Source organism: Panthera onca, chromosome B4 (assembly GCF_046562875.1).
Source record: "Panthera onca isolate mPanOnc1 chromosome B4, mPanOnc1 haplotype 2, whole genome shotgun sequence".
NCBI lineage: Eukaryota > Metazoa > Chordata > Mammalia > Carnivora > Felidae > Panthera > Panthera onca.
In genome coordinates this window covers 129,202,601-129,272,193 of record NC_138345.1, presented here as the reverse complement: position 1 = coordinate 129,272,193, position 69,593 = coordinate 129,202,601, and the positions used below count along the sequence as shown (strand labels likewise).

Sequence of the window (69,593 nt, the reverse complement as noted above, 5' to 3'; positions counted from 1 at the left end):
GCTGACCTGAAAACAGGGAGATTATCCTGGATTATCTGGGTGGGAAGGAGGCAGAGAAGGCCGTGACTGCACTGTTGGCTCTGCAGATGGGAAGGGCCAGGAGTCAAGGGATGCAAGGCAGCTGCGAAGGGCAGGGAAACACTCTCCCTAAAGCCCTCGGAGGAAGGGAGGCAACACAGCCCTGCCCAACGACCTCCATCGGCAGGAGACTTCTGATCCACAGAATCTACGTTAACAAACGCGTATTGTTTAATTCACCAAGTGAGTGGTAATCTGTTACTGCAGCCGTAGGAAATTAACACACCCGGACAGAGGAAAACACACCGGACACCGAAATAACCTGGTTCCGGGGACCTCCTTGAGCTGCCTAATCCTCCTCCTTGATTTCCTCACCCAGGAAAGTAGTAGAAGCCGGAGCTGGCCATGGGGGTGGAGGAACGTCGGGCACAGCGTGAGTCCGTGGCTCCTCCCACCCGGGAGGCTGCGTGATCATTTGTTTGAAGACAGATATTAGTTCCTTTCCCACGTTTCATCTTCTCCAGATTGAACATTCCAGCTGCCACCTACATTCCACGTGTTCCTAACCATTTTGCAAGCAGGGTCTAGCATCCCAGGGATGGGACTGTGCTCATCACGGCCCTTTTTAAAAACTCATTCTTGGGGCGCCTGGGTGGTTCAGTCGGCTAAGCGTCTGACTTCAGCTCAGGTCATGGTCTCAGGGTTGGTGGGTTCCAGCCCTGCATTGGGCTCTGTGCTGACAGCTCAGAGCCTGCTTCGGATTCTGTGTCTCCCTCTCTCTCTCTCTCTCTCTCGGCCACTCCCCCACTCACAATCTGTCTCTCTCTCAAAAAAAAATAAATAAATAAACATTAAAAAATTGTTTTAATTAAAAAAACTTTTAAAATAATAATAAATTAAAAATTAAAAAACCATTCTTATTTTTTATAACAATAGCTACAATTATTCCAAGAGCTCCCCTCTCCTTGCTGGATGGGAGGCCGCCTGATTCATGAATCGTTTAATAAAGCCAATTAGAGCTTCAAATTAAGGGAAAAAATAGCTTTGATTGTTCCAGTGGCTCTCGAACAGGGTTGATTTTGTCCCCGAGGGGCATCTGTCAAGGTCTGGAGACATTTTTGGTGGTCATACTGGAAGGTGGTCCTGGCACCTAGGGAGTAGAGGCCAGGGATGTTGCCGAATACCCCACAGTGCACAGGACGGCCCCACAAAAATCAGAATTATCCAGCCTCAAATATCAGTAGTGCTGAGCCTGAGAAAGCCTGGCTTACTCAGATGCCCACCACCTCCACGTCCTCATCCTCGGCCAGTTTTAGACATTTTGTATCAGGAGCCCTAACCTTGCAATGACTTTGCAAGGTAGCACGAACATCCAGAAGACAAAATGCAGGCTCAGAAAGGTTAAGGAACTTGTCCCAAGTCACACAGCTTGAAAGAGGCCTTGTCGGGACTCCTCACAGGACTCCCTCTTGTGGTCTCAGAGCCCGGGGGGGCCCTTCTGACGTGTCTGCCTTCTGCAGATAATGGGCAGAGGCACCCCTGGGGGTGCGCAGCCGGGCTCAGCACCTGCGGGAACTCCGTGCAGATGAAGACGTTGGCACCCAGGCCTTCCCCATCAGATCGGAGCCCACGGCTTACCTATGGGTCCCTCCACTTGAAGGTCAAAAACATTGCATAGAAAAGTTTGGCTTTTCAAAGATGTCACCCAAAAAAGCACGCCATGTTTTATAAAGTACCTCCCTCGGTTGGCTGGTTAGTCAGTCAGTGAGTCAAGTTTCATTGAGCTCCGTGTGCCCAGTGCTGTCCAAGCCTCCGAACACGCTTTCGTGGGCCCTTCGTGGGACTCAGTGGTCCACACCCTTGAGAAGGCAGCTACCAGCCCGGCAGGATGCTTACCAGTATGGGCTCTGCAGTCCAATGGCCTGACCTTGAAACTTGGCCCTTCTAACCTACAGTTGTGAGGTCTTGGACAAGGTGACCTCCCAGGGTCTCGGACTCCTCAGTTGTGCCCCAGGGGCCTTCACAGTCCACCCCACCCCCCCAGGGCCGTTGTGAGTTCGATTTGCACGGTGCCTGGTGCCCACACCATAAATATCAGCTCTAGCGCCGTGGCCTGTGACAAGGAGCAGGGACAAGTCAGCATGAATGTGGGGCCCTCCTTGTCTTCCCCCAGGTCCCTGGGATTCTCTGAGGGTCCAGTCAGCTTCCCGCCCTCCCCGGTGTGAGAAGAAGCCTAAGGGAGAAACTTGTTGGATCAACATGTTAGAATCCAGGTGGAGAAATGCTGATAGGCGGCTTGGGCTCTGTGTCTGGGGGAGTCTGGAAGGGAATCGTGGGGGAAGAAGAAACCACTGCTGTGTGTGTGGAGAATACTGAGACACCGTGGGGGTGGGGGTCTTCTCAGTATCGCTATGAATTGGGAATAAACTTCTCTCCGGCCCCAGTCCCGCTGCCCACTTTGGGATCTCCTAGAAAGGCCAAAGCAAAGATTTAAAGTTCTTTGTATTACGCCCTGGTTGCGAGTCTGTGATTCTTTCCACGTGTCGCCAAGCCAAGACTGGACCACGTGGAACACAGTTACCCACGGGTTACGTTACTTTCTCCCCCACTGTACAGACCGGGAAACGGAGGTTTAGAGACAGGGGGCTCGCTGCCCCCAAGTCACAGAACAAGACAAGGGCACAGTGCTCCCATTTTGGCTTCCTGACTCCAATTTTCCACGCTCCAAATGAGTACCTGAACCCCCCTCTTGTATACGTATTGCTCAAAGGAGTCTGTTTCTCCATTGCGTCTACAATCAGATTACGGGGCCACAAGGAAACAGCAGGGTTGACATACTTTGCTTAGAGTGAGAATTACTGGGCCTTCCTTGGCCTCGCTCTCCTCCCCGGGCCATGGTTTCTGTCAGCAGAGGGCTTGTGACGGCCGCTGGGTAAACGCTCCTATGAGACCAGATTCCTGGGGAGCCCCAGTTCCCCAGATCCGCTGGCACGGCCTTGGCCTCGTCCCCTCCCTACCACATCCGAAGCCCCAGAATGAGGCGCCGTCCGGAGAAGAGTGGCTAGTGCTCCCCTCCGGAATATGAGAGGGGTGGGCAGACTGCCCACACTGATAGAAGAACCCAGAGCCTCTGACGGGTGTCTCCTTATCCACCCAATACCCGCTCATGAATTGTGCACGCTTCCTCAGTCTCACTGTCCTGCGGGCAGCCGCGGTCTGTCCGGCCTCTCTCTGAAGCGGGCCCCCACCTGGTTTCCAAAGAAAGAACATCCATTCAAGTGCCACCGGCAGACCTGAGTTCAAGTTACGTCTCTGTCATGACTAGCTGTGCTGCTTTGGCCAAGTTGTCCAGCTTCTCTGAGCTCAGAAGGAGTCGTAGCACCAATGCCTTAAGGTCCTTATGAGGACTGCGTGGACGGGAACGGGACCTTGTAGGCCCCACAGCCTTGCACGGGCAGCTAATGAGATCCCTCGGCTCCTGCTGGCCGGCTCCCTGTTCTAGGCCAAGGCGGTAGAGAGGAGGGGGAGGAAGGGAAAGGTTCAGGGAACCCTTTTGCCTTCGGTGAAAGCTGCTCGCTTAAAGGAGGGTAACAGCATTCCCCAGGACACCCTCAAGGTGTAAATATTTACCCATCGAGAGCTTCAGGAAGGCCTGTCCTGCAGGGAGGTGAGGTCCTGAAGAATGTCCCCGGCCCACGCGGTGGAGCAGAGGGAGGCAGGAGAGGCCACAAAGGAAGGCCAAAAGGAGAGGGGAAATCACACATAAATATTTGCCAAGCGAGAACGAACTCCACAAGTGGCAGAACTATTTAGAAACATTCTATTTGCACAAGAGCTGGCCAGGCGGGCACCACGGCCCCAGAGGGTGGGTGAAATTTACTCTTTAACACACACACACACACACACACACACACACGACTAAGCACGAACTGAAACGTTGAGGAAGAGCCAGGCTTCTATTCCCAGGCGCTTTCTTCTCACTGTATTACACGCAACTCGGAAAGGGAGAAGGGCAGCGGGGTCCAGGCCAGCGTGGGCAGGGCTGAGGGCTCTGTAGGCGCAAATGTGCAGAGGACTGAGCTGAGTGCATCGGGGGACCAGGGAGAAGAGTGGAATCTCTAGGACATCTGTGGCCAAGGGGACTGTGGCGGGGCAGGGGCAGCGGGAGATGTGCATCCCAATGGCCCCCGCGAGCAAGGCGGGTGCCCGGCTCAACCTGATGTGAGTCCCAGCAGGTTTGGGCAAGGGTCGAAGCCAGGATTGGGGCAGGAGAGAGGGGCAGAGGGCAGACCCCTCTCCAGCCAGCCCCACCCAACTGCCCTGCAGGACCAAGTCTTTGAAAAAGGGATCCCCAAGGGGGCTCAGACAGTCCCCAAAGAAGCCAACGGTCCCTATTCCCTTTACGCGGCCTTGCCTCTTCTCCCTAGAGAGGGGCTCATTCTTTGCTGCTGACAAAGCCAGGTCTCAGGAGCCCCTTTCTCCAGTGCCGAGAGCCCTCCCGGCTTCTGTAGGGGGATGAAGGACAGACTAGTTACCCAAAGGTTGGGGGTGGGGGGAAGAGGTGCAAAGTGAGGCTGTGACAAAAAGCACAGCCCAACACGGAGATGAACGAACACACAAAAGCTGTCCCCGCAGAGACTGCCCTGCGTGGCGTCGCGCGTCAGCGAAGACTGCAGACGGTAGATCAATCTGGAACGGGCCCTGCGGTCAGGCCGCGGCTGCCCCCCTCTCCGCGAGCGCACGGCTCCGCTTGGCGTTGGCAGAACTGGCCGGCGAGGGGGCCGAGTCTGACTTGCTAAGAGTCACCGCCCCCCCCACGCCCGAGACCCACCAAGAAGTTTGACTGACATATGCGGTTGCCGTGGCAACGTCCTCCGGAGGGTCCTCCCCATGTCATTCTCCATCGCAGCAAACCGTGGTAGGAACTTTTCGCTTCAACTGGCAACTTACGGTTGCCAAGGCAACCTCCTTAAAGCACCCCAAGGCTGCAGGTGGGCGCAAGGTGGGGGCGGGGATCAGTCGACGGTGGGCGCAAGGTGGCGACGGCACGGTGGGCAGAGGCGGGGTCCAGGGCGATGGGGGACAGGGTGGGGGGTGGGGTGAATAAGTTTGGGGTAGAACATGGCGGGGAAGGGGGTTCCAGAAAGAGGACAAGGGGCCTCCACGAATGCACTCGTTCATTCCCTCCTTCACTAGCTTGGAAGTCATTCATTCATTCCCTCACCTCCACACCCTACCACTTGAGCATCCGTTCTGTTTTCTGGCTCTTTTGTTTCCTGTGGGCTGGGTGGATGAAAGGACCCTCCGCGCACACGCACACACACGCACGCACACGCACACATACACTTGGCCCACATGGAAAAGCGGGAACAGAAAGAGCATCCGCTTTGGAGTTTGGAGACAGACATGGGTTTTCATTTACATCCCTGACTCTCCTCGTTTCCCCGTTTGAACCTGCTTCTGAAGATACTGGGGGCAGCAAACAACCCGCGACCCCATAACAACACGCCGAGTGGGGCTTCCTGCACCTGAGGAGCGTGCGGGCAATGACCCTGGCTCCCGCTTGGTTCTCCGGAGGGGGCCGGGCAGCTCCCGAGGGGAGGTGGGGGCGCACTGCGGACACTGGGGCTGTGCCAGGAGGGGAAGGTCCTCACCCACCCCCCACCCGAGCGCAGGAAGGGGGAGTCCAGGAGGCCCTGCCCGCCAGGGGTTTTAAGCTCCGTCTCGCTGGATCCCGGCAACGCCATGACGCCGTTTTCTCTCCCTCTGTTTGGCAGGTGAGGAAACTGAGGCCCAGAGAGGTGGAACGAGGTCACCCAGAGAGCAGGCACGTTGAGGCAGAATTCACCCGTGGGCCGCGTTCCTTCCAAAACCCCTCAGAAAACCCTCACACTCTATTAGGAGGCGGATTCCATTATCCCGTTCGCTGATGCAGAACACATGCCAAGCGAGGCTAGGCCGCTCCCCTGAGGTCACACAGCTCCTCCGTGCTCCTCCCCAACCCCCTCAGCCGAAACACCCAGACCTGGAGCCAGGATCCCACCCCCACCCTCACCCCTGCAGTCCACTGGGAAGTCACCCCTGCGAAGGGAGACGGGAGGGGAATTTAACAGAAGTCCATCATTTCGGTTCCACCGTCACCCTCCAACACCCGGCTTCTCCAGGACCTGGGCTTGGCCACAGAATAGGAGAGAGAGGCTTGGCGGGGGGCCACCGAGGCCCTGTGGCCACGTGGAGGGCAGACGACAGGCTGGGAGACCAGGCAGGCCGCTGGGACAGGACAGCTCCGTTTTCCTGCTCCTTCACTAGAACTGGCAAGACCAGACGCCCCTTCAGGGTGTGAGGACCGCAGATGGGGGAAGAGGGGAAGGAGGAGGTGACCCTGGGGGACGGGGTGCTGTGTCTGCAGCTGGGAGGAAACCAAGGTGCAGAAACATTAAGGGAGGCTCACAGGGACCGAGGGACATGCAGACCTGAGACCCGGGCTCGATCTGTGCACCTGCATCCGGGGGTCTGCCTCCCTAGGAACTGGGTCCCCGCTCTCCCTCTCATCCAGAATGTTCTTCCCCCAGATGGCTGCTCACACTCTACCCAGAACTTTGCTTTAATGTCCCCTCCATGGAGAGGCTTCCTCTGACCATCTTATGTGAAACAGGCACCCCGTTTGATTAAAACGCTTAGCTCTGGAGGCAGGCGGTGCTGGACAAATGAGATGAGCCAGCCACGCTGGGGGATGCGAACCTCGGGCTTCATTGCTCGGTTATCTCTATCTTTTTCTATGTTTGAGATTGTCCACAATGAGGGGCACCTGGGTGGCTCAGTCAGTTAGGTGTCCGACTTCGGCTCAGGTCATGATCTCACGATCCGTGGGTTCGAGCCCTGCATGGGGCTCTGTGTTGAACGCTTGCTCGGAGCCTGGAGCCAGCTTCGGATTCTGTGTCTCCTTCTCTCTCTGCCCCTCCTCTGTTCACGCTCTGTCTTACTCTGTCTCTCAAAAATAAATAAATGTAAAAAAAAAAAATTCAATCATGAAATTTTCCATAGTGAAGCTTTTTATTTTTATTTTTTTAATTTTTTACATTTATTTATTTTTGAGAGACAGAGAGAGACAGAGCACAAGCAGGGGAGGGGCAGAGAGAGAAGGAGACACAGAATCAGAATCAGGTTCCAGGCTCTGAGCTGTCAGCACAGAGCCCGACGTGGGGCTCAAACCCACAAGCCGTGATATCGTGACCTGAGCTGAAGTCAGACGCTCAACTGACTGAGCCACCCAGGCGCCCCCATAATGAAGCTTTTTAAACAGTGGATTACAGAAACCAACATGCCCTGCACCTGTCTGTATCCCGCCACCCTGGTTTATCTTCCTTCAAAGTAGTTAAGTCCACCCGGCATCACCTGATGCACCTACTTGGCCATCGTAGGCCCAGATGCAGGGGGGAGCACGGGCACAGGGGACTGCTGTATTTCAGCGTGGCTCGGGCAGAGAGCCTGAAGGGGGTGCTCAGCACAGACCGGAGTGTGGGGGCCTTGGTGGGCAAGCAGAGGAGCCCGGCCTTGTGCCGAGACGATGGAGAAGACACACTCCACCTGCCCCACCCGCCTCCGGCCAGTTCCAACGCCACGGCGATTCATTCCTGTTCTGAGTTTTCACACTTGCTGTTCCCTCTGCCTGGAAAGCTTTTCCCTTGGCTCTCCTCCTTCAGGTGGAAGCGTGAGTGTGGGCTGGGCAGAGCGGCTGACCCCGGGCAGCCATCAGGAGCGACACTCGGGGATTATCTGCGTCAGCACCCCCTGATTCCCGCACATCGTGTGGCGGGTGGCTCCGCTGCCCCCAGCTGTCCACCCAGCCCTGCACGCACACCTTTCGCCCCATGGCTTTGCCGGACCTCCCTCTAGAGGAAGGGCGTATTTTGCCAACACCCTGATGGCAGACTTGACCACAACGCGAGCTTCGGCCAGTGGAACGTGGGCACAAGTGAGAGCGTCCCCGGGTTCCGCTGCTTTCTCTTTGCACCCTGGCCCTTCGGCCATCCCCATGGGACAGACACGTCCCAGGTAGTCCCAAGAGGAGAGGCCCGTTGAACAGTCCTGGAGCCAAGCCCTGCAAAGCCCAGCCGGATCCACAGATCCCCAGCCCGTCTGCAGCCTCGGGAGTGAGAATGAATGTTGTTTAAGCCGCTGAGTTTGGGGTTGTTGGGTGGCATAATTGTGACCACCGATGACTGGCTTGCAGAACGTAACACGCTCTCACTTATCCCCCCACTCAGCCACCATTGTGTTGGCCCACACTAGACCACAGGCCCCGCGAGGCAAGGACCCACACCTGTCTCACTCACTGCAGTATGGTCAGCGCCCGGTATGGGGTTTGACGTACGAGAGACCGTCAAACACATGCGAAGCCAGCGAATGAATGAATGCAATGTCTTCAAGGGTCGTGAGCAGAGGAGAGGCAGGAGCAGACACATGGGTGAGGACGACAGCTGGTTGCCATAGGAGGAAACAGACGTGGGGAGGCATTTGCAGAAGACCCAGGGAAGAAGCTCTCGCCGTGGTCCAGAAGGAGACAAAGGTGGCCAGGACTCCGGAATGAACCGAGAGGCCGACAGACTTGAGATGATTAACCACAAAGCTGAGGCTGGTTCAGCCCGTCCTGTAGGCCAGGCTCTGCCCACATCCCACTTCATTCAATCCTCAGGCCACCATACGAGGTGGGTCCTGCGATCACCCCCATTTTCAAGAAGAGGAAACCGAGGCGCAGAGAGGGTCATCGCCTTCCCAGGTCATGCAGTGAGTGAGTGGTGGCTGCCCAACGAGGCAGGAGTCCAGCCCCGGGGTCCTCACGCTGACCCCCTGGACCACGCTCTTGTGTTCCGGTGTCACATTTCAGAGCAACCTCAGGGGGCCCGGAGACACCAATGGCATTGGGGGAGGGGGCAGAGAAATGCACCCCCAGCGCGTTTGGGATGGCTCACCACCAGGGGTGGGGGGGACCAGAAAAAGGGTGTGGCTGCTCTTTGCCATTTAGTTCAACCCGCTGGGTCATGCCCTGGAGTGGGTCTTGGGCACATAAGCCAGCCCCCACCCCTCCTGAAGGCCCCCTCTGCCCCGGGGATCCTGGGGGGAGGCAGGATCTGTGAACACTTGAACTCCGGCCGCGAGGGGGGTTTCAGCAGCCCCCCACAGCTGTCCTTTCTCCCCATTTCCTCTCCCTTGCTCGCCCTACCCTGGAAGACGTTGTGGATGGTTCGTCCCAGCATTGAGGACCCACGTGGAGACCACCCACACGCCCCTGCCAGGGTTAGAGACAAAGCAGAGAGAGAACTCCTTAGTGACAGAACCTGGGCGTCTGCCAGAGGCCAGCTGAGCAAACCCAGAAGGGAGTCTCTGTGCAGGCCCCCAAAACTCCTCCGGGCTGGGAACCCCCAAGTGGGTGGGAGGAGGCGTGGATGGGAGCCCTCCCATCTGCCTGCTCTTGGCAGTTTTACAGACCGCTTTCCCACAAGGTGGCCTTGCAGGACGGAGGCTTCCTGACTTCCCCGCACCCACACCTAGAAGGACCAGAGCTGAACGGGGCCCTGGTCTGACGGCCACCTCTGCTTGCTCTGTCCCCACAGTGATGCAGAGGGGTTGGAGGCCTGGGCCAGGCTGACGTCTTGAGGGTGAGGGATCGGCGGCCCACACAGGGGCCTGGGGACCCACTGGGTAGCAGGTCGGCCCCCGACAGATTTGTCTCCATGGAGGGAGCCAGACTCCTTGGAAGGAACTTCATGTTCAAAAAGACTCTCAGAGGGGTGCCTAGGTGGCTCAGTCGGTTAAGTGTCCGACTTCAGCTCAGGTCATGATCTCACAGTCCGTGAGTTCGAGCCCCGTGTCGGGCTCTGTGCTGACCGCTCAGAGCCTGGAGCCTGTTTCAGATTCTGTGTCTCCCTCTCTCTCTGATCCTCCCCCGTTCATGCTCTGTCTCTCTCTGTCTCAAAAATAAACAAACGTTAAAAAAATTAAAAAAACAAAACAAAAAGACTCTCAGAAAGAATGTGGCCCTGATGGAGATGCTCGGAGAAGTGAGGGGAGGAAACAGTGAGAAAGGTGAGGGCTGAGGTCAGGCTGAGTCACAGAGCTGCTCAGGCTGCGACCAGAGGAGAAGCCCGTCTGGAAAATTCTGTAGGCAGAGCCCCAGGGAAGCTTCCAGCTCCTGCCTTCGTCCTCCTCCCTCAGACTGGCAGCCATTCCCTCCTCGGACAGTTCCTCTGCACACTTCATAGTGCTCTTTGGTGCTATGTGCCTGGTGGGTTTCCATGCTGGCCTTGCCTACTAGACTTTGAGCCTCTGATGGGCTCGTTCACTCGTGCGTTCACTTACAGGGCGCCTGGCTGCTCTCGGTGCTGGGGCTACAGTGACGGGTATGATGGACCAGGTCTCATGTATCGCTGGTGTGAGAGGAAGAACGAGGAGAGGGGGCTTTCCTTTGGCTCCACAGGCGGCAGCTGGCTTCCTCGGTGGGGAAACCAGGGGCTAGAATGTTCCAGCCAAGAACTCGTTTCTGCGGCCCACCTCCTCTCCCGCAACAGCCTGGCTTTCCCCAAAGAGGGCTTTCTTCCTTTCGCTTCGGATATTGTTCTGTGTTAAATCCCAATCCGCTCACCAAAGGCGAACACACTGGCCTTGCCCATCAGTGACTCCTCGTTTGTTCTTGGTTTTATTTGTTTCAATGCCTAGTACAGAGCCTGGCACCAAAATAGAACAAAAGAATAGAATAGAATAGAATAGAGCAGACACCCCCTCACTGGCCTCGGCGGGCACAGGTCAAATAGTTGCAAAACAAGGTGATGGAAAACCACCGTCTGTGTGGCCATCCCAATTTAAAAAAAAAAAAAATTTAATGTTTATTTATTTTTGAGAGAGAGAGAGAGTCAGAGCGCAAGCAAGGGAGGGGCAGAGAGGGAGACAGAATCCGAAGCAGGCTCCAGGCTCTGAGCTGTCAGCACAGAGCCTAACGTGGGCTTGAACTCACGGAGATCATGACCTGAGCTGAAGTCGGACGCTTAACCCACTGAGCCACCTGGGCGCCCCCACGGCCACCCCAATATTCCACATATCAGGGATTATTAAAAGCATCTGCCAAACTGGATTAAACCGAATGCCAAAAACACTTCCAAAACAATGCGTCCACCGTGGTGTTACATTTTCCTTCAGCAGCCCAGCGGCGCAACACGCCTGTGAGACAGAGCAGGGTCGCAGCCCTGGTCACTCACGCTTCTTCCCATTTCACAGATGAGACCGCTGAGGCCAAGGAAGGTCGCGCAGCTGGGAAAAGGCACAGCTGGGAAGCAAAGTCAGTCCCGTGTGAGGCGAGTGGCCTTCACGTACGTGACGCGTTCCTTCCGCGACAGCTCAGTTCCTTCTCTTGTCCCAGCCGCCTGGGCTCTCTCCTGCCTTGTCCTCTCGGCCTCTTGGAAAAAAACTGTCTGTGGCAGGAGGGAAGGAGGCCAGCGCAGAGGCGCGCCATGAGGTGGGGACGAAACAGGAAAGCACGGCTTTCTCGAGGCCCTGGCTGCCGACTTTCACTTATGTGTCCGTGGCCAGACGTGGGTCCCATGGCCGATCTAGCTGCAAGGGAGTCTGAGAGGTGCGTGTGTCCTCTGGACCACCCCAGACAGACTCGGATTCTTGCAAAAGGAAGAAGAGGGAGGGACAAGGGTGGGCGACTTTGCTGTGTCTGCCTCATTTTTTATGATGTTGACGGTGATCACTATACAATGATTATCGTTATCACTATGGCCGTTCCCTGCCTGTCGCCAGCACGTCACCAGCCCCAGGCCAGGAAGGCACTTTCCCCGACCCCAGTCCGCCACACACACACACACACACACACGCACGCACGCACACACACACACGCACGCACTCACGCACACAGACCCCCAGGACGGCCTCCTGAGCCCCCACTGCAGCTACTCAAGGCACAGGTCACAGAGGCTTCTTGCCATGCTCGAGACACAAGAGCCAAGGGCCCCGGGATGTGTCCAGACAGGGTTCCCAGCCCTGCCCCTCCCCCAGCCGCAGCCCCAGCAGGGACAGCTATTTTGAGAGCCGCTGGCTGGCAGGTGGCACCTCGTGATGGAGCAGTTCTCACTTGAGCCAGACAGACCCTGGCTGCCGCCCTCTGCTCGCTCGCTCTCTCTGCCTCCCCCCTGCACCTGGCAGCCTTCACTCCCAGCCTCATGACCCCCTTCCCCTCTCCCACCCATGATCCCCTCCCCAACCTTCTCTCCCCATCTCTCGTTCCCTTCCCCTCTGCCTCTCACTCCCGTCTCCCCTCTCCTTCTCTCTCCTTCTCTCTGACTCTGTCTCTCCCTCTAACTCCCCTTCTCTCCCTCTCCTTCTCTCGCCCTCTCTTCCTCTCTCTGTCCCTTTCTCTCTCCCTTTCTCTCTTTCCCTCCCTCTCTCCTTCTTTTTCTGCCTCCCTCTCTTCCCCTTTCTCCCTCCCCTTCTCTCTCTCCCTCTCCTTCTCTCTCTCCTCTCCTTCTCTCTCCCTACTTCTCCCCCTCTGTCTCCTTCTCTCTCTCCCCCCTCTCCCTCTGTTTCTCCCTCTCTCCTCACCCTCTGTCCCTCCCTCTCACCCTTCATCTCTCCCTCTCCTTCTCTCTCCCCCCCCCACTCTTTCCCTCTCCCTCTCTCCCTCCTTCCCGTCTCCCCCTCCCACTCTCTCCCTCTCTCCCCCTTCCTCTCTTCCCCTCCCTCCGTCCTGTCTTCTGGTTCTATTACATGCAGCCAACATTCCCTGAGTCCCCAGCGATGAGCTCAGCACTGATACTAACTCAGATTGATCTGTCACCACTGGCCTAGTACCAACAGAGCAGGGATTCAAGCCCAGGTGTTCCGGCTCCTTCCTCTGTGTCTGTGGCCTGGCGCTCTCCCAGAGGGCCTGCACCGGCCTCGAGGGACCTGGGCCCGAAGAAGGAGCAGGGGCTGCTCTCGAGCTCACTGTCCAATGGGGCAGCAGCTTGGCCACCTGGACGGACATGGGCACCCCCTGGCCGTCACTGAAAGAGCCACGAACCGGGCAGGAAGGGCGGCCAGGGCATGTGGGGTGGGCGAGGCGCTGGTTCGGCCCTTAGTGCGAGCGCTTCCTTAGATCTGCACCCCAGGAGCCTCACATGCTGCACCCTCCCTCCCTCCAGCCCCGCCTGGACTTCAACGAGGTGGCTTGAGAAGTGTGGGGGTGAGACCCAGGAGGGCAGGAGAGCCAAGGCCATTCCACGGCTGCCAGAAGAGGGTGCCGCGCCCAGGGGCCAGGGGAGGGAGACAAGAACAAGCACCCCCCCACCCCCTACCCCCGCCGTCTCTCTCCCCTCCCACCATCCATCTCCACTGAGCTCCAGCACCTGTGAGTCAAACCCAGCAGGAAAACAGGGGACGAGGACGGGGAGCCCCGCTGATGCCGCCCCGGGCAGGCCGGGTGGTGCTCCCCAAACGTGTCCCTGTCTGGGTCCCTGGAACCTTATATGGCATAAGCGGCTTTGCAGGTGTGATTAAAGACCTTGAGATGGGGACATCATCCTGATAATCCGGGTGAGCTGGTGCAATCACAGTGCTCTTTAAGGAGGGAGGCAGGGGGTCAGGGACAGAGGAGGAGGCCGGAGTCCAGAAGCAGAGGGCCAGAGACTGGAAGGTGCTCCCCGACCAGCTCTGAGATGGAGAAAGTGACCACGAGCCAAGGAAGGCAGGCGCCCACAGGAGCCGGAAAAGGCTGGGAGACCGATTCTCCCCTCAGACCTTCCCGAAGGACCCAGCTCCGCTGACAACTGGACTTTAGCCCAGTGAGGCTGATTTTGGACTTCCGATCGCCAGAGCCGTTAGAGGGTAAATTTATGTCATTTTATGCCACTGAGTTTGCGGTCATCTCAGCAGCCACAGGAGACCCGCACACCATCTCCCGGGACAAGGAGCAGGGAGAGAAGGGTGAGGGATGTTCAGGAGGGTGGACGGGGGTGGTCAGCACAGGGGCAAAGACGCGGCGGGCATCCAAAGCACGAGATGCGTTAGGGGCAGCGGGCCGTCCACCGGGCCCTGGGCCGTGTGTGGTGGCAGGTGGGGCTGGAGAGTGCGGCACAGGAAGGGCCTCGAAACATCACCAAGCTGGTGGAGCTTGGGCTTTGTGCTCAGGCGGTGGGGAGCCACGGGGGGTCCTGTGCAGGGAGCAGCTTGATCAGCTTTGGATCGAATCAGATTGCTGAGGGACCGGGCAGGAGTGGGGAGGCCGGAAGGACAGAGGGGGGACGCTAGTCAGGATGCTGTTGTGATACGCTGGCTGGGCAGCCGAAGGGCCCTCCGGACACAGGCAAGGGGCCCGGCCCGTGGCTTTGGGACTGCGTTAGACAGTCCTGGCCATGCCCATTGGTCTCCCCCCACCCGCCGCCTTCACACCCACGCCGCATTCCCACCTCCAGGCCTTTGCACCTACATCTTTCCTGCCTGAACACCCCTGCGGCTCCTCTCCATTGATCATTCCCAGACTTCACTTTCGGTTCAAGGGCACCTCTTCCTGAGAGCCCTCCCTGATGAGCCTCTAAAGCCATCTCGCCCAGCCCCTGCCCCTGCTCTCTTCCATCCCTCTTCACCTCTGCTCACATGGCCCCGCAGCCAGGATGCCCCTACCACCTGGGTTCAAATCCCATCCCCTCCACCTCTGGACACGTGACTTACCTTCTCTGTGCCTCGATGCCCTGGTCTGTAAGAGGAGGACTATGGGAGCACCGACAGGGCAGGGTCAATATCCTCACACGGAGCTCACAGGGCAGAGGGCCTGTGGGTCCCTGCTAAGCAGCCAGCAGTTGTGAACCTGTGCTGTCGTATCGGCCAAACTGAGGGCTCAGGGGGTCTTGGGATGTCCTCCCTCCTCCCACTGGCCCCAGCTCTGCCCCCCTGGCCACCAGCACACACCCAACCCATCTTCCACCTGCACCTGTGAACATCTGAAGGCAGAGATCAGCACCCCGGGCCTTCCTGCCTCCTGGCAAAACGGCCCAGTCCCCCCTAGCCTTCCCCTCCCGCCGTGAGGTTTCCAGGCCCTTCTGCACATTCCTGGGCAGGGCTGCCTCAGACACAAAGCCCCCTCATTAGTGCTCAGTGGACCCCTGCTTTGTGCTGGGCCCTGGGGACACTGAGGCAAAGACAGCGTTATCCCTGTTTCCAGAGCAGCTCTTGGCCTCCTCGGGGCCTCTGGAAGGACTCATGAGTCCCCATGCCGCCCGGGACAAGAGCACATTCAAGTGCAGTTGTTTGCATTGCTGTGATTGGAATCCCAAACTTTTCTTTCTTAGAATTCTTGAATAAGAGTTCTTGAATTGGGCTTTGTGGCCTGGCCTTGTGCCTCCAACAGGACCGTCAGGTCGCCAAGGGCAGGGTCCAGGCTTCCCTTGTAGCACCTGGTGTGCCAGGTTTGTGGGTTGCAGGCCGCCAGAAACCCAGAGCTTCAAGGGGCCTCAGGGATCAGCCAGTTCAATGCTCCCATTTCACAGACGCAGGAGCTGAGGTCCAGAGAGGTCACGTGGCTGGTTCACAGCCGTTTCCAGCGTGACTCCCCAAGGGGCCCTCTGCATGCTTCTCAAGGCCCCAGAAAGTCCTGTTTATCTCACTCAGGCTTCTGTCTCCGAGCCAAATCCCCCTTTCTCACGACTTTCTTCACTAACATCCTTCATCGCGGGGCCCCGTCAAAGATTCTGAGCATCTCAGCATCTCAGCACTGCGACCTGGTGTTAGGGGACGGGCCAGGGGCCCCGGGGGAATGATGTCTGTGTGCAGTTAGGCCTGCAGGGAAATGGGGAAAACTGACAGCGAGCAACCTGTGAAGACGGGTGGGATTCGAGGAGGCCCCGTTCTCCTCCCTTTCTTTTCATTTTAACACTTCCACGTGGCTCTGAAATCCACACAGAAGGAAGGGCGTGGCCACCCGCGTCCCCACACACCCACTCACGTGGTTCGGCTGTATCGCTGCCACGGTCCTGTAAGGCTCTGTCACCCCCGCTTCCCGAAACAAGGAAAATGGGGGGCAGAGAGGCTTAGAAAAAGCATGTGCCCAGTTCACGTAGCTACTAAGTGGTAGAGGCGGAAGGTGAACATGAGACTTCCGATACCCGGTCTAGGGAGAGGGAGGGGGTGGAGAGTCAGGGAAGGTGGCAAAGAGGAGGGAGGGAGAGGCAAGGGAGGAAAGACAAAACTAACCTACACAGGCCTCTTAACAGGTTTATCCAGGTAGACACAGTGCTTAGTACTTGATGAATGGATAGATGGATGGATGGATGGACAGATGGAAGGACGGATGGACAGAGGGACAGAGGGATGGATGGACGGACGGACGGACGGATGGATGGATGCATGGACAGAGGGATGGATGGATGGACAGACGGATGCACAGAGGGATGGATGGATGGATGGATGGATGGACGGATGGACGGACAGACGGATGGATGGATGGATGGACGGATGGATGGAAGGATGGATGGACGGAGGGACGGACAGAGGGACGGACGGATGGACGGACGGAAGGACGGACGGATGGACGGACGGATGGACGGATGGACGGATGGATGGATGGATGGACGGACGGATGGACAGAGGGATGGATGGATGGATGGATGGATGGATGGATGGACAGATGGAAGGACGGATGAACAGAAGGACGGAGAGATGGATGGACGGACAGACGGATGGACAGAGGGATGGATGGATGGACAGATGGATGGACAGAGGGATGGATGGATGGATAGATGGAAGGATGGACGGATGGACAGACGGATGGACGGATGGACAGAGGGATGGATGGATGGATAGATGGAAGGATGGACGGATGGACAGACGGATGGACGGACGGACAGATGGATGGATGGACGGACGGATGGACGGATGGACGGAAGGATGGACAGAGGGATGGATGGATGGATGGACGGATGGATGGACGGAGGGACGGACAGAGGGATGGACGGACGGACGGACGGACGGACGGATGGACGGACGGACGGATGGATGGATGGATGGATGGAAGGATGGATGGATGGAGGGATGGATGGATGGAGGGATGGAGGGATGGACGGATGGACGGATGGAAGGACGGATGGGCGGACGGACGGATGGATGGATGGAAGGATGGATGGATGGATGGACGTACATCAGGCAAGCAGCAGCTCCAGAGCTAACAGTTCAGTAGTTTCTGTACACCCTCTCAGCTTCTGTCTGACTGGCGGTGGTGGCATTGCCTACAGGACAATGGTCTGTGCTGGGGCCCCTCTGCCTGGAGAATCTTAAACCTTCCCCATCTTTGCCCTTGATCTGGGGAAGGGTGGAGAGAAAGGAAGGCAAGAAAGTGCGAAAAGAATGGATGGGGAATTGCCACTAATTTGCTGTGTGTCCTCCCCCTCTGGGCCTTAGTTTCCCTAATTAGAAAGTGAGGGAACAGGCCTAGGTCAGCAGTTTCCCACCTGGCTGATACCAGAATTCCCTGGGAAGCTTGTGAAAATGCAGGTTTCCAGGTCCCCAGCATGTATTTTTAACAAACTGCCCAGCTGATTTCACAATAGGCCAGAGTCAGGGATGAGGGACTAAAAAAAGTCTCCGTGGCCCCAGTTGGGACACCCTCTGACCCACGGCCTTTCCTGGAAGCTCCCATCCTCTCTTTCTGATAGGCTTGTTTCCACCACAATGTCAAAGAGCAACCCACCCCAGCTGAAGGGAATTTATTTGCTGACATACTGAAAATTCAGAAGTGGGACTGCCTTCAGGCCCAGCTGGATCCAGGAACTCAAACATTCTCAAGGCTTGTCACTTCATCTTTCAGAAGTTCTTACTTCATCAGTGTGCTGGTTTCATTTTCTGGTGGGTTCTGTCTCTACATGGCATGGCAACGGCTGCTGGATAGTCCAACCCGCTTCAAGCCAATGGACAGCAAGAGACCCTCCGTTTTTGGTGTCCATGTACCAATCTCAGGGAAGACTCTGATTGGCTCTGCCTGAGTCATGTGCCCACCATGACCCAATTGCTCTATCAGGGGATGAGGTATTCTGATTGGCCGGTCCAGGTCACGTGACCCAGGGAAGGCCATCTGGGCAGACACACAGCAGTGTGTCTGCTCTGCTCCCCATTTGCTTGTCGAAGGCCAGCCACAGAGCCTTTGTAGGAGGGGGCAGGATGGACAATCCAGTCTTCTGGGGGCTGACCTTCATAAACAGGGGTCAGGTGACAAAATCACTCCAAACTATTGTCCCTCAGCAATCACCTGTCTGGGAGTCAGGAAGCTGTGGCAGTGTTCAGGAAATTTCTGGTGGATCCAAGCTGACCAACCACCTTTATACATCTGAAAAGGAGGCGGTCCTAGTGATGTGTGGCTCGGTGCCAAGTCTTGGGGCACCCCCCGCCCCCGTCTGGCTGTGGAACTTGCCCTCGGCACTTGCAAAAGGACCCTCTCCCTCTCCAGCTGGACAGGGCTTGGTCCCAGAGATGAGAGTCTTCCCTGCACCCCACAATCCACAGGGCGGATCCCCAGATCTCTTTTGTTTGTGAAGATTGCAGGGAGGGGAGGGACAGTGATGGGACCCAGAAGGGCCTGTGCTCCTGCCCTGCTGGACTGGGGAGGGGGGACGTGGGAGGGGGTGGGGACAATAGTCAGTCAAGGCTAGGAGAGCCCACAAGGGAGTGAAGGGGTCCGGCGGGCTTGAGGGAAGGAGCACACCATGCCTGGGACAGGGCGAAAGGCCAGAACCTTCTATAGAGAATGTGAAGCTGTGGGTTTGGGGGTCAGTGTAAACCCTCCCCCACCACCGCCTTCCCCTCACGGTTCAATAAAGTCCACTGCCCCACGCAGGAGAGGCATTTTGTGGAAACCAAGGCAGGGGCTGAATTCCACACCCGAGCTGGTGTCACACGTGGCAGAGGAGCCACGAGATGGAGGGACACCAGGAAACTGTTGAGTCAGCATGTGCAGGAGCCCGAGGCTTTAGGACCACGGGGCCCCTTGGGTGCGGAGGCTGGCGGAGCTGGTATGACAATTCCCAAGGGCAGGGGGCCCACTCGACCTCCGGCCCATGCAGGCGCTAGATATTTTCCATCGGTTTCGGGAAGCCGAGCAAAAACACAAGCCCTTTCCACTCTCCAGGAGATAGTGGAGGCAGGACTGGAACCCAGACCTCAGCCTTCAGGCCAGGCCGGAGAGGTGGCGTCAGGGGAGGCTGGCGGCCGGTGGAGGGAGTCCACTGGGCCCCCCCTCTTTCTCTGCCTGCCCCTCCCAGCCCCTGTGTCAGGGGACAAGCCCGCAGGACAGGAGGGCCTGGGGATAAAGCTGCTGCTGGGTAGACCAAGTGCTTAAACGAGCCAAACTCGCCAGGAGTCTGGTCCCCATGGCAACAGGAAAGTGGCTCAGCAGAGGCAGAATCAGGCACTCCCCGTCACCAGGAGGAGCCTGCTGTAGCCAGGCCCTGGGGTAGGCACTTCCACAACCCGCTGTGCCCCAGAGTCCCGCCGCTGCCGTGGTCCCTCTGCAGACGAGAGCCCTGGGGCCGAGACGGAGCCCCCCTGCCCAGAGTCACAGCCCCGAGCTGCTGGCTCCAGATCCTGCGGTGGATAGGAACTGGGAAGCCTGGATCCGAACCCCCACCTCCCTCCCCGTCTCCCAGCCTCCCAGCCATCTCAGCCCTTCTGAGCCTCAGTTTCCCCCTCCGCACCCAAAGCGTTGTCAGGGGTAGATACGGGGTAGTCCTGCCTCCTCCATGGTGGTAAAGTTGGAGCACAGGCACGATCGCCCCTGAGCAGGGACTCTGGGATTCCTGCAATCATCTCCTGCCCCCCTGGGCTTAATTACAACTCTGTCTCTCGTGGGATTCGTTAATCGAGCTTCCCTGTGGCGGGCGGCGTCAGACGGACGTGGTAGCTAATGCTGTCTGTGTGCGCCAAACTTTCCCAGCCGCTCTTCCAGAGACGGGCCCTGTCCCCTGGCCGCAGCGGTAGGACACAACCCAGTCATTCACTCCCCATCCCTCTGGCAACTGTGAGCAGGTCAGCACAAGGACTGACCCAGCAGAGCCCATCGGAACGCTCCCCGGGGACTGACGTCTGGACCTCTCCGTAGGGGCGGGGTGTGGGGTGGAGACCTCCTGTGACTTTGTCCCGCATATTCTGGGGAAGGTGTGAGCATCAGTCAGGCTTCAGTGACAGACAACAGAATCTATCCCCAATCTGAAAAAAAAAAATTTTTTTTTTGTTTTTGTTTTTTTTTAATCATATTACGCAGCTGAGTGTCCGAGAACGACTGCCGAACTGGGCCGCCGAGGGGGCTGCGGCTCCTGCCTCCCTCGGGAAGCTGGGGCATCAGGTCACCTCTCAGCTGCCGGCCCCAGAACCACCCCTGCTCTGCTACGATCCACACAGCAGAATGCGTGCTCTGTGCCCAGCCTCTCTGCCCACGGAATCCGGTTCCAAATTCTCACCATCGGGAGCACTCTCTGCGGGAGGATTTATGTTGCCACCGATCCATGACCAGCGGCAGGTGACTCTGGGAAACAGAGCTGTTGGGCTCTCCACCTTCTGCAGCCCAGCAGACACATGCCACAGGCAGCCTGACCCTAGCTGTCACCACTGTCGTCCCAGACGATGCTGTCACAATGTCCCACGCCGCCCTGAGTCTGTTCTGCTGTCATTCAGGGATGTGGAGACCTGTCCCAAATACATCTCCAAGCAGTTATGAGGGTCAAGGTGAGAGAAGAGTGAGAAAAACCTGTACATGGGCCTGTGCACCTGGGAGAGCGGCTTTAACCAAGAGGAAAATGAGCCCAGAGAGGGTGAAATGCCTTCCCCAAGGTCAGGCGTTCAGGCGATACGGTGTGGAAGACTAGGACTTGGGACTAGGAATTCCTCCTTAGGGCTGAGGGGAGTGGGGGGAGGGAAGGGGGACAGAGGAGCCAGGGGGTCGGGGGATGGCTCCAGGAGGAGGTGGTGGTGGGTTGTATTAAGTCATCCATGGCTGTAGAGCAAATGTCCCCAAAACTTAGTGGTTTAAAACAACAAACATTCGTTATCTCCGTTTCTATGCATTCTCCGGCTCAGCTCTCTCATGAGCTTGCCAGCAGGCAGGCGGCCAGGGCTGTGGTCTAATCTGGAGCCTCATCTGGGGCCGGGGGTTCCCTCCCAAGCTCACGCTCATGGTTGTTGGCCGGCTGCAGGTCCTGGCTGGCTCTCGGCCAGAGGCCAGCAGCTCACAACACTGGTTTTCAAGGAAGCGAAAGGGCGGGCGCACCCAGAACACAAGCCACCAAATCTCACAAGGGACATCCCATCACTCCTGCTGTATTCTACTTCCTAGATTCGAGTCACTACATCAGCCCGCACTCAGGGGGAGAGGATGACACAAGAGAGCCTCTCCCAGGAGGTGGGGTCTGAGACTCACTCTGCCTCTGAGAAGAAGGGTGGGCTGGGCCAGCAGGGGTGGCTGTCCCCCTGCTCCTTTGCACCCGATGTGCCCAGCCCCGGGTCTTGCAGATGGAGAGGCTGAAATGAAGCCTCCTTTGGCCACCACCCCTTTCCCTGCAGGGCCAGCCCCCTGGAAGAGGGGGAGGACGGAGGAGTAAGGATTCCACACATCACCAATGGCAGCAACATGGCCACCCCTTAGGTCAGACATTCCCAGTAAAACAGGAGGTCCCAAGGCCCCGAAAGCCAGCATAATGTCATGCAGGAGCCCTGAGCTAAGAGCAGAGAGGACTGGGTTCTGGCCCTGGGCAAGCTCCTAACTAGCTGTGTATCTGTGAGCAAGTCGCATGCCCTCTCTGAGCCTCAGTCTCTCCAGCTATAATGCAGAATGGTGGTCTGATATCCCCAAGGTCCTCTTGGACTCCAAGGGTCAACGTTCTCGGTTGGATGGAGGCAACCTAGGGGCTTGGCCCGGGCCTCCACCACCTGCCCGAGGCACCTGCCCCCAGCAGCCCCTCTCCCTCCCTGCCCCCCACCTCTCTGCCAAGCACCTGATTCCCTGATTTCCCTCCTGACCTGCCATCTCTGTGTCCCAGCAGCCCCCCACCTTCCTCCAACCCCTCCCTACACAGAGCCAAGGAGGCCCGTCTGGGCTAAGCAGATGGCTTGAGCCAGGGACTAGACAGTGGCAGAAGCTGTCCACCTGTCGCCAGGTGTTGGTGCTGGAGGCTGGCCCCCATTTCCCTCCTCAAGGAAGGGGGAGAAAGATGCCTCCAGACTCAGAGCAGCTGCTCTCGGGGCCCCTCCTCCCCCTCCACACCCCAGCTCTGCTGCTGAAGAGCAGGTTCCTCAATGGGGGCTGTGAACAGGACTGTCAAAGCCGCATCTGGCTCCCAGGCTGGGGGCTTACGTAACTGATGGCTGTCACCCCCACCCCAGCTGCCCCCCCCCCGGGCTCCACCTCCAGGCCCAAGGCCACCGGGTGCCCCCACACCAGGCCTGCATGGAGTCCCTCCTCTTGGAAGGTGTCACAGCACCGGTCTCCTTACACAAGGTCCTTCCAAAGCCGCCCTGACATTCTTCTCCGGGCCTTGCCGCCCCAAGGCAGGAAGAAACCAGCTTTGTTCTCCGTACTCCTGGTGTCTAGGAAACGTAGCAGATGCCCAGGAAATTTAGTTGAATGAACTAAAAAAAATCAGTAATGATAATAGTGACACTTACATTGCACCACGTACCGAGGATTCGTCCAAGAAGTCTCCCTATGCTAACGCATTTAAGCCTCATCCTAACCCTGCACTGAGGTCCTCTTAACATCTCCGGGACATGAACCAGTGAATGAGTGAACGTCCTGTTCTTTCCGGGGAAGGCACTGACCCAGGAGAGATGACATCACCAGGCATAAAGCCTGAGAGGGTGTGAGGGGAGGGATAACTGGTTCCTATCACACGCATCTCTTGATGGCCACACCTCCCCAGGGATGTAGAAAGGGCAGAAAGTCTGCCACGATCCCCGTTTTCCTGATCTGTAGCAGTCAGGACAGGGAAGATTAACCTGTGTAACAAACAACCTCCAATCTCAGTGGCTTAAAACAACACAGCTTTCTTTGTCACTCAGGCGACACATCCATAAGTAGGGTGGGGACAGGGCTTTGCTCCCTGTTGTCCCTACAGAGGAACCCACCTGGAATTTCCCCAGTCACTGCTCAGGACGAAAGGAGTCGGAAGAATTGGGCTCCACCCAGAACTGACACGTGTCACTTTGGCTCCTAGGTCATTGGCCAGAACGTATCACGTGGCTAACTCAAGGGACAAGGGGGGTGTAATCTACATTATGCCCAAAAGAAGGGGCAACTGTGAATTGGGGTGGAAGATGTTGGGTTAACGGAGTCACTTATGGAGTGTCTGCGCTGTGCTGAACACTGAGAAGAAATACAAAATACAAAAGTCCTCCCAGAGCGCACCTGCTCACGGGGAAACAGATAAATGGAAGAAAAGTACAATCCAGCAAGACTAGAGCTCTGATAGAGGAGAGCAGTGAGCGGAGGGGCCCCTGACCTGGCCCCCAGAGAACAGGAAAGGCTTCTGGAAAAGATCTCCCAGCTGAGGAAGGCGGGCCCTCAAACCCAGACCTCGTCGTGGCCCTTGCCCTCCCAGGTGGAGACAGGGGAGGTCTTAAGGCCTGCCCTTGGAGGGCCCATCAGCCCCCATGCTGCCAGGCATCCCCATGGGGGAGTCTATCTCAACACCCAACACCCACCCCGTGAGTGGGTGCTCCCACTCTCCCCTCCGAGGGGCAAACCGAACGCGGGTTCCCACCACAGGTACAGGTCCAGGCTTTCCGGGGTGAGGACCCCCAGGGGTGGGGCTGCCGAGAGGAATCAGGCTCAGCCTCCCTGAACTGGAGGGGACACCCTCCTAAGTGCCAGCAAACCCCTGTGAAGAGGTAGGTGGGCTTGCAGCTGGGGGGCCTCGGGAGCCAAGACAGATCCTCAAAGCCAGCCAGACTGTGACAGTGACACCAGCAGGAGCCTGAGGGCAGGGGACTAGAAGCAGCTGGGTCACCCAGAAATCCCATCTAATTCTAATATTTGATGAGCCTGTGCGTGGGGAAAACCCGAGAAACCAATTGTGGTTTCCTCCAGGGAGGGGAAGGAATCTACGTGCACATAGTCATAATAAATATATTAAAGTATATAAAAGTAAAAACAGATATATATGGGACTTGAATAAAAATTTCTGAATCTAGCCTTTGGAGCCTCTAAGTTTGTAAGATTCTCCTAACACTTAAGATTCTGGGATTCTCAGAGGCTGTTGGGCAAAGATGTGGGCATCAGATGTCCCCGGGTTTGGATCCAGGCTTTCCCCATTGCTGTGTGACCTAACCCCTTGGTGCCTCAGTTTCCCCATCTGTGATCAGAGAGACCTTGCTTCTCCTGGAACAGTGTAAGATTAAATGGGATAAAGCAGGTCAGGCGTCCCCCAGGGTCTGGCACCTTCAAGCCTCTGTCTAAACCAAGCGGGGTGGTGAATACCCAGAGCCTCTTGGACTCTCCAGGCTGAGTCGGAGCCAGGGAGTTTCCAGATTCCCAGGGTCGGGCTGGGAGGTCGCTGGGAAGCCAGTGGGGAGAGCCCTCTGACAGCCCTCGGTGGGAAGGGAGGCGGTGGACGGCTGCCGCCGTGGCTGGCGCTCGGGCGCCCCCTCGTGGGCACTGTCCTCCTCAAACCCCGGGAAAACAGGCGCTCACTTCTATTTTAAAAATCTCTGGGGGTACCTGGGTGGCTCAGTTCGTTAAGGCTCTGACTCTTGATTTCAGCTTGGTTCATGATCTCATGATTCAGGAGCTTGAGCCCCACGTCGGGGTCCAGCTGTCAGTACGGAGCCTGCTTGGGATTCTCTCTCTCCTTCTCTCTCTGGCCTTCCCTTGCTTGTATTCACTCTCTCTCAAAATAAATATATAAAAACTTAAAAAAAAAAGGGTGGGGGGGAGGTTGTTGGGACAGATCCTGATCCAATATGGTTGGTGCCTTTTATTAAAAATTTTTCTTAAGTTTATTTCTTTGAGAGAGAGCAAGCACAAGCTGGGGAGGGGCAGAGAGAAGGAGAGACAGAATCCCAACCAGGCTCCATGCCATCAGGGCAGAGCCTGACATGGGGCTTGAACTCACAAACTGTGAAATCATGACCTGAGTGAGTGGAGAACAAAAGTCAGATGCTTAACTGAGTGCACCCCCCAGGTGCCCCTGTTTTTTTTATAATTCCTTTTTTTCTTTTTTTTTTTTTTAATTTTTTTAAATGTTTTATTTATTTTTGAGACAGAGAGAGAGACCGAGCATGAGTAGGGGAGGGGCAGAGAGAGAGGGAGACACAGAATCTGAAACAGACTCCAGGCTCTGGGCTGTCAGCACGGAGCCCGACGTGGGGCTCGAACTCATGAACTGAGAGATCATGACCTGAGCCTAAGTCGGATGCTCAATCGACTGAGCCACCCAGGCACCCCTGTAATTCTTTTTTCTAACGTTTTTTATTTTATTTTTCAGAGAGAGAGGCAGAGAGAGACAGACAGACAGAGGATCTGAAGTGGGCTCTGATGACAGCAGAGAGCCTGACGCAGGGCTCAAACTCATGAACCGCGAGATCATGACCTAAGCCAAAGTTGGATGCTTACCTGACTGAGCCACCCAGGCGGCCTGATTGGTGTCCTTTTAAGAAGAGACTGGGACACACGCAGAGGAATGGCCATGTGAAGACAGGGTGGGGAGAAGGCACCCATGCACCAGCCAAGGAGTGAGGCCTCAGAGTAAATCAGCCCTGCCAACCCCTGGATCTGAGGCCTCCAGCTTCCAGAGCTGTTCAAGCCCCCCAGTCTGAGGAACTGTTACAGCAGCCCCAACAGATGAGTAGCCACCCCACCCCCTAAAACCAAAGGGCATATTAAAGGCTCATCCACACCGGCCTTTTGCTGAATTCTGGAGGCTACTAGTCACCAGTCTACTACTCCCAGCCGATTCCAACTTCCCACTAAAAGAGCTCTAAAGAGGGGCGCCTGGGTGGCTCAGTCCGTTAAGTGTCAGACCGTGGCTCAGTTCCCGATCTCGTGGTTTGTGGGTTCAAGCCCTGCATCGGGCTCCGCGCTGACAGCTCAGAGCCTGGAGCCCGCTTCAGATTCTGGGCCTCCCTCTCTCTCTTTCTCTGCCTCTCCCCCGCTCACCCTCTGTCTCTCTCGCTCTCAAAAATAAACATTAAAAATAAAATAGCTCTAAAGACTCACAAAACGGGGGGGGGGGGGGGGGGGGGGGGGGGCGGGGATCATAAATTGCTTCTTGCAAAGAATTTGGTTTCCAAATAACATGGTGAACGTTGTTCACCAACATTGTGCCAGGGTGTTCTAAATGCTCAGTCAAGGTAGCCGATCCACTGGTCCTAGGGCCTGCCACACGCCCAACCCTACTTTCTTGTTCCATAAACAGGAACATGCACCCAGAGTTCTGAGCCCGCTTTGAAATGCTGAGGTCTGTAACTTCAATATTAGCACTCACTTGGAACTCTTACTGTGAACCCAGCACAGTCCTGAGTGCTTTATAAACATTAACCCACGTTACCCTCACATCCCTCCTTATGATAGAGTTACCCCCAGGTTTATAGGTGAGGAAATGAAGGCTCAGAGAGGTGTCTTGAGTGGCCCAGGGTGGCCAGCTGGAAAGTCATGGAGCTGGGATTTGAACCCAGGCCATTTGGCTCTGAGACGATGCTCTCAACCACTGTGCTTTGCTGCCTCATATTTTAAGTGGAAAATGCTTATTTTTAAACTGCACATTACCAAAAGTTGTATCAGAAATCATTATGATGTACTCTTTCGCCTTACCATATTGTGTGGGGGAAAAAAATGTCTACTTTGGGGGCACCTGGGTGGCTCAGTCAGTTAAGCGTCCAACTCTTGATTTTGGCTCAGGTCATGATCTCATTCTTCATGGAATTGGGCTTCACATCTGGCTCTGTACTGACAGCACGGAGCCTGCTTGGGATTCTCTCTCCCTCTCTCTCTGCCCCTCCCCTGCTTGTGCTCTCCCTCTCTCTCAAAATAAATAAACTTTAAGAAAAGTCTACTTTTGCTCATCCAGTCTTGAAGCTTCCGTTTACATCAGCTATCAAATAAATACAAAGCTTTTATATTCATGTTCAAATATATGTGAAAAATAGTTGTTACTATATCCCCAAATGGAAAAGCTTCTTTCACGAACTGATATTTGGAACACTTGTCTTCTGCATTTTTTAAATCCAGTATTTTTTGTGGTCTTGTTTCTTACAGACAAGAGAACGGGTTTTAGGCTGGTACCTGCGAGCACTTCTCTGAAATAACCCATTTCAAGTGTGGGCCACCTGTGTTTCCAATGTATAAAAACCCAAACTGGTATCATCCTCCTACACCTTCCTTTATAATATTGGGTTTTTAAGTACACTGGTTCTGTAAGATTTGTGATCTGGTGGGCACAGACGAGCTGGCCCAGTGAGGACAGCGTTGAGTTACCTTGGGTCTCCGCAGTGGCTTAAGCCTCCTATCGTTAGGGACCAGGGGCCAACTGTGGGTAGAAACCCAACAATACGTGACTGAGGGCAATGAAAACAGTCTAAGTCTCCAGGGGGCCCGAGTGGCTCAGTCAGGATAGTGTGTGACTTTTTTTTTTTCAATGTTTAATTTTATTTTGAGAGAGCGAGAGACAGAGTGCAAACAGAGGAGGGGCAGAGAGAAAAGGAGACACAGAATCAGAAGCAGGCTCCAGGTTCTGAGCGGTCAGCACAGGGCCTGATACTGGGCTCAAACTTGTAAACCATGGGACCATGACCTGAGCCAAAGTCGGACACTCAACCGAATGAGCCACCCAGGCGCCCCGAGAGCATGTGACTCTTGATCTCAGGGTTGAGTCCAAACCCTACATTGGGTGTAGAGATTACTTTAAGAATAAAATCTTAAGTCATCTGGGTGGCTCAGATGGTTAAGTGTCAGACTCTTGATTTCGGATCAGGTCATGATCTCGTGGTTCATGGGACCAAGTCCCACATCAGGCTCTGTGCTGACGGCGTGGAGCCTGCTTGGGATTCTCTGTCTCCCTCTCTCTGTCCCTCCTCTGCTCTCTTTCTCTCAAAAGTGAATAAACTCTTCAAAATAAGATCTAAAAAACAAAAAACTGTAAGTTTCCAAACCAACAGGCAGAAGAACTAAATGACAAGCATGCTCCTCTGGTTGCTCCTCATGGACACGGGAGACAGGGTGGCTCCCTTAGTGGGAATAGAAGGGACAAGAGCCACAGAAGCCGGGGGTGGAGTCGGGGGGAGGGGCGCCCAAAGAGGCCTGGAGTCATCAGGGCAGGAAAAGGTGATCTGAGAAGTTCCAGCCCTCCCAGGAGCAGCTCTGTGCCTGAAGGGACTGACTGGATGGACATCTGTCACCTCAGCTAACCCTCACAGCCCTCCTGGGGGGAAGGACTCTTGGCACCCCCTTTCTATGGATGAGAAAAGAGAAACCAAAACCGAAGATGCAGCCGCCTGCACCACGTGGTGTCCACAGAACAGCCCGCGGAGGGCCAGGGGAGGGAGAGGGCCACACCCGCAGCGGGCTGGGGCAGGTGGGAGCGGAGCCCCCACCCGGGTTAGGATCCCTCTCCCCGGAGTTCACGGAGTCCCGGCCCGGCCCTGACTCCCAGCCTGGGTGCTCCTTTCCGGGCAACCTGCACAGCCCCCCACCCCAGCCAGCCACAGGAAATCCCGGCTGCCTCCCTCCTCACCCTTCAGTCTTTGTGGAGGCTCGGGGGCTCCCTGGACGCCCCAGGATTTTCATGGCGCCAGGCCCTGCTGCTCCCTCCGTGGGACTCCCTGTGCCCACCCACCTGAGCCCTGCTCTGCCCTCCCCAGTCACAGCCAAGCCAGTACCCGCTTCGGTCCCTCCATACTGTGCCTGCCGTGCCACATCGCCAGGGACGGGGACTATGCCAGGGCACTCTTCCCCTGGACCAGCACCTCCTCCAGGCCGGAACCGTGTCTGCCCCGGCACCCCGCTCAGCCCGAGCACGGGGCCTGCCTGGGGAGGGGCTGCTGGAGAGTGACATGAGCACAGCCGGGTTTGAATCCTGACCCTGCCCTCACTCGCTGTGACACGGGACTCTGAGCCTGTTTCCCCATCTATAAAACAGAGGTGACCACGGTGCCCACATCCACGACTGCCGGGGGCTTAAGTGCATCCCAGCTGACGATGTGGGATGACAGAGCCTCCACCCTGCAGTCCCCGCTGATGGGGCACCATCCATCACGGCCGAGACCCCGAGTGAACGCGCTCCCTGGAGAGAGATCCCTCTCCCCCTCCCAGAAACGCGAGCCCTGGCGGCAGGGTTAAAGCTCACCCTGCCTCCCGCACCCCCAAACACAAGAACAGAAGGCTCGGGTCTGCAGCGGATGCCGCCAACGCTCGCGTCTCCACCTGCACAAGATGAAAGGAGCAGAGGATCTGGAAGCGCTCACGATGCTCTCAGAAGATGGGCGTCCGAACCAGGCAACAAACAGCTCTTCAGAAGTTCTCCAAATTACCCAAGGAGAGATGGGCTTTGAGCAGGAGTGAATCAGAGGAAAACTGATTGAGCGCCTCTCATCCCTCCATTTCCTGGAACCGGGCAGTTGCAAAGAGCTATAAGCGGCTGGAAATTGCCACAGGTAAGTACACGAGTGACTCAACAGTGACCACACTGACGCACCCAGGTTTCCTGGTCGGGGTTTTAGGAAGATCGTGTAATCGGACTTTCAGTTCGCGGCGGTCTTTGTTTTAACATGGTGCTTATTTTTAGACACTGTATCTGCTAGTAATTTAATAGAATAAAATGTGTAATGCATTTCTGAATTCATGCTTTGCTTGAGGTTCTGCATTCCTAAATGTATCTTAGGTGGCAAATATCTTATTTCGTGGATTTTTCTTGAATTTTATGAACTATACCCTCTTATTGGTATTACAGTATTAAGCAAAATAATGACAAACAACAAGGACTATTGATTTTCTCCGATACTGCTGTTACTCGTGCTTTCCACCATTCAAACCTCACAACCTGCGGTGCTGAATCCTACGACTTCCAGCTCACTGATGCTAAATTCAGGTGCACACAGGCCAATGGGACAGAACAGGGAGTCCAGAAATAAACCCAGGCATACACGGTCCATTAGTTCCGGACAGAGGAGACAAGAACATGCGATGGGGACAGGACAGTCTCTCCAGGCAGCAGTGCTGAAAAACCGGAGATCCACGTGCAAAAGAAATTGGACCACTGTCTCACACCACACAAACTAACTCAAAATGGGTTAAAGAAGGAAGGAAGACCTGAACCCATAAAGCCTTAGAAAACAGGGAAACTTCTGGACATGGGCCTTGGTGAGGACTTTTAAAATCTGACACCAAAAGCAGAGGCAACAAAAGCAGAACAAACAGGTGAAGGGACCACTTCAAACTAAAAAGCTGCTGCATGGAGAAAAGAACCGTCAACAAAACAAAAAGCTCACAGAATGGGAGAAAGTGTTTGCAGATCGCATACTAATAAGGGACTAATACTCAAAACATATAGGGGCACCTGGGTGGCTCATCAGTTGAACATATGACTTCGGCTCAGGTCATGATCTCACAGTCCGTGAGTTCGAGCCCCGCATCGGGCTCCGTGCTGACAGCTCAGGGCCTGGAGCCTGCTTCGGATTCTGTCTCCCCCTCTCTCTGCCCCTCCCCCGCTTGTATTCTGTCTCTCTCTCAAAAAATAATAAAGAGTTTAAAAAAAAAAAGTAAATAAATAAAAAACAAAATATATAAAGAACTCAGGTAACTGGACAGCAAAATAATGCAACTAAAATATGGGCAGAAGATCTGAAGAGACATTGCTCCAAAGACATACAGATGGCCCACAGACACATGAAAAGATGCTCAACATCACTGACCGTCAGGGAAACGCAAATCAGAACCACAACGAGCTCATCACTCACACCTGCCAGCACGGCTAGTCTCAAAAACACAAGACAGAACAAGTGTTGGCGAGGAAGTGGAGAAAAGGGAGCCCTCGGGCACCACTGGGAATGTGACCTGGGGCAGCCACCGTGGCAAACAGCATAGAGAGTCACCGCGGGGCTAAAACTAGAAATACCATATGACCCAGCGATTCCACTTGTCAGTATCTCCGTATTTACACGAAGAAAATAAAAACACCAATTTTTTAGCGAAGGAAATGAAAACACCAATTTGAAAAGACCTAGCACCCGCAGGTTCATTGCAACATTTACAACAGCCAAGATACGAAAACGACCTTGGACCTGATTCCAAGATATGGAATCCGTCCACTGACGGAAAAATGGATGAAGAAAACGAGGTGTATGCACACGCACACACACACACACACACACACACACACTATCCAGCCATAAAAAAGGAAGTCAAAGAAAAATATTGTATAACCTCACTTATACATGGAGTCTTAAAAACAAAACAAACAAACACCTCAAGAGACACAGAGAATAGATGGGCGGTTGCCAGAGGTGGGTGGTGGAGAGTGGGCAAATGGGTGAAGGGGGTCTAGGGGTACGTACTTGCTAGTCAGTCAGCCATGAGGAGGTAACGCGCAACATGGGGACCATAGTTAATACTGTCTTATGAATGTTTCAAAGTCGCCAAGAGAGATCTTACAAGTTCCCATCCCAGGGATGCCTGGGTGGCTCCGCTGAGGGTCTGACTCTTGATTTCAGCTCAAGTCACGATCCCAGGATCGTGGGATCGAGCATCGTGTCGGGCTCTGCGCGGAGCATGGAGCCTGCTTAAGATTCTCTCTCGCCCTCTGCCCCTCCCCCACTCATGCTCCCTAAAATTAAAGTTTCCATGACACACACACAAAAATTAACTACTTGTGGTGATGGATATTAATTCCACCCCCCTCCCTGCCCAAGAAAAAGGAAACGGCAAAAGGCATATCCTCAGACCCAGAGAAGTCGATTGCCTCAGCCAAGGCCACACAGCTACAGGGAGCTCATGGGGAGCAAACCAGTGCATACAACGCTGGCACCTCCCCTCTCAGCCACTTTGCTCTAAGGCCTGTGGGAATCCATGTCCCCGAATCCCAAAAGCCACTGGCGTCTCACCGCACTGCCCCGTCCTCCCTGAGCACCTCGCTGTCATTATCCCGAACACAACCCTGCAAAGCACGTGCTAGCTTCAGCCCTTTACGGTCCGGACACTGAGGCACAGAAAGCCGTGGGGACTGGGCGGGCCTGAGGCAGGAGCACGGCCCCCACGTCCCCACAGGCTCCGGGGAGCAGCAGAGCCCATCTTGCGCCCCCCCCCCCCCCCCCCCCCGGGAGCCCTCCACACGTCCCGGATCTGGTGGGATTCTCACCGCTGCCGGCTGGCGAGCAGTTCAAGAACCCGGAGCACAAAAGGGAAGGGCGCTGCCCAAGGGACTGAGGGGCGGACGCAGGTCAGATGCCCCGCTCGGTCTGGCTCCAAGACTGGTCTGCAGGGCAAGATGGGGGCGGGGACGGGCTACCCAGTGCAGAAGCCCAGAGACATCCAAACGCACCGTGGCTTTATTATTTCAACAAACACCAAAAGCACGCCTCCTGGACCTGCGCCAGAGGCAGGCGCCCGGAGGCGGCGAGGCAGGGGGGGCGCTCCTTCCTCCAGGGCAGGTGGAGAGCGCGTGGGAAGTTCAAGATGGCAGCAGGGAGGCGGGGGGCAGTGACGTTCGGGGTGCGGGCCGTGCGGGAGGCACGGGCAAGTCCGAGGCCGCGAGGGCTCACTTGAGGCGGTACAGGACCTTGCGCTGCATGCGATGCTGAATCTCGCCCCGTCGGAGCATGAGCTGCAGGACCTTGTGGATGGCGTGCTCCGGGTATTTCTGCGGACGCAAGGCTGGATGCAGGAGCGTGCCTCCAGAGGGGACCCCACGTATCCCCCCTGCTCACAGAGAACTTCTGGTTTATCAAAGGCCTTCACACCCATCTCCTTGGCTCCCGCGAAGGGCTCACACCTCCTGAACTCTACTACGTGCCAGGCACCGTTCTAGTCTTCGTACCTCAACTCACTCCACCCCCACAACAGCCCCACGCAGCCGGTACTGTGATTACACTCATCTTACGGGCCAGGAGCTGAGGCACAGAGAGGCTAAGTCACGTGCTCAAAGTCACACAGCAATTAAGTGGCAGACCTGGGCCTTGAACGGAGTCCACCTGACTCTAGAACCGAAGCTCTTGACCCCCTAAACCTCCCTAAGCCCCAGTCTGCTCACATATAGAACGAGCGTGGTACCACCTGCTGCGTGAAACTGCTCTAAGATTCAAATGACATGACGTATGCTAAGAGGAGCTGAAATCAGAAAGGCGTGGATTGTTCCTGTGGTTTTAAAGACCACAAGTTGGGGTGCCCAGGTGGCTCAATCGGTTAAGCGTCTGACTTCAGCTCAGGTCATGATCTCACGGTTCGTGGGTTCAAGCCCTGTGTCAGGCTTTGTGCTAACAGCTCAGAGCCTGGAGCTGCTTCCGATTCTGTGTCTCCCTCTCTCTCTGCCCCTCCCTAGCTTGCGCTCTGTCTCTCTCAAAAAGAAAGAAATGTAAAAAAAAATTAAAAAAAAAAAAAAAAAGACCACAAGTTCTCCACAGCACCCAGAAGGCCCCACTCCTCTCTGGGTTCTCGAACGTTGTCCTCCATGAACTGGAGACTCCCCCTCCTGACTCTGCCCCTCCCCACCCCACAAAAGCCAGGCAGCGAGGGCAGAGATACACAGGAGGTGCTGGGGGAGCCTGGGTGTGGTGGTACCAGAACACCAGCCCCCCGTCCTCTCCCCTGATGGGACAGAAGACCAGCCCTGCCCCAGACTGAGGCCGTCTCTAGGGGATGAATGACGGGAACAGGTCCAAGGCGAGGAAGAGCCACCTCATCCCCATCCCCAACCCAGGCCTGTCAGCTGAGCAACAGGACACAGGTGCCGGGTGGGTGGGAGGCAGGCCGCGCGAGCCCCCCGCTTCCCCCCCCCCAGGCCACGGGAGGGCCTACCTGCTTGGTGAAGTCCTGGATGATGCTGTGCTCCGACACCTGGGAGCCGATGGCAAAGCGGCGCTTGAGCTGTTTCTCGATGCGGCTCAGCATCTCCTGGTCCTCCTGGCTGGTAAAGCCCTCCACCCCTGTGGGCAGAGAGAGACGGGTAGGTGGGGACGGGGCACCGGAGACCTCAGTCTGCTCGTAGTGGGAGACCTGAAGGGACGGGGCCCCTGAGCCAAGAAAGGGTGGCCGGGGAATGGTGCATGGGGGACAGCACGGGCCTGTGGAGATGGCTGGACACAGCCGTGAGTCAGGGGACACAGCACACCTGTGTGGAAAGATGCTCCAGGCAACGGACTGGCAGATGCAAAGGCACAGGGGTAGAAACCCGACTTCATTCGAAACCCAGTCCAGGGGCCAGGGACGTGGCCAGACCGGCGACCAGGGGCCAGGTCCTGGGGGCCCTAGGCCATGGCACTGGTTTTGCTTTGATTCTGGGAACGGCCAGGGGAGGGCTCTGAGGAAGGACGTGGGCGGACTTGGAGAGAGAGCCCGTAATACCTGCACCCCACCCGGCTGGTCAGGCAGCAGGGACAAAGTTCCTGGAGGAGCAGATCTGAGAGAGCCGAACCCACCAGTGCCCCAAGGAGGGAGGGCAGGCTGCCCGGAGACCACGGCTGTGAGGTGCCCCAAGGGGCCCAGGCAAGCACCAGGCTCACGGCTCACATCTGCTGCTGCAGGGCACATTCCTCCTGCTGACCAAGGCCTACAGATGCCCTGGGGTTTCAGCTGAGGAGAGGGTGGGGCACGGTCAGCGGAGCCACTGGGTGGGGGACCTCAAGGCTCCAGGATGAAACGGATCTGCAAGGCAAACTGCTACGCAGCCTACGACGCCCAGCTCAAACCTCACTGTCCCAAATCACACCTGACCTCTGGCCATCAGCAAACCCAAGAGCCCCCATTAGCAAATTTCTCACGTTGACGGGAATCCCCTCCAGGGCAGAGACTGAGTCTTCACCAAGGGGAGGGTGGGGGCGATCAGGCCCCTCACACCACCCAAGACACCGGCCACACTCACCCTTGAACATGCCAAGCCTGCTCCCTCCTTGGAGGCGTGGCATTCAGCCTCCCCCTACAGTGTCCTCTCCCCCTGCCCTTATTTCCTCTTTTCACACCACTCCTGAATGTCACCTCCTCAGAGAAGCCATCCAGACCATCTTCCTCCAACATATCCAGCCTGCCAGGATCCCCCCCGCCCCCACAGCCCAGTGCACTTCTGACTGCCTGAACCCCATCTATCTGCCTTTGTCGAATCTCTCCCCATCCAAAATGAGGCCCGCAAGGCAAGGACTTGGAGATCTGTTCACTCCTACACCCCTAGCACCTGGAACGACGCCTGACAAACACCACACCCTGCTCAGTGAAGGAATGAATCTACTCCCAGGAGAGTCTGGCACAGTCAGTGATCCAGAAAAATCTGTTCAAAGACTGAGCCTGAAGCAGATTGTAGGGCTTATGGCAGTTTGACCTTCCCTGCCCTCCGGGCCGAGACCTGCATTCCAGCTAACGAACAGCAGCCTTGGCACCATGAAAAGGCCTCTGAATGACTGTCTTATTTCTAAGTGCCCCGCCTGGCTTCTCGGGGGGTGGGGGGGATGTGGGGACAGCTGGAAGTAAACAGGAAAGAGTTCTGGAAGCACTCAGAAAGGTTATGAGCTCACAAGGAGTGCCATCGTTCTCAGATGAGGTCAAGATGACAGTTCTTACTAATTAACTGGGTCAAGAGGATCGTCTCCAAGGGTGTGGAGAGAAGCCACCGCTTGTCATCGTGGAAGGAAGTGGCTGGGGCGGAACTGGGAACGGGGGCTCACCGCCAGGAGGACGCTCGGCAAAGGCACAGACGCGACACATGCTCCGGGCCTCCCGGCTGTGGCCCCCCCCTGCCCCCCCCACCCAGCTCGGGTCCCTGCGCCTGCTCACCTGACAAGGTGCCGGACAAGGCAGCGTCCAGCGTGGACACCTGGAAGAGCCGCAGAGCCTCCTCCACGTCCGCCTCCGTGGCAAAGGGCTGCAGCTTCATCTTGCTGAGGGCCTCGGCGATGCGCACGATGGCCTCCAGCTGCCTGCGTGGGAGCAAGGGGACGCGGCGGGGACTCAGCTCACCCCCCGCCCCTGTCCCAGCACAGCAGCAGGGAGGTGCCTGCCCAAGGTCTCAGCCTATGGGGGAGACTGCTTGCGGTCCCCGTGACCCTCAGAAACGGAACCCCAGGGGCGCCTGGGTGGCTCCATCGCTTGAGCGTCCGACTTTGGCTCGGGTCGTGATCTCATGGTTCATGAGTTCAAGCCCCACATCGGGCTCTGGGCTGACAGCTTGGAGCCTGGAGCCTGCGTCGGATTCTGTGTCTCCCTCTCTCTGCCCCTCCCCCACTCGCGCTGTCTCAGCTCTCTCTCAAAATTAAATACACATCAAAGAAATGGAACCCCAATTTTTACTCCAGGATGTGGCGCCCAGCTCAAATTTGACATTTCCCAGCCTCTCTGGTATCTACATGTGTCTATGTGACTAAGTAGGCCAAGAAGATGGAAGTTCAAACATTTTCTGGGAACTTCAGGAAATGTCCTTAAGAGATGGGCCCTTCTTTTCCTGCCTCTCCTGTCTCCTGGAATGCAGAGGTGATGGCTGAACTTCCAGCAGCCATCTTAGACTAGGAGGATAAGGGTAAGCATGAAAGAGCCCCACTTGCCAACGACTCTGAGGAGTCATCGCATCAGTCCTGGACCACCCACCCTCTAACATTTTTACATGTGAGAGAGAAATAAACTCCAATTTATTTACTCTGTTTGTATTTTCCATTACATACAAATAAAATCACTTCTAACTAATCAGTGCTAGAGACAGGATTCAGACGAGATGGGGTCAAACTCTTCATCACTATCTTCTACTGTATAATTTCACAAAAATGAGGAGTTAACCATGAAAACCGAGATCCAGAGAAGGAAAGCCATTTCCCTGCAGTCAGTCGGCCAGAGTCTAGGACCCAGGTCTCTTTAACTCCCATGACTGGACCCTTCCCTTTCCCTCATGCTGCCCTGCAACGAGGGAAACCAGACAAAATTCAGAAAACAGGGTCCCAGGTCTTCTCAACCTTAAAACAGGCCAAGAAGTACATACCGTGAGGGTTTATACTCCCAAAAGCCTCCCTGACCCGCAGCCCTCACTACAGGCCTGCGCTGTGCGGTGAGCAAGGGCCCCCAGCCCTGGCTTGCGAGGCACACCCTACTTTGTAAACCGAGGAGGCCCATGCAGCCCTCCTGGGCCCGGCCCTCCCACGCCTGCTCACCGCACGGTGATGGGGATGTTGGAGCGGCGGTCGCTGTCCCTCTCGTGCTGCCGGGCTCCACTCCGCATGATGATATACCGGTTCTTCAGCTTCTCTGCGGCCTCTGCCGACAGCCGGGGGCCACACTTCCTGCAGGATGGTGGGGAGCAGCTGACACGAGGCCAGGAAGGGTTCTTGGGGCACCCACCATGCTGCCCAGCCAAGGGACAGTCACAGATTCAGGGGAATACTCAGATCACCTAAGGCAACCCTCATCCTGAGGGTGAGAAGACAGAGCCAGGAGGGAGGAGTCGACTCCCCAAGGCCACCAAGGACCTGGCGTCAGGATGGGGCAAGCCTCACAGCTGGGGCCCGAGCCTCTGAGGACGGGGCCACAGGAGCTCAGAACTGTGACAAGGACCCAGGACGGGAGTCATTGCGCCACTCCATCACTCCAAGGGTGGGTAGGGGGGAACTGAGGGACCTACCGGACTACAGTGCTCCCCTCCCACCGGAGGGGCTCTTGAAGACTCCTCCACCCTCAGGTTTTACCCCCAACAAGAGGCCACCGAGGCATATGTCCAGCATCTCCACACCGTGGCTAACAGCACAGCCCCTGGCGCCAGGTACCTGGGTTCAAATCCTTGCTCTCCTACCTCCCACTCAGGACCTTGGACAAGCTACTTAACCTTTCCTTCCCTCAGCTTCTTAGCCGCAGCCCCAGTAAAATGGATTCCTATGGTCCCTCAAAGGTTTAGGGACAGGGCTAAAGTTCGCTTACACGTGAAATACTCAGAGAACACCCGGCACAGGGTAATTATTGTATGTAGGATTACAGTTACTGGCCGGCTGTGAAGAAAACAGGAATAAAAGTCTCAGCTGCCATTTCCCGAATGTTGACTCGGTGCAGGGGCTCTGCCAAGCACTTAATCACCGTGCCATCATTACAAAAACCCTAGGCAACACCAGTCCAGGAAATGGGAGATTCAGAGGGCAACTGACTCGCCCAAGGTCACACGGTGGGGCGGACGTGCCCCAGAGCCCGTGTGCACGATGTCCACACTGCACCGCCTCCCTGCATGTGAGAGTCGAGCTGATCTTTAAAGACCTTCTGATTTTTACAATCTCATTTTAGAGATGTGGCAATGTAAGCCAAAAGCCACCGAGTGACCTGTGCGAGTTCAGAAAGGAACCTAGCCAGAACCCTCAGGAGGGCTTCACTTGTAAGAAGGCATCCCTTCTTGTAATCCCTTGTAAGAAGCAGGCCCAGGGTCTCTCCCACCCTAGGAGAGCCAGGCAACCCCACTCCTGCAGGGCCCATGCCTAGGACTCACGCTCGGCAGTAGGCAATGAACTTCTTGAGCTTGGCCAGGTCGACCTCACCCTCCACAGCCTGGGTCTGGGTCAGTGCACTCACGTGCAGAGTGACGACGTGCTTGGCCAGCATCTGGGGAGGCAGAGGGGACACTGGGTCAGCCCACAGGCCCTCCCCAGCCTCGATCCCAACACAGAAGTTGAGCAGGCAGGAAGAAGGAGCTGGTAGGGCCAGAACTCGTGGAAAGGAGGAGGCCTCTCTTTCCTCAGGGTCTGTGAGCCAACCAGACAAAATCACAGAGCTGCCAGGGCCGTATAGGCCACAAGGAGAGCATCTGCCTGAGTACAAGCCTCCAGCAGGGAGGGAGAGCAGAGGCAGAAGCAGAGAGCTCTGACCACGGGGCCCCGGATGCAGCTGAGCCCCACACCTTTAGGCTTGCCCATTACATAAGCCACTACTTTCTTCCAGAGACGTCCTGGCCAGAGCCGGGCTTCTATTATTTGCAGAGATCAACTTCCTTGTTTCGTATACCAGGGGCTGAGGCCCGGGGAGGGAATGACTGACCCAAACCGCACAGCCTAACACACACAGGAGGCAGGACTGGACCCCCAGTCCAGTGTTCTCTGCCAGCCACAGCCACCCCTCCTGGGCTGCCCACTTACGGGCAAGTCGGCTTGATGGTCAGGACTCTGGGCCAAGCCCGGGTGACCCTCCCCCAGAACTGCGGCCCTGGCTGGACCCGGCCCTGTGAGCCCTGTGGCCCTGGCCGTCTTCAAACGCACCACGTCCCTCTCCTCGTTGTGCTCGTCCTTGACAATGAAGATCATGTCAAAGCGGGACAAAATGGTGGGCATAAAGTCGATGTTGTCCTCCCCCTTCGTCTCATCCCAGCGCCCGAACACCGAGTTGGCTGCAGCCAGGACGGAGCACCGGGAGTTGAGGGTGGTGGTGATCCCAGCCTGAGGGGAGAGGGAGGGAAGCAGATGGCAGAGATGAGAACCCGGGGGCACGTCCCCTCCGTGCGTCCGTGCACACGCGCCCCACGACCCCAGGCCGGCGGCTACTGCCAGCACAGGCCCTGGCGAACAGTGGCCCCCCGCCAGCACCCTCCCCACGCACGCCGGGCCAGGCTGGATGGGGGCCACGCACCTTGGCTATAGAGATGGTCTGCTGCTCCATGGCCTCGTGGATCGCCACTCGGTCGTCTTCCCGCATCTGTGTGGGACAGGAACGTCTGAGGCCCAGGCACGGGGGCAGGAGAGCAGCAGGGCAGCAGGAAAACCACAGCAGCTACCAGTCAAGCCCCAACTCTATGCCCGGCGGATGGCAGGAACGTGGAGACCTCTCGCACCAGTGACCACGAACCCACTCTCCAGATGAGGAAACGGAGGCTCAGAGAGGTTAAACTACTTCCCTCGATAACAGGCCCGGAGACTGACCACACCGGGCTCTAAGTCAGAGGCGGTTTGTGCCGTCTGAGCACAGGAGGCCACACCTCCACCTTCCAGCTGCCAGCCACATCACCATCAGACTCACCTTGTCAAACTCGTCGATACAGACGACCCCGCCGTCGGCCAGGACCATGGCCCCACCCTCCATGATGAAGTTCCGGGACGAGGGGTCCCTCATCACTGAGGCAGTCAGGCCTGCCGCGCTGCTGCCTTTCCCCGATGTGTACACCTGCAGGGAGAAGGGGAGGGGTCAGGGCCCTGCACATCTCCAGCTCCGCGCTCTGACCCCAGTAAGGCCGGGGCCCAGACTGATGGGGCTGGCTCAAGCTCACACACCAAAGCCGGCCACAGAGCCCAGGACAGAACCCCAAGCTCCTCCCCTGGGCCAGGAAGGCAGCGCCGGCACCAGTCTGGCCCGGTGGGTGTCCACACGCGCTCTTCACCTGAGCCCCGCCACAACCCTGGGAACCGACCCTCAGGGGCCCGGCTCACAGAGGAGCAAACGGAGACCCGGAGATGAAGGACACACTTCGAGGTGGCCTCAGGGCTGGGACAGGGACGCCTGACCCCCAAGGAGAAGGCTCCCCCGCCCCAGTCCCATCATCTCTGTACAGACTCGAGTACCACATGCTGCCCCTGTGGCAAGTCCCAACCCAGGTGGCCTTACGGTGTGAAATATGCACCCATTTCAAACTTAGCCCTTAAAAAAAGAAAGGATATGAAGTATCCCACTGCATTTTTTATGTTAAGCTACAAACTAAAACAACACCGCTTCCGATATATTGAGCTACACACAATAGTAAGATTAGTTTCGTCTGATCCTTTTAGGTCTCTAACGTGGCCACCAGAAACTTCAGCCCACTGGGGGCACCTGGCTGGGCCCAGTCAGTTAAGCAGCAGACTTCGGCTCAGGTCATCTCACGGTTCGTGAGTTCCAGCCCCGCATCGGGCTCTGTGCTGACAACTCAGAGCCCGGAGCCTGCTTTCGATTCTGTGTCTCCCTCTCTCCCTGCCCCTCCCCCACTCGTGCTCTGCCTCTGTCTCTGTCTCTCTCCCAAAAATTAACATTAAAAAAATTTTGTTTTGGGGCGCCTGGGTGGCTCAGTCGGTTAAGCGTTCGACTTCGGCTCAGGTCACGATCTCGCGGTCCGTTGAGTTCGAGCCCCGTGTCAGGCTCTGTGCTGACAGCTCGGAGCCTGGAGCCTGCTTCCGATTCTGTCTCCCTCTCTCTCTGCCCCTCCCCCATTCATGCTCTGTCTCCCTCTGTCTCAAAAATAAATAAGCGTTAAAAAACAATTAAAAAAAAAATAAAGAACAACAAAATATTTTAAAAAATAAATAAATAAATAATTTTGGTTTTTTTTAAAGAAACGTAAGCCCACCCCGATGGCTCATGGCTGTAGTGCACACATGCTTGTCAGGCTGCTCCGGCACAGAGCCCGTGGCATACTTCCGGTCTATCCAGACTACAGCTCCCGCTGGCACAGCCCTGTCCCACTGGCCACGATGGCCATCCCCGCCCTCTCTGAGCCCCCAGGCCCCCAATCACTGCACAGAGCACCCCGCCTACCACACACCTGGGGTCAGATCCCTGTGCTTGCACTTACTAGCTGTGGGACCCCGGGCAAGACGGAGCTCTTCTGTACCCGTTTCCTCCTCCTTAAAGGGGTCACAACACCCACCGTGCAGCGAGCAGAAGGTCAGGTGAGTAAATGTACGTAATGCACTGCGAGCAGGGCCCGGCCCTTAATCTTCACGTGATTATTACCAACATTATGGCCCAGTGGGTAGATAAACAGAGTCTCGGGGACAATAGGTGACTTGCTTGCGGTCCGTGACCAGCCAGCTACTGGCCAGGCAGAGATCCAGAGCCTGTGCTCTCAGGCCGCACTCCACCCACGGCCCCAAACCGACCCACACCCATTGGTTCCCTTCTTCCTCCCTCTGTGCCGTCCTGACCACAGGCAAGAGGAACGAGAAAGAGATTCCGGGAAGCCAGCTGCCCCAGGGGTCCTGGGGACCCGGTAGCCCTGCCTGCAGCCTGCCTTCCTACTGGGGTGGCCAAGCAGAGCAGTGAGCCCTAGGCACTCACCCCGATGGGAGAGCACTTCTCCACAAACTTCAGCAGCTGGGACTTGGCCGTCCCCGGGTCCCCCAGCATCAGCAGGTTGATGTCTCCTCGGCGGGTGAGTCCATCAGGGAGCCTGGGGGAGGACGGGCAGGTGGGCGAGGCTGGCACTTGGGCTGGTCATGGGGAGGACTGGCAGTTGGCCCCCCAACCGGGTTATCACGAGCCTCAGAGCAGCAGGCAGCCAGGGGCTCCGGGCTGAGACCCTCGTTCACAGCTGCCGTGTCCCCTAGCCTTGCCCATGGTAGCAATGGGGGAGACAGCTTGCCTCCAGGGCACGGACAGCCAAGGAAACGGGAGACCACAGATGAACCACAAGCCAGCTGACAGCAAGCCTGGTTGATGGGGAAGGAGCCTGGGAGTAGCAGGCAAGGCTGAGGGTCCCAGGAAAATGAAAAGAACATTCAAGTCCTGACCATCAGCAGCTACTCTCGTAGGAGCCAAGTTACTCATCCCCTCCAAGATCTGGAGGGACCCAGACCCCCACCTCTTTCGGGAGCCCCCAAACAGCAGGCAGGCGATGGCCTTCTTCATGTCCGTTCCACCGAAGATGGACGGGGCGATGCTCTTGGAGATGACCTCATAGACATTGGGCAGGGCGGCCAGGCGCCGGAACTCCTCCTCCTCCTGTGGGGTCACCGGCCCGGCAAAGCTGCGGCCTGGGTGGGCCGGGGAGGGAGGGTGTGTGAGTGCTACGTGAGGGAGACCCTGGCCAGCCCACCGCCCGATCAGGGCGCCCTGCGGGGCAGGGCCTCAGAGCTGGGACGCCACAAGCCTGAGCAGAGACCCCGGTTCTGCCCCTCAGGAGTCGGCCTGTGCTCAGGGTCCAGTAAGTGAGGGGAACGGGTTCTGAGGAGCTAGGGGACTAGATCGCAGACGCCCTTGGGGACCGCTGGGAAGGGTGGGGACGGGGAAATCAGGAGGCCCGGCAACGATCCAGAGGAGAGATGACAGGGGCTCGGCCCAGAGTGCAGCACAGCCAGGACCCCAAAGCCAACTCACCAGAGCCATCTGTGTCCACCTGGATGCCCAGGACACGGATGTAGGAGCTCCGGATGCCCACACCCACCCTGTCGCGGCCCCTGCTGGAGGTCAGGCCAAACTTCTTGATGGAATAGATGCCCATGATGGTGACCCTGTTCCCGGGGACGACCTTGTCACACAGGTACCTGAGGGAACAGGGAAGAAGGAGAAACAAAGATGAGAGCCTGGTGGGGACAGGGAGGTCTCTGACCCGCTCACCCACCCTGTCACACTCATGGTCCACCTTATCATCCTACCAGAGGCCTCCCCGCCTGAGCTGGCTCCAGCTGGCTCCGTGTTGGCTCCCCACCCCTTCACCAGCCCCATCCCCGTCCCATCTGCTGTCAGACTCGCCGCGGGCTCCCCAAGCCTTCCTCCTCAGGCCCTCCAGCCTCTCTGCAGGGGCCACCCCCACTTCTGCCTCTTCACGGCCCCATGAGCTCCGTTCCGTCAACTCGTTTTGCCTCTGGACTTTCACGTTCTCTTCTCAAAACGAAGGTGCTGGAAGAAGGCAGTCTCCGAGCCCCTCCAGCCAGAGCTGGAGCAGTGGGGACGCTGGGGTGTACATCCGGACCCTGTCACTCAGAAGTCACCGCACATCTCTGAGCTTGGGGGGTGGGGGCAGCGATATCACGGGATCAAGAGAGGAAACAACCCAAAAGTGCTTTCCGTGCGGGAAAGAGTCACATCCTACCAAGGAGCGTCACCATCACTGTCACTGTTCTGAGAGGATTCTAAGGCCCTTCTTCCCACACACCACTGCTTGAGTCTGGATTACAGACTGCTTGGAGAATAACCTAATCAACAACAAACACACAATTTGTATTAAGGAACTATGCTAAACACGTGCATCTTCCAATTACCACCTCCCAGCAGCCTAACTAGAGATTCAGGACCGTCATTATGCCCGTTTTCCTGATGAACAAACCGAGGCTTTGCCAACTCATGTAACTCGCTAGAGTCTGACCTCTACACGTCCCACTGCCACTGACGAAGCTAACAAGACCTGTGGATCCACGCCTCAGGAAACCACACAGCACAGGACACCTGCACGCACACCCAGGTGCACCAGCCCAGGTGACGAACCCCCATCACGTCGCCAAGTCTTCCGCTCAGGTGGCCGAGAGGGGACCAGACTCTAGAGTCAAGCACCCTCCCCTCCTTCCCGATCCTTCGGCAAAACCCAAGGAAGAGGGTGAACAGAGAGCCAGGGATGCAGGTGAGGCAGGGGCTCTCCTGGCTCCGAGGGCTGCGGGGACCCCCCCCCCCCCCCAGGAAAAACCCAGAACCGGAGCCCTCACGGAGCCAGTCGGCCTCTCGGGGTTCCAGGTCCAGCACCCGCACGGCAGGGGCTACACGCCCTCACAGACTCTGGGAGGACAGGACGAGCGGAAACATGGGAGGCACCAGGGTGCCAGCGAAGGGGTGTTCCGCGACGAGCCACCCTCTCCGCCCACCACACTCACTCGGCCACACCCAGCACCTGAGCTGGGGACTCGGCCTGGCCGCCGCCCCGGTGGGAGCCCCTCCCTGCCCCCAGCCCCAGCCCGTGTCACCTGTCGCAGTAGAGCTGCATGTGCCTGGGCATCTCGCCGTGAGGCACCGCGTCGGGCAGCTCCTGCAGCTTCAGGGTCTGGAAGTCCACACACTTACACTTGTCGGGCATGATGAAGTAGGGGTCCAGCGGGCACTTGGGGCGCCCAGCCTGATCCCTGCACAGGGGGAGGAGAAAGGGTCACCAGAGCTCCCCTGAGAACCCAAACCCCAGGGAGCCCCCCCCAGGAGTCGGTGACAAGCTCTGGCCCGCGGCAAGTTGAGGGTCTCCGCAACAGCGGGGCAAGGCCCTGAAAAGGAGTGCAGCTCTGTGGGGTACCACGAGCCAGGTGAGGAGCGGGGAGGTCTGCTCCAGGCCCGGCTCCTCCCCCTTGCGGACAGGTCACACTTCCAAGCCCCACGAGGGTCTCGGGGTCCCCACAGGTAGAGGAGCCAAATCACCAGTGACCTTATGGAACCCCCGCTCAAATCCCAGGACCTCTCGGTGAGGGTCTGGGCACCTGGAGACCATCCTCAGGGTCCAGGCCTCTGTTCACCTCCACGTGACGAAGTCACAGTTCAACCATCACAGAGGCGTTAGAGCAGAGCACCCCCTACGTGCCAGACACAGTTCTACAGGCCAGGGACACGGCAGCGCGTCCCTGCTCGTATGAACTTATGGTCTAGTCAGGGAAGAAAAAGCCAGCCGGCGAATGACTCCGTGACAGGACGACAGGCAGTGCTCCATGCCGTGAAGTCGGTGGGTGACAGAGTGACTGGGCACGCACACACCCAGTGTAAGCTGGAGGCCTGGGGGAGGACCTCTGTGAGAGGACAGAAGAGAAAGCTGATGGAAAAAGTGAGAATGTGGACTGTGGAGGTCAGAGGAAAGAATGTTCCGGGCGGAGGAAACAGCATGTTCAAAGGCCCTGTGTTAGGAGGGAGGCAGCGAGGCTGGGTCCAGAGTTGGGGGAGGACCGGAGGCCAGAGAGGGCTGTGGAGGGCCGTGCGGGCCAGGACAGCGCTGGTCTCTGGGTGACACGGAAACGGCTGGGTCACCTGCGGCTGCAGAGTGGAGAACAGACTGGGAGATGAGGGTGGGCCCGGGATTCACCACTCCAGGTGAGAGGACAACAGACACGCCCAGGAGGTTAAGAAAAGGTCTGGTTCTCTACATGCAATCTTAAGGGCAGAGCCAAAAGGACTTCCCAGAAACATTCTGAGACCGAGCACTTGGGCCTGGGCACCTGAAAAGATGGGGCTCCCATCTGGGGCGGGGGAGGGGAGCTGTGGAAGGACAGATCTGGGGGGTGGGATGGAGGTCAGGTCAGTGTGGTTCAAATGTGCAATGTCCCCTGGGCACCGGCTTGGGGGCATCCCGCCCACAACCAGGTCTGACTGTGGCGTTCAGGGGAGACACATGCGAGTGTCGTGTGCACGCGGGTGATTCTTAAAGCCCGAGACCACTCAGGGAATGAGCGCAGAAGGGAGCATGGCTGAGCCCAGGGCACTGCCGACACTTTGGTCAGGTGGCTGAGGGGGACCAGCAGAGGCCCGTGAGCAGCCTGAGAGAGGGCGTGGGCCCTTCAGACCAGGAGTGGAGATCATTTTCTGTAAGAGCCAGAGCATAAACATTCGGTGTTACGGGCCAAGAGGCCACACACGCAGTCTCTACGGTGCAAATGTGGTCATAGGCAACGTGTAAATGAACAAGCGTGCTATGTCGCTGGCCCGGCTGCCCCAGCAAGCCAGTGTGCTTCAGAAGACTCCAGACAGACCCATCCCCCTGGAGTGCTTTCCCCTTCGAACCCTGGGTTCCCCGCACAAGTTGTCTGGACGTGCCGGTGGGAACAGAACTCCCCAATGGAGAAGGACGTGGCCCCTGGTTCTCAGCCCTGAGCCCCAGCGCACCCGCCCGCACCACCCCCACAGGGCACGCCTCTGCCCCAGCCCCTCTCCCTGCAGGCGCTGCAGGCTGGTCCCTACGCTTCCCGTCTCCACTCAGATGTCCCTCCCCCAACAAGGCCCACTCACGTGTTGCACTTCCTAGGCAGGGCGTAGCCCTCCAGGCCGGGGCGCATGGCGATGTTGCTGAGCGTGTTGCGGCAGCTGCGGCACTGGATGGAGATGCGGGTGGCCTTGGCTCGGACCCCAGACGCCGAGATGATGATGCCGGGAATCTTTACCAGATGCGACATCATGTCCGACTGCAAGAGAGCCATCCAGAGGGCGGTTGATTAAAGGGAGACAGGGACCCCAGAGAGTGCACGGGAAAATCTTTTTCTCACGTATGCAGAAGTACTGAGAGATAAAGTGGCGCTTCTGTAATTTATTTCAAAGTACTCTGGCAAAAAAAAGAAAAGAAAAAAAGAACAAAGGCAAAATGTTAACCACTAAACCTAGGTGAAGGTATATGAGATTCATTACACTATTCCATTTCCATGTGTAATTTTCCATAAGACAAAACAAGAAAAGTTCCTTTCAGGGGAACCTTGCTGGCTGACTCAGTAGAACATGTGACTCTTGATCTCAGGGCCTTGAGTTGAAGCCCCACGTTGGGTGGAGGCTTCCTTAAAATTAAAAAATTAAAATTAAAAGGACTTTAATATTTATTTTTGAGAGAGAGAGTGAGAGACACAAAGCACGAGCGGGGGAAGGGCAGAGAGAGAGAGGGAGACACAGAATCCGAAGCAGGCTCCAGGCTCTGAGCGGTCAGCACAGAGCCCGATGCCGGGCTCGAACCCACGAAACCGCGAGATTGTGACCTGAGCCGAAGTCAGACACTTAACTGACTGAGCCACTCAGGAGCCCAAAATTAAAAAGATTTTTTTTTAAAAGTTCCTTTCGCTATCTTTTCTTCCAGTTCCCAGTGGCTTTCCTGGGACAGGCAGGCTACAGGTTCATGCTGACACCCCCTCCACCAAAGCCTGGGAGATGGGAGGCGGAGAAGGAAAGAGGCTGGCCCCCTCTGTGCTAAGTAAGGCCACATGTGCCCACCACAAGCCGGGGACACCGGAACTGTTGGAACCACCCCAGAGCATGTTTTTCAGACAACCATCTACAAAGACACGGGCACCTGGCACTCCAGAATCCCAAAGGACTGGGGTAGTCTCAGCCCCTCCGAGCCATCCCTGACCAGCGATCCTCCTACAGAGGGCTCCTCCTCTACTGTAGGAAACCCATCACCTGAAGTGGGTCATTCAATGTGTTCTCCAATGAGTCTGACAGTCGGAAGCGTGTCCCTGGGGGGAAGTGGAGGCTTGCCTCCCTCATGAAACAGCTGCCCCCCAAAACAGGTCCAATGCCGCTTCCACAGAAAAGCGTGATACTGAGTTTAATTCCAAACATAGTCACGGAGCCCTTCCCTGGTGCTGGGAATAGATAAAGCCGACAAGCTCCAGAACTCACAGCCCTGCTTCGGGAACAGACCTGCATCGTGCCAGCCAAAGGCGGCTTGACAGGGACCCCCAAGAGAGCTGCAGGATGTGGAGTAGGTCTGTCAAGCAAAGACCAGAGCATGGCCTTATGAGTATGACGCACGATGAGGAGGTGCCATTAGCTAAAAGGGTGACATCTGGGCCCCGCTATGGAGAATGCCGAGTACAGCCAAGTGCATCACCTCCTTAGATTCTAACCACCACCCTGTAACGGAACGACTAACGTCACGACCATCACTTCCTGCTCACTGCTCCCCTGGCTCTCACTCCTGCCAATTTTATAAGTTGTCCTCCACGTGGCAGCCAAAGGGACTGTTTGCCAATGGAACCAGCCCACTCGAATACCTAAACACCCCCTGCTTTCCTACCGCGCTCCATACAGAATCCAAGCGTTTCCATGGCTGGAAAGCCTGGGCCCTCTGGCCTCTTCCTCCCTTCCCCCTTCCTTCCCTCAACCCTCATGTTCACTGGGGTCCAGCCACACTGGTTCCTTCTTGTTCCCTGAAGCATACCACTGTCCCCACCTCAGTGCCTTTGCACCTGCTTCTCCTTGAGCCTGGAATGTTCTTCCCTTGGGCTGTTGCGCAGCTATGACTCACTCAGACTCACTCCAACATCACCTCCTGAGAGAGGCCTCTTCTGACCGCCATCCACCTCCTTCGGCCACTGTCATATTTACTCACGTTTCTCTTTCCTTCATGACTCCTATCACGGCTCCTGAAGTTATCTCAAAGTCCTGTATCTGTCTCTCCCACCATAAGCTCTGTGAGAACTGAGTCCTGTCTGTTTACATGAGAGTCTAGCCCACACGTGGAGCACAGCAGCCTTCAGTGTTTGTCAACTAAAACAAATAAACCCCTCAGATGCCAGCCCCTCCTGCTTCCCGATCACTCTTAGCCTCGCCGGCTGTCCTTCAGCATGGCCTTGACCATACATACCATGCCCCCCTCACCACTCAGGCTTTGTCCAGGCTGTACCTCTGCCTCCCTGGAATGTTCTCCCAACTGTCTGCCCACTGCTCGGTCTCCGCTCAGATGGTTCTCCACCAGGGAAGCTTTCTGTCTTTCCCACAGGGCCACCCCCCTGATTTCTTCCACTGCACTTAGGAACATCCAAAAATCATCACGGGTGGGGCTCCTGGGTGACTCAGTCAGTTGAGCATCCGACTCTTGATTTCGGCTCAGGTCATGATCTCATAGTTCGAGATCAAGCCCTGCGTCGGGCTTTGCACTGTGCTTGGAATTCCTCCCCCCACCCCGCCCCTCCCCACCTCACATGCACGCTTGCTCACTCCCAAAAATAAACATTAAAAAAAATAGGTAACTAAAATCACCCTGGGTGATATTCACTGCTTTACTCAGGGCTCCCCCCACACCCCACGGGTGGACATAAACCCCACACAAGAGCTTTTTGTTTAGCTCAATGTGATTTCTCCAAGAACCAACTCAATGCCTTGCCCACAGAAGGAGCTCAGTAACATTTGTCCTATGAGTTAATTTTACAGAGGAGGAAACTGGCTCAGAGGTTGAGTGAGCTGCCCAGGGTCACACAGCTGGCACTTAGATCTGCCTTTGTCTGAAGCCCCAGTGCACCATGCAGCAGCCACTGCCACCCTCAGACTAGCCTCTAAGGGGACCCACCTTCAGGCTACGAATGCTGGACGGGCTGGCGTCGGACTTGAGCATGACTTGAATGTCCTGGAGCACCTCCTCGCCAGCGGGCCGGGGCCGGGTCACCTCATCGGCCACCTCCTTGGCAGCCTCCTCCAGCTGAAGAGGAAGGAGACAGCTGTTGGTGACCAGAGCAGGACCGGCCCTGGAGCGGGGAGGGGAGGTTCAGGGACGGGGTCCCACTCACCAGCTGCAAGTGCTCGGCTGGCTGCTTATACAAGTAGTCGGCCAGGTCCTCGTCAAAGCTGGCCAGGTCCTCCACCTCCACTTCGATCCAGTACTCCCCCAGGTTGTAATGGCGCTTGAGTTCATCCCTGCGGTGGGCAGGTGGCAGGGTGGGGGAGGGGGAGGGTGCAGAGGAGATCAACACTGGCCGAGGCGCACCTGCACCCCAAATCTGCCCACACCAGCACCACCACTGCCCGCCCCCTCCTCTTCCCAAATACACATCGAGTTCCAGGTGGTTCTGTGACATAACCCTGCGGAGGCTCCCTGCTGCCGACAGAGGCATATCCTCCAAAAAAAAAAACAGGTTCCGTGGAGATCGTCCACAAGATGGCCGAAGCACAGTTCAACACTCCAACACAGGGTTGTGTGCACACACAGGTGGGTCTGGGAGACTCAGCTCTTTCGCTGCAGGACTCCCTGGAGCCTTTTACTTTCTCCTGGAGACTAACCTAACACACACCTCAAACCTGGGAGCCCAAAGACAGCAGAGACTGTGTCTGTCTTATCAACCACCAGATGCACTTTTTACAGAGCATCCTATGGGACTCTTGTCCCAAAACACACTTAGGGACCACTGACCTACACAGGGCCCTCTCCTCAGCCTCATCTCAGACCTTATCCCCCCCCCCCCTCCCCTGCCTTATGTCCCAGAGCCACACACAAAATGACCACCCTGGCCCAAAAAGCCCCTTGCTATTATAAAAAGCCACTCCTACCTCTCTGCCCATGCATGCAACTGCCCCTCTCAGGAATGCCTTCCACACCTGAAACTCTCCTCTCAGCTAGGGGTTAAACTTGGGCTCCTCTGGAAGCCCTCCCTAACTTCCTTCTATATTCCTCCTTTTCTTTTCCTTTAATTTCTTTTCATGTTTATTTATTTATTTTGAGAGAGAGACAGAGCACAAGCGGCGGAGAAGACAGAGAGACAGAAAGAGAGAGAGAATCCCAAGCAGGTCCCGCACCGTCAGCGAAGAGCCCGAAGTGGGGCTTGAACCCATGAACCTCGAGATCACAACCTGAGCTGAAATCCAGAGGCAGACACCCAAATAACTGAGCCACCCAGGCACCCATATAGTCCTCCTTTGAGGTAACTGTCACTTTGTAATCGTCTCTTGGCCTCTATGCCTTGCTCCCACTGACTTATAAGCTTCACGGACCTAAGAGCTTCTAAAGGGTAAGCAATAGGCCTTTCCATCTTCATACCTCAATGCCTAGCACAATGCTTGGCACACAGATGGTCAATGTCAGCTGGTACATGAATAGGGGGAGGCACCATTTACTGATGACACAGAGACTGTTACTTGGAAGTCACTCAATAATTGGTCCTGCCCAAGCCTGAACCTACAAATCCACCTCTGCCTTTTAAGGTGCTAGGGACAGAGGCTGGACCTACAAGGATCTGACATGATGCCGCGGATTATACAATGACAAAGAGCAGGTTCAGTGGAACAGTGCCTGGCCCGCAGCAGGTGCTGATCAATGGAAGTTGCAAATCAGAATGACTGCATGAATGAAGTAAATAAATCCTAACTACCATCTTCACCTTTCACACCCATAGAGAACTTGAGTTTAGGAGACATCAGAGACAGTACGCGGAAAAACAACAAGAAGCAAACGACCAGAAACAAGTCATGGGTTTAAAAAAAAAAAAAAAAAAAATCAAAGGACCCTAGGAGCTCTAGCTGGCTGTTAGGAGCCCACTCAACAGGTGACCACTCAAAAGTTACCTTCAGGTATAACACGTACAAAACCAAAGGCCACAAGGGTGCGGCCGGATGAAGCACGGCTGGGACCCCGATCCTCGGACCTGGGACATGCTCCCTCATTTCTCTGGGCCCGTGTCCCCCCATTCGTGCTCTACGACACTAGCCGGCTCTGAGTGATGACGTGCGACCCCTGTCGGCGCCACACTTGGGGGGGGTCTGTGTGCCCCCCTTCCTCCTGTCCTGCTCCAGCCCGCACCTGTATTTGAAGGTGAAACCGGTGCGGTCGGTGCCCACTCGGTACTGCCGCAGGAACTCCTTGAAGCGCCTCTGCAACTGCGATTTGCGGGCCTGCCCCTCGTCGGCCGCGGTGTCCCCCCCGAAGCTGTCGCTGTAGAAGATGCCGGGGTCGTCGAAACCCGACATGACTGCGCCTGGCGCGGGGACAAACAGCTGGAGCCGGCGGGGGTGGGCTCGGCTCCGAATGCGGGGCGGGGGGACCCCAGCTCGCCGGCGAGAACGCCTGCCCACCCTGCAGCGCCCTCGGTTGCTGAGACCTGCAGACCCCCCCGCCCCCGGTCTCACCTCTGCGACCCCACAACCCCCAGACCCGGGTACACCAGCACCTCCACGCACCGCCGCCGAGTTTCGCGGGAAAAACGAGACGCCGCGTTCGGGCGCCGCGGCCGCTGCGTCCCCATTGGCTCGCTGAGATTCCACAGCCAGCGATTGGACCGCTCTGCGCCCGCGAGCCCCACCTTCCGGACAGGCCGCTGGAGCGGATTGGCTGCGGAGCCCGTGACGTCACGTCCCTGGCCTCCTTCCGGGCTCCATTTTGCTTGCCGGACAATTTGGCGCGAAACTTCTGATCCGGGAGGAAGCGGCGGCGCGGGGCGGGAGCCAAGATGGCGGAGGGGAGGCCTTCGCGCCGGGGGCGGGGGGCGCGGTGCGAGGGCTGCCTGTGGACACTCCTCAGGCCTTTTACAAGCCTCGTGAGACCATGTTCGCCTCCAGAGCCAGGGGCTGGGCGAAGTGGGGGTTCCGAAGCTGTCGGTCCCGCGCAAACCCGCTCGCCCCCCGCGCCGGGCTCTCCCTGGCACACACCCTTCCAGACGGTGGGGATGAGTTAGAAATAAGTCGCCTCTGGATCCAAAATGGTCCCGGGGGTGTTTTCTTCGACCCAAAGGGTGATTTTTCTTTTTCCATCGTAGACGACTTTTCATTATTTGCCAGTGCTTAAAATTTGCGAAAGTTCACGACCCCAGATACCCAACCTCGCTTGGAAAAATGGGAAGATTTGGTAAAACTTGGCGTTCTCAAGCAGCAGCGAGGGCTGCATCATCTCTCTTCCCTTGTCTTCCGTTCCCACCCTCCACGATGAACCACGGCAAACGTTTCCTTCCCTTTGCCACAGGCATGTAAACCTATTTACTGGGGGGTGTAAAATACCAGTATTTTTACAGTGTGTAACAAAATCAGATAAATCTGAAATTTGCTTTTCTCGTTAATACTTCCTGGAAGTCTCTCTGAGGACAGGATAGATTTGTGTCATTCTACTATTTTTATTTTTTTAAGTAATCTCTACACACCCAACGTGGGGCTTGAACTCACGACTCCAAAATCAAGAGTTGCACGCTCTTCCAACTGAGCCAGCCAGGTGCCCCTGAACTCATTCTACTTAACAGCTCATAATTCTCCATAGTATGAATAGAATACAGATTATTCAGCCCTTTTCCTGTTAGTAGAATCAAGATGGTTTGTTTCCCTGTCTGTCCCCTCCCTCTTTTCCCTTTTCACTACAAATAAGGAATATTGACGTCCCTTTCACAGAAAACTGGAAGCGAGGCCTATGGTGGGAAGATCTACAGCCGCTATTTGGATGCCTACTCTTTGCAAACATAATGTCATCGTAATCAGTGGCTCCTGGACCTGATTGCACTTTGGACTCTCTCAGCTTTTCACAAAACAGGATTCTGGAATCAGAACCTCTCGGGACCCAAGATCCCCTGGGGTGATTCTGACAGCACTGTCCACAGATGGGTGTTTAGACACCCCTGGCCCCTCCACCAGCTGCGGAAGGTAGTTGTATCACTTTCATTTTGCCAGTGAACAAAAGGAGACCAAGTGCCTCGTCCAAGGTTCCAAACTTAGTGACAAAGCCAGGACAAAGTTCTCCAAACTCCCCCGTCATCACGTGCTAGTGGTACAAGGAAACACTTTGTCCCCTGCTTTCTCAACTACACCTTAAGCGAGGGCTTTTCACTTTCCCAAATTGGGAAGCTGCACTATTAATATTTCAGTGGCTCTCATGACTTAGGGAGAAAAAATCGGGGCTTTAGAGCTGGACAGACTTGGCTTAAATCCTTCCTGACCCCCAGAGCACCCTGCGCAGGTTTGCTGCGAGGATTAAACGAGATGACAGGTGGGGTGACACAAAAATCACTTAGCCCAAATCACAAAACCCGGATCACCCTCCTTTCAAAATAGGAGCTGACGTTGGGCGATGTTGACATTTTACACGCCTCTCGTTTGCTTCTCCAGACAGGCAGGTGATGTGGGTCTCACCGCATTCGTGTTGCAGATGACAGGACTGAGCCCCACAGAGGTTAATAACGAACGTCCACAGCCGTGCTCCATAGCAGTGTCACATCTCACTGTAGTCCCAAAGATTCACTGTATCGACTAGATAAATTTTATCCCATAAGCTGCTCGTTGCCGCCTAACAGGGCAATGTCATCCTCAGTAAAGCAGTCCTGCGTCCAACAAGGTTCTGCACAAAGCTGCACACGCCCACTGCCCAAAAGCTTGCCCCGCACATTCCCACACCGGAGACCAACATCCGAAACTGGTTCCTTCCACCCCCACCTTCGCCCCTTCTCCCCACCAGGCATTCAAGAAACAAGTGGGGGAAAGGTCAGCTCCCCAAGGGTAACAGCGCCCAAGAAAAACACTTCAAGTTACTATCAGGCAATGTAGTTTATTATTTCACACAAAAGTTAGCGACCAAGGCCACAGTGTCGTTAAAACACCTCCCTCCCCACCCCCCCACCCAAACTCACCCCACCCCCGCTATAAAAACAGAACACAACAAAATACCACAGTTCACATTGAGCCAGGAACACAAAGTGGCTCCGACAAAAACAAGACAAATACAAGACACAACATCTTTGCACGTTTGTATAAAAATTGCCATGGCCCACGGGGCAAGCGGTCATGGCGTGTCAAGGAGACCGCGAACTCGGGGCATGGGGAGGTTCAAGACAGCTGCCACTTCTGGCCATGTCTTCTGGGCTCTGCTGCAGGAACGGGGGCTGCTGAGGGTCCAGGCAGGACCCCTCATCCCAGTTTGGAAGTGCAAGTCATTGAGTTGGATGTGCTTTCGGTTGGGGAAGATGCCGCAGGCTCTTCCTCCCTTTCCAGAGAGAGAGGGACGCAGGGACAGGGCAGGCGGGGGACCCAGACAGCCCCCCTTGCCTACAGTAAGGAAGCCAGCCAAGAGACGTGCCCTCTCCAGAAAGAGGGCCCTCGGTGGGACAGAGTTCACAGCCTGAGGGGCCAGCACCCTTGCAATCACATGACATAAAGCCCCACAGCAACCGTTGCCACCACAAAACTGAGGGTAAGGACCCATCGGAGGAGCGGCGCCTGGGAGAGAAGGTTCGGCTGGGGCTTCCCTCTGGGAGTCTCCGTGAGAGCAGCATCTGAGAGAGAGAAAGGGGGCAACGTCACCAACAGGTGGACACGGGTGGGAGTATGGGGTGTCACAGAAAAACACAGCCAAAGGGTCTCGGCAGCCTCTAGTACAGTTCCTGCTCAGTGTCTGCTAGAGCAGACAGAGAGCCCTCTGGCCACTGCTCGGTTATCTCCAAAGACCGGGAGCTTCCTCCTTCTCCCAGCTGTCCGCTCTTCCATTTCAGCCAGCCCGCATGGTGAGGACACATCCTCCAGGGGTACTCCGGGGAACCCCACTTTGAGAACTGCTGTGTTAGGGTAACGACCCCCCTCCCCGCACACCAGCTAGCCAATCCCATCAGGACTGGCCTCATTCCCATGTCCCCAGGCGCGGTTCCACCAACAGAGGGCTCCACAGGGTCCTGGCACAGGTGGGAAAGCCACAGGGCGGGTGGGGTAGGCTGGTGGCTCGAGGGGCAAGGCCTACAGTAACCCGCCAAGCAGGGGGCTGGCCTTCACTTCTCTGTTCACCCCCCCCCCCAAAACCACAATCTTGCCCACCCCCGTGTCGGGCTCGATGAGGGTACATTTCGTGGAGCACTTTGGTCTTTCTGGAAGTTTTCCAGATGTTCTCTCAGGACTGCCACGCAAGAAGACCGAGGGGTTCCGTGCCTCCCCGGGGTCCCACGGCAGGGTAACTGCTAGAACCACTTCCAGAACCCTGCCCCCCATCAGGGGGTCTCCACTCAGAAACCATGAAAGGGGCGGGGGGCGGGGGTGACAGTGAACGAGAACCAATCGACCGCCTTTGATTTCAGAGATGGGAAAACAGGTGTGGAGAGGCTGCAGGGCTGGCCCCGAGCCTCACTGTGAAGGCTGCTGCCCTGTGCCTGCGCCCCACTTGTCACTCGGAACACTCGGAAGACGGGGCAGCCAAGCGGCGCCCGAGACACGCGGCTGGGCCCCGCGCCCCTCCCACAGCGGCCATCCCCGGGGGGACCCTCACCTCGCGCCCCGCTGCCGACCCGCCGGCGCAGCCCCGGTGCCTGCGAGGGGCTCTGGTCCTCGGCGTCCTGGCCCAGCAGCTCCTGCAGCTCCTCAAACAGCTGAGAGACAGAAGACACACAGCCCGTCTCAGTGACATCACAGGTGACGAGTACGTTAGAACCGCCTGCCTGCTCTTCCCCAAATGCTCCCAGTAACCAGCATCCTGACGTCAGGGTTCACTGGGGCTGTTCGTGCTCTTGTCCCGTGTCCCTGGGCCAAGTCTTATTCCGCGAGCGGTACCCAGTGTATGTGGCTCCTGCAGCCCGCTGTCCTCACCCAGCTGCCCCCTGCGCCACTCAGCCTTGGTCTGTGTGTTTCGTGATGCTCATTAGCCAGGCTTTGCAGGGGAGGCACCTGGACCGAGGCTGACCCAGAGGTCAGGCAGCAAGAGCCAGGCTTCCAGCAGCTCCAAAGCCCCTGGAGGGGTTTTTCTGAACCCCTCCGAAAGACACAGAGCCTTCTGGGAGGCTTGACCAGGTCCGCTTGCCCTTGTCATCAGTCAGGGGACTGCAAGGGAGGGACGGTGTTCCCTAACAGGTGCTGGGTGCCATGCTGGGAACCAAGGGGCCCAGGAAGGCATGAGCTAAGACCCCAGTCCCCACAGCGCCCCCAGGAGGAGGGGAGAGCTATAGGATTCTACAACTTCCGGGTTAGAAGGAACCTCACCCTCAGCTCCGCCCAGTCATCCTTCAAGGTCTTGCTCAAAGCCCAGGCTCCCCTTGGGTTTGAGGCAATGCTAGAAACTTGCATCCTGCCTTGCCGGCCACACCTGTGACCCCTGCAATGCCAACCCGGCCACACACAAGTCTATGTTGTCGCACGGTGTTGCCACAGAGTGCTACAACTGTGCCTCTCACACCCTGAGAGACCACGAACCAACCGTGAGAAGGCTGGCCCTGTGCCAGGCCCTGCCATTGGGACTTGATTGGTATAAACTCACTTGACTCTCACAACAACTCTTAAGAGGCAGGCGCTGTTACATCCTCGTTTTACAGATGGGGAAACTGAGGTAAGATCACCCAGCTAGTGGGGCGCCTGTGTGGACAGTCAGTTAAGCGTCCGACTTCAGCTCAGGTCAAGATCTCGCAGCTCACAGGTTCGAGCCCCCCCCCATCGGGCTCTACGCTGACAGCTCAGAGCCTGGAGCCTGCTTTGGATTCTGTCTCTCTCTCTCTCTCTCTCTCTCTGTCTCTGCCCCTCCCCTGCTTGTGTTCTCCCACTCTCTCCTCTCTCTCTCTCAAAAATAAATAAATAAAAACATTAAAAAAAAGATCACCTGGCTAGGAAGTGGCAGAACTAGGAGCCTGACTCCCTAACCATGCCTTTAACCATGACCCACAGCCCACGCCCCCTGTGTAGGAGCGATGTCCCCACAGGAGCAGCGAGGGGAGACAGTGGCCACCCTGTGCTGCCAGCCAGCTCCTCACCTGAATGTTGAGCAGGAACGCAGCCTTGGCCTCTTCGATGACCCTCTGCCTGACCTCGGGGGTCATCTCCAGAGTGTTCATACGGGAGCGGTACAGCTGCTTGAACTTGGTGGCGCTGGCGACGTTGGGGAAGGTGAAGAAGTCCACGCCCTCCCCGGAGCTGGGCAGGTCCAGGGCCTTCTGAGCAATCTTCTTGAGGACCTGGCCCCCAGACAGATCGCCGAGGTAGCGGGTGTAGGCGTGGGCCACCAGCAGCTCCGGCTCCTTGCGCCCCACCTCGTGGAGCCGCCGCACGTAGCGCCTGGTGGCCTGCGTGTAGGGGATGGCGTCCTCCCAGCGGGGCCCGTACCAGAAGGCCATGTCCCGCTCCAGGGCGGCCCTGCGGTGCAGCTCTTCGGGGAAGTAGAGGGGGGCATAGACGGGGTTCTCCTTGTTGCGCTCGATCTCTTCCTCCAGAGCCACGTAGATGTGGTACAGGGAGGCCATCACCAGCTGAAACCGGAGCGAGCAGGTCAGGCTGCCAGCCTCGCGGAAGAACCCCATCCGGCCCCTCCCCCCACTGCCCCGGGGAGACCCTCACGACCTCCCCAGGCTGGGCTCCCGCCTCTTGCTGCCCCCCCACCCCACAAATCCTCTCTACACAGCAGCCAGAGAATTCGATCATGCACCTGCTGAGCCTAAAGCCTTTTATTCCATGGGATGAACACGCAGCCTAACTTAGTCCCTATGAACAGAGGAGCTGCTGTCCCCACTTTACAGAAAGGGAAACGGAGGCTCAGAGAGGGGAGGAAACCGAGGTCTCACAGCTAGTAAGAGATGAAACTGAAGTCAGGCCCAGGCGTTGCTAGGGAACCAGCACAGCTCTAGAGCAAGGGAGGACCTGAATGAAAGTGCTTACTGGCGACTCCCGGCGCCTCTGGACTTTGACCTCTGGGTAACTATCTGCGGGCCGATTCTCCCTGGAAACGCACTCCGAACCCCACACCTCTAGATGTTGGTCTAGTCTAGGGGGACCGGCCCGGTCCACCTTGGCTTGGGGAACTGCCATTACACGTTAATACTCTAAGCTTGAGTCTGAAGGAGAACAAAGATGCTCTGGTTGAGGTTTCCAAGTTATTTGTAAGCCGCAAACCTTCATGGCAGCCTCCTTTCTCAACAGGGCAGAAATCCAGGCAGCTTTCTGATACAAAGCAGCCTGGGCTATCGAGTGTGACCGACCTCGTTCTAACCTCTGCTCGGCCGGTCCTCAGCTGTGTGACCTTGGGTAAGCCGCTCGCCCTCTCTTGGCGATTTGAGGTCTGAGTGACTGTCAAGTCAAGCCTTGGTCCCCTCCCCTGCCAAAGGGGACAAGCATGTACTAAAGGGGACTGATGGGAGAGTCAAGCAGGGTGACACAGGTAAAGTACTAGGCACAGCCTGGCCCTTGGCCCTCGGTTAAGAGGCTGTGGCGATAAACGTCACCACCATCGGCATCACCTCCGCGAGCATGGGTTCTCTCATGGATCTTTGTGCCCACTTTGAACTCAGAGGCTCAGACGCAAGATCCAAAGTCCCAGTGGTTGGCTATGGGATACTCCAGCAGTCACCTCCGCGGCTCCCGCTGTCCCCAGCTACAGTACACCAACTGGGTGTGTGTCACGCCTCCTGGAACTGACATGTCACATGTCACTGCAGCATCTCTTGGGCTGGAAGCGGGGGGAGGGTGCCGATTGCAAAAGGGCGGGGTGTCAGGAGCAGGGGGGATACACCTGCTCGACCCCCTCTGTTCAAGCTGAATAAGCCTTTCCTCACGCTGAGGTCTGATCACCAGACACCTGCCTGACCCTTGGAGTGCTTGCCTTTTATTCGCATGAATTCCACAGCGGTGCTGGGAAAATCAGTGCCTCACATGAAGCGGGTGCTTAAGAAGACTCTGTGTTGAGGGGGCACCTGGGTGGCTCAGTCGGTTAAGCGTCCGACTTCGGCTCAGGTCGTGATCTCACAGTCCGTGAGTTCGAGCCCCGCGTCGGGCTCTGTGCTGACAGCTCAGAGCCTGGAGCCTGCTTCGGATTCTGTGTCTCCCTCTCTCTCTACCCCTCACCTCCTCACACTCTGTCCCTCTCTCTCAAAAATAAATGAACATTAAAAAAAAAAGAAGACACTGTGTTGGAACCCCACTTCATAGAGGAGGTCCCCACAATCTTATTAGGATTATCCTTATTAGGATTAATCTTATTAGGAAATGGTCGTGGTCGGGCTCGAACCCATGCTGCCCCTTGCCTTCAGAGGCAGATCAGAATTACGTCACGAGCACAAGGTCTGAAGTTCGACCAAGCCTTGGTTTGATTTCAGCCTTTCCCGTTTACTTACTGGCTGTGTGACCTTCTGTTAGCTACTTCACCTCTCTGAACCTTCCCTTCCTCATCTTCCTTACCCAGAGGGGAGGCACAGAATAAGAAACTGTAAAATGCCCAGCACAGAGGAGGTGCTCAGTTGATGGCACTAGGGCCCCTGCCCCTCCACAGCACTACCGTCACAGGTTGGGAATTTGCTGTGTGACCTTGCGCAGGTCACTTCCCCTCTTTAAGCCTCAGTGGTATCATCTGCAAAATGATTCCCTTGAACACGCCCATCTGGTCCCTCGGCATCCCTGGGCCGAATTTCCACTTAAACCACTGGCCTGGGTGCCTTGGACACACACACACCCCTGTCATACCCTCCACCAGGGCTGGTCCCCACCAGGCCACATACCTTAAATCCTTTCCGGGTCACCTGGCCCTTCTGAAAGTTCTTCATGAACTCGGCATTCTCTGCCTGGACGTGCACCTCCTTGGTGGCCTCCTTCAGGGCCTCTGACAAATCCTGGGGCATGCTGCAGAGGGGAGGGGGGAGGGAGGGAGAGAGGGGGAGGGTGAATAAGAGTGGCTCTGAGCAGGGTTCATCCCCACGCTGAGCTTCTGAGCCTGCCATCTGCCTCTCAGCAGGCCTCAGAGAGCGATCAGACTCCTCTGCAGAAATCGCTCCAATCTGCCATCTAATACATAGGCCACCTTCCTTCCCAACTGCCTTCCAAACAGCCCCATCAACGCGCTTCAGGTCCTACAACCGACTGGGAAACCCTGATACCAAGTTATTGGCGAAAAGGGGGGGTGCGGTTTGCAATGCCCGGGGAGAAGTGGCCCCCAAAAATATGAACATTCATATTCTACATCATCACTGCTTGCATTGGCTTTGGACCCAAGATTTAATTCAATTGTTTTGTTGACGTTTCAGATACAAATCTCTTAAAATGTTACGCGCATCAAAAAAAAAAAAAAATGGGGCGCCTGGGTGGCTCGGTCGGTTAAGCATCCGACTTCGGCTCAGGTCATGATCTCACGGTCCGTGAGTTCGAGCCCCGCGTCGGGCTCTGTGCTGACAGCTCAGAGCCTGGAGCCCATTTCAGATTCTGTGTCTCCCTCTCTCTCTGCCCCTCCCCTGTTCATACTCTGTCTCTCTCTGTCTCAAAAATAAATAAATGTTAAAAAAAAAATTTTTTTTTAAATAAAAAATAAATGTTACATGCATCATAAAAGTGCTTGGTTTAAAAAGCCTGTGAAACTCTGCGTTACTCAAAAGAATCCCTTTCTGGGAGTATTTCTGCCATATGTCTGTATCCACTTCCCGCAGAACTGTCATTTCTCCTTTCTCTCCCGCACCCCCCCCTTCCAGAAACATCACCCCCTGTTCTGTAAATGTTCATTGAACTCCTGGGAGAAGGGAAGGAGCCAGACTGGGAGGCGGACAGACGGTGGTTCAAATCCCAGCTCAGACACCTGCTAGCCAAGGGGACCTTGGGCTTGTTGCCTCCCTGGTCTGTGAAGTCCTCATCTGTAAAATGGGGCCAGGAAAGCCATAGTGGTGTTTTCGTTCAAGTGCCGGACAACTAGTAAGACAAGGACATGGCCACCAGGGGGCTCTGGTAAGAGAACCAGCCACTGCCACCCAGCCTGGGCAGCCCCAGGGATCCTAGATTTAAGCAGAGAGCACCTCCAAGGTCATTCAAAAGTCCAATACAAAAAAAAGAAAAAAAAAAGTTGGGATACCTTAGGGTCACAGCCATCTGGTCCCCCAGCCCGGGCCGGGGAGCCAGCCAGGTAAGCCACCTTTTATCCCTCTAACTGGCCCACCGGACGAGACTGAAACCCAGCTTCTCCTTAATGGGAAACCCAAGGGAGTGAGCGATGTGGCTTCCCGGCTCTGTCTCGGGGAGGGACTGGAGACCAGAGCTGGGCGGCAGGGCAGGGGCTGCCCGCCGGGGAGAGGCCGGTCCCCGGCCCCGCGCCCCTCACTTGCCTGTCGGGCTGCGGGCGCTCCATCCGGCCGGCGCTCGGTGCTGGCTGCGGTGCTGGGTGCTGGGTGCTGGCTCCGACGTCTCGGGACGTGCGGGAGGAGTGGCGAAGGCGACTGTGCCGAGGGCGACTGTGCCGAGCCGCGCCGCGCCGTCCATTTATCGCCCGGACGGGTCACGTGGCGGCCAGCAGCTGATCCCCACATTCGGCCCGACGTTGCAACACCCGCGCCGCGCCCGCCCCAGGCCAGCGGGGGTGGAGGGGGAGCGGTCATATGACCCTCGGAAAACAAAGCAATTTAAAACAGGACGCTTAAAAAAAAAAAAAAAGCAACAATGTCTGGAAATCTGAGCAACTGTGTGATTTTGTCCCTTCTCGAGGGCACCCCCCCCCCCCATGCCAGGATGGGACTTGTGCTCCCCAGGAATCTGAAAGAGCCAGAAAGCTCGGAGGCTTGAGTCTCAGAGCAGGAGGCGGGTGGGCCACAGCCGGGACTTACCAGTCCCAGACCCTGCCGGCAGAGCCCTAAATGTCACCTCCTCAGGGGACTCTCAGCTGACAACCTCCCTCATTCTCACTTTAAATGTACATTTAGGGCCTTTTTAATTTTTTTAAGCACCTATTAAGTGCTAGAGACTGTACTGAATTTATAGTTCATCCCCACAACTATTCTGTGGGGTAGATCACTACCATTTTACAGACGGGGAAACTGAGGCTGGGGATTGGGGGGCGGGGGAGATGATGTGGTGTGCCCTGGGTCACACATAAAGCAGGAAACTGGGACCCAAACCTGGGAGTGAGTCTGAGTCTGCCCTCCCCCTCCAGGCTGTCCTAACACTTGGTACATAACTTGAGAGCGATGTCTGTCACAAAGCTATCTTCCTGGTGGCATGCGTAGGGCACTCTTCCACGGCTTGTCACAGCTGACTCATCTTGGAACAGAGCTGTTCCCTATCTGATCTACTATTGAATTAGTTCTGCATGAGATTGATCACTTAGGACACTGGGTAAGCCCAGGTGATAAAACTGAATAGTTCCTGAAGTGCCGTCCCAATGCCACAATTCTGGACTCTAAGTTTAAAAACAAAAACACAGGGGCGCCTGGGTGGCTCAGTCGGTTAAGCGTCTGACTCTTGATCTCAGCTCAGGTCTTGATCTCAGGGTCCAAGCCCCGCATTGGGCTCTGTGCCGGATGTGAAGCCTACTTCAAAACAAAACAAACAAGAAACATAAAACAAATCATAAACACATAACTTTGGCTCAGTACAAGTATGTTGTTTGGAAACAGAGGTAGCAAATGCCCAAGTCTGAAAAAAATGCAAGTACGGGCTTGAGGATGGCCTGTCAAGCATGGATTTCCCAGCTGGAGGACTGTGGTAGCTGAGGCCTGAGGTCCCTTCCGTCTGTGCATGTCTAGAAAGCTCTGCTGCTTGGAGACCGTCTGCAAGTCCCAGGCAGGGACAGGTGGGCAATGGCTCCATCTAATCCGCGCTCAGAGTTCTGGCCCATGAGCCACCCTCTTCCAGGGTCACTTATCTGAGTTTCAGTCACCAAATCAATCCTGAGATCTGGGGGTTGCTGAGCCTTCTAGATAGAGGGGCTTTGCCAAGGAGTTCGGTCCTTGGTATAAACCATATAACCACCTCTGCTTTTATGAACAAGGTTTACAATACTAACAGCTAATATTCACCGAGCAGTTCCTGTGCACCAGCTACTATATAAACACATGCATCAGCTCATTTAATCCTCACAATTACTCTATAAGTTTGGCATTATTATGCCCATTTTACAAATGAGAAAACTGAGGCAGAGAGGTTAAGATAAGGGCTTGAACTGAGGCAGCCTGGGACAAAGATTTCAAAACGTCCAGGTGGGATGTCATCTCCCAGAGGTGACGAGACTCAACAGAGGTCAGAACTAGAACGGGAGCTGCTAGAACATTAAAAAAAAAAAAAAAAGTTGCCAAGAACTTGCTAGAAATTAGGGCTACTAGAAACCAATGACCTCATTAAAATGCAAGTTCCTGGAGGGCAGGGTGTTTGCTTTGTCTTGTTAATCCTGGAGTCTGGTACAATGCCTGGCAGGTAGCAGACAATCAACACTGATTGATTGGAATAAATTAATAGATAATCCACAAGATCTCTTACTGTGAAACGTGATGTTATTGGTCGGCTGCCGGAAAGGGCTGGAATCAAACTACAAACTGCAATCGTAGCCAGGCTTTACAGAGCACTTACAGAGACCTTATGGGCAGGATCTCATTGAGTCCTGACATCAGCCCTCCAGCTTATTGTCATTTTCATCTCCATTTTGTCCCCGTAATCACTAAGGCACAGAGAGGTTAATAGTGTTTGCAAGTCACATAGCCAGAGACGGCAGAGCCAGGATTCAAACCACGGTGCTTTGAAGCTGGAGCCAGTGTTCCTAAGCCTCTCACCACATGCCCTGTCATAGAGGGGCCCATCTGAGCCCCAGCAATTTAGGGGATGAGCCTGTCAAGATCTGAAAGCTTCCCATCAGCACACCCAGAGCCTGTCCATTCGGGAATCCCGGAAAGTAATGCTCGTGTGATCGGATTCTTTCTTATTTAACCTGGGGGAGCAGAGGCCCCAAGTGGGGACTGACTTGTCCAGACCGCACCCGTAGGACACAGAGCCTTCAGTGACCACAGGTTGCTGGTTCTCTGTCCAGGCTTGCTCTTCATCCTGCCTGCTGCCCCAGGGAGCCTCAGACTTGTCCAAAACAGACCCCACACCCAGACAACCCCGGGGACAATCCAGGTCAGAGCTGATCTGGCTCTCTCCTCTGTCCCAGTATAGAGCTGGGGGTTCTTCTGCATGCTGATTCAGCTTCCTGACTTTCCCTTCTGTGTCCTCAAGCAATTGGGATGATCCAAATGGTATTCTTTCTCCTCCTGTAGTAAACTCAATAATGTCCCCCCTCCCTGGATGTCCGTATCCTAATCCCCAGAACGTCCGAATATGTTACAATACATGGTGGAAAGGATTTTGCAGATGTGGTTACTTTAAGGATCTTGAGACAGGGAGATTATCCTCGTGGGCCTAATGTAATCACAAAAATCCTGATGAGGGAGGCTGCAGGGTTACAGATACAGAAAGTGATGTGACGAGAGAAACAGGACACCGAGACTGGGAGATGCTTGTGTTGAAAATAGAGTCAGGGGCCATGAGCCAAGGTAAGCAGGAGTCTGTAGAAGCTGGAAAAGGTGAGGAAGTGTATCCTCACAAGTCCAGAAGAAGCACAGACCAGACCCGCTGGTCCATTTTAGAACTTCCGACCCCCAGATCTCTAGAGAATAAACATACATCATTTTTGTTGCTATTGTTTTAAAGTTTATTTATTTTGCGTGAGAGAAAATCCCAAGCAGGCTCCGCGCTGTCAGCGCAGAGCCCGACGTGGGGCTCGAAACCACAACCCGTGAGATCGTGACCTGAGCTGACATCAGGAGTCGGACACTTAACGGATTGAGCCACCCAGGAGCCCCTAAATGTGCATCGCTTTAAGCCACTATGTTTGCGATATTTGTTACAACAGGAAAGGAGGACGCGCCCCCTCCAAGCCTGTCTTCCTTATACCAGGAACAGAGAGCCTCAGCTTTGGGAAGCAGGAGACAGATGGAGAGAGAGATCCTGCGGGTTCTCCCTCAACTGCTCCCTTCTGTCATCTCTCAGCATAACGAATGGACGCCATGAAAGCTTTATTCCGTTAGAGAACCCACCACCTCTTCTCTGAGCCTTTCTTTCAGGGTCAAATGCTTGAGCCGCTGGATGGGACCTGATTCGTAGGAGGGCTAGAGATACAAAGTTGGAGAGGCTCGAAGCCCACCTTGACAGGGCATGCGCGCTCAGGATCCTAATTGGAAGAAGTCTGGGACGAAGGGAAAATGATCCAGAAAGGGGGCCAGGGGGCACAGAAGACAAATGTGGACGGAAAGAAATACTGAGGCCTCCCTTGAGCCTAGCATTCTTCCAAGCCTGGTTTCTCTTTTCGCTGTGGGCGTCTCTCTCTCTCCCTCTCTCTCTCTCTGTAATGGGTGGAATCACAGCCCCCCAGAGATGCACAGAGACCCCGAACCTGGGACTCTGTTATGTTACCATTGCCCTGTGCGTATGTAATGAAGGTTACAGACTTCCAGGTAGGGCGATCCTGCTGGATTCTCGGGCAGGCCTAATCTAACAGGAACCCTGGAAGTTGAGAGCTTTCCCTGGCTGGAGGCAGAAGAAATGGTAGGAGAAGTCTGATGAAGGGTCAGCAGGACTCCGGGATTGTGATGTTCAATCAAGGTCAAGTCAGGGCGGGCTCACTGGCTGGGAGGTGTGGGGTGAGGCAGGCCCCGGGCCCCCAGGTGGGCCAAACCTAGCAGCAGTCAGTGTGGCCGCTGCAGAGAGAGGAAGGGACAGGTGGGAGAGCAGAGCCAGGGGAGACCCGGGACAGAGCCCCTGGGGCCTGCAGGCTCTTGCAAGGAACTTTGGTAAGTAGGTGAGGCTGCAAGGCTCGGAGCTGGGAGAGGCGGGTCTCACTAGGGATGGATCACTGGGGTTGCTGAGGGGCAAATTGGCCTGAAGAAGGCTGGGGGCCGAAGGCTGAGCATCGCCGTAATCCAGGGCTCGGACAGGACAGGGTGAGAGGACAGGACATCCGTATTTTAAAGGCAGAAGTTGGAGTTGCCAGTTTACTGTGAAGGTGGGGGTGGGTAGGAACGTGCTAAGCAGTTGAGTCTTAGACGAATCACCCTTGAGATGTCTGGGACCGGGCTTTGCAAACAACGTGCAAAGTGCAAAGACTGGAGATCGATTGGAGGCTTCTGCTCCTTTCTGGAAGCTTCACTTCCTCCTGCCTGCTGTGAAAGCTGTCCTTTCACCCAGACCGCTCAGAGGGAGGCTGAGGAAGCAGCCGGTGACTCAGCAAAATCTGCCTTCCCTTTGTCTCCGAGTCCCCCCTCCCAACCGTGACTCAGCAGAAACGCAGCTGCTGGAGGGGAACGTGGAAATCTCGACTCAGCACTCCCGGGGCACCACCCTCCGCCGCCTGCTTGGAAAACAGAAGTGGTTTGGACTGCAGGGGAGGCCCAGCGGTCTCCCAAGGCTCTAAATGTGAAAAACAGAGGTGAGGCCCCCAGCCGAGGCTGGGGAATTGCAGGGAGGCTCGCCCCTGCTGGATGTTGGTTCAAGGAGAATCAGGAGACCTGCCTGGGTCTCTCCACAGGCAGGAGGCATCCCAGGTTAACAAGGCTGGGGGTGGGGGGTAGTCCTGACCACCCAAGAGGATATGCCCTTGACCCAGCAGGGGTGGGGGGGACGGGGAGAAGGGGGAGCCGAGGGCCAGGCGCTGCCTAAATGGAGCACAGCCTTTCTCAGCGAGGCAGACAAGCCCAAACCATAAAAACATCCTCAGACTAGACCACAAAACACTAAAGCTTTCTGGGTTTCCAGTGACGCGGTTCTCAAGGCCAAAACCCCCGACATACTGGGAGAAACTGTCACAAGTGTCACAGACGAGAGATGAACACTCCCAACATTAAAGAAAAAAGACAGCACAGGCCGCAAATGGAGTCACTTGAGTTAAGCCACACAGCAGCAAACGCAGACCAACATCTAACCTCATTGTAGTTTCTGCCTCTTCCAGGAATGTTACCGGTACCCAGTCTGGAGTTGCCTTGGCCAGACGAGTGACGTTGTCAGCCCGAGAGATCCTTGCCACCCTTCCCCTAAAGGAAGGTGACCTTGCCTGAAATAATCCACTCTCACTGCCCTCCCCACCCCAACTTCTGCCCATAAAAACCCTAAAGAGCTCCCTTGTATTTGCCAGATATGGGATGCTGCTCAACTCGTGAATCACTGAATAAAGTCAATTTGATCTTTAAATGCACTCCGTTGAATTTTGTTTTATAAAAGTAATAAAAGAGGTGCCTGGGTGGCTCAGTGGGTTAAGTGTCCAACTTCGGCTCAGGTCATGATCTCGAGGTTCGTGGGTTCGAGCCCCGCGTCGGGCTCTATGCTGACAGCTCGGAGCCTGGAGCCTGCTTCGGATTCTGTGTCTCCCTCTCTCTGCCCTACTTACCCCACTCATGCTCTGTCTCTCTTTCTCAAAAATAAATAAACATTAAAAAAAGTTTTTTTTAAGTAACAAAAAGGTCCCCAAAGCAGTGGGACAAATAGTCACCAGGAAATGTTAACAGTTAATTCAGGGTGCTTATCACGAGCCTTCTGAGAGGGCTGGGTAGCCAAAGAAGGTAAGAGAAGCTGGCCAACGCACCAATGGAACACCTTTCCATGCCTTATCTCCTCCACTCCTCCTGCCCCGGATTTTGCAGATAAGGTAGCTGTGGTGGCCACATCACTCCTCTCTGGTCAACACCCTTCTCTAGCTCCTCCTGCCCTTGGGATACCGTGCAATCTCCTTCTTCTGGCACACCTGGCCTTCCGCCCTTGGCGGTGGCCACCTCTCCAGCAGGAGAGCCTCACCCCACCTGCCCCGTCATACCACGCATGCCGGTCTCAGAAATACTTACCCCTCCCAACTATCCAGGCACACATCCCCCTGGCCCTTTGCTCAGGGTGGTCCCTCCAGCCTAGAAGACATGTCTGCCTCTCTCACGCCTTTGCCAAGCTATACATTTTTCAAGACTCAGCCCAGAAGCAGATTATAGACCTCGAAGGAAGAGTGAAACCTGTAAAAAATATATAGAGTAAATCATAAAGGAAAATCTTAGTGACCTTAGATTTGGCAGATCTCTCAAATACAATGTATTAAAAAGGCAAGAAGAAACTATGATGAACATTTATTTTTATTTAAAAAAAATTTTTTTAATGTTTATTTGTTTTTGAGAGAGAGAGAGGCAGAGCACAAGCGGGGGAGGGACAGAGAGAGAGGGAGAGAGGGAAACACAGAATCCGAAGCAGGCTCCAGGCTCCGAGCTGTCAGCACAGAGCCGGATGTGGGACTCGAACCCACGAACCACGAGATCATGACCTGAGCCGAAGTCAGACGCCCAACCGACTGAGCCACCCGGGTGCCCCAACAATGATGAACATTAAAAAAAAAAAAATACAACACAAAACGCACAAAATACAAAAGGAAAAGTATTAACCAGTGGGACTTTATCAAAATGAACAACTTTGGCTCTTCAAATGACACAAAAAATAAGAGGCAATCTAGAGACTAGGAGAAAATATTCACAAACGTATTCAACAAAGGACATGTCCCTAGAATATGTAAAGAGTTTGTATGATTCAATAATATGAAGGCAATTAAGTTTGGGGTTGTGAGTTGAAGCCCCACGTTGGGTGTGGAGATTATTTA

General features: G+C 56.0%; 2 protein-coding genes across 4 annotated transcripts; both read right to left on the bottom strand.

Annotated features, from left to right (window-relative positions):
• Window positions 1-32,534: 32,534 nt before the first annotated feature.
• MCM5 (minichromosome maintenance complex component 5) lies at window positions 32,535-52,526 on the bottom strand. Of its 3 annotated transcripts, none has more exons than XM_078449493.2 (17): window positions 52,441-52,526; window positions 52,074-52,248; window positions 50,071-50,197; window positions 49,854-49,982; window positions 46,811-46,983; window positions 44,800-44,955; window positions 43,223-43,389; window positions 42,708-42,879; window positions 42,185-42,296; window positions 40,178-40,321; window positions 39,791-39,856; window positions 39,424-39,600; window positions 38,661-38,773; window positions 37,348-37,476; window positions 35,987-36,129; window positions 34,022-34,149; window positions 32,535-32,867 (listed from the first exon to the last, which is right to left on the bottom strand). In XM_078449493.2, the coding sequence occupies exons 2-17, from the start codon at window positions 52,238-52,240 to the stop codon at window positions 32,766-32,768; spliced, it is 2,205 nt and encodes a 734-aa protein (XP_078305619.1). In that variant the 5' UTR covers window positions 52,241-52,248; window positions 52,441-52,526; the 3' UTR covers window positions 32,535-32,765. The 3 variants fall into 3 exon arrangements, with proteins under 3 accessions (XP_078305619.1, XP_078305618.1, XP_078305620.1); XM_078449492.2 differs by having other exon boundaries at window positions 52,400-52,519; XM_078449494.2 differs by having other exon boundaries at window positions 52,451-52,518.
• Window positions 52,527-54,853: 2,327 nt separating this feature from the next.
• On the bottom strand, window positions 54,854-62,418 carry HMOX1 (heme oxygenase 1). Its single transcript, XM_060656492.3, has 5 exons — window positions 62,275-62,418; window positions 60,691-60,811; window positions 57,961-58,452; window positions 56,493-56,592; window positions 54,854-55,515 (listed from the first exon to the last, which is right to left on the bottom strand). The coding sequence occupies exons 1-5, from the start codon at window positions 62,295-62,297 to the stop codon at window positions 55,385-55,387; spliced, it is 867 nt and encodes a 288-aa protein (XP_060512475.1). The 5' UTR covers window positions 62,298-62,418; the 3' UTR covers window positions 54,854-55,384.
• Window positions 62,419-69,593: the final 7,175 nt, after the last annotated feature.

Bases quoted from the DNA above. Each gene is read 5' to 3' on its own strand.
- MCM5 (XM_078449493.2), bottom strand. From the start codon at position 52,240: ATGTCGGGTTTCGACGACCCCGGCATCTTCTACAGCGACAGCTTCGGG. The intron at 43,390-44,799 runs GTGACACGGGCT...CTGTTCCCTCAG, and splicing joins ATGCAGCTCTACTGCGACAG to GTACCTGTGTGACAAGGTCG. The intron at 34,150-35,986 runs GTGAGCAGGCGC...CTCTGCCCACAG, and splicing joins CTTGTCCGGCACCTTGTCAG to GGGTGGAGGGCTTTACCAGC.
- HMOX1 (XM_060656492.3), bottom strand. From the start codon at position 62,297: ATGGAGCGCCCGCAGCCCGACAG. The intron at 58,453-60,690 runs GTATGTGGCCTG...CTCCGGTTTCAG, and splicing joins TGACCCGGAAAGGATTTAAG to CTGGTGATGGCCTCCCTGTA. The intron at 55,516-56,492 runs GTGAGGGTCCCC...TCTCTCTCTCAG, and splicing joins GGTCGGCAGCGGGGCGCGAG to ATGCTGCTCTCACGGAGACT.